The sequence below is a fragment of the Coptis chinensis genome, chromosome 4 (genome assembly GCF_015680905.1).
Source record: "Coptis chinensis isolate HL-2020 chromosome 4, ASM1568090v1, whole genome shotgun sequence".
In the NCBI taxonomy this organism is placed as follows: domain Eukaryota; kingdom Viridiplantae; phylum Streptophyta; class Magnoliopsida; order Ranunculales; family Ranunculaceae; genus Coptis; species Coptis chinensis.
In genome coordinates, this window is record NC_141459.1 from 74,178,454 (window position 1) to 74,246,225 (window position 67,772).

General features: G+C 38.4%; 3 long non-coding RNA genes across 3 annotated transcripts; 1 reads left to right on the top strand and 2 right to left on the bottom strand.

The window, feature by feature from the left end:
- Positions 1-33,539: 33,539 nt before the first annotated feature.
- Positions 33,540-35,141, bottom strand: LOC147504773 (uncharacterized). The gene is made up of 2 exons (XR_015220449.1): positions 34,630-35,141; positions 33,540-33,789 (listed from the first exon to the last, which is right to left on the bottom strand). It is a non-coding gene; the product is annotated as an uncharacterized LOC147504773 (long non-coding RNA).
- A 1,186-nt stretch (positions 35,142-36,327) lies between these two features.
- LOC147504774 (uncharacterized) lies at positions 36,328-37,347 on the top strand. Its single transcript, XR_015220450.1, has 2 exons — positions 36,328-36,405; positions 36,991-37,347. It is a non-coding gene; the product is annotated as an uncharacterized LOC147504774 (long non-coding RNA).
- A 13,287-nt stretch (positions 37,348-50,634) lies between these two features.
- LOC147504775 (uncharacterized) lies at positions 50,635-52,957 on the bottom strand. Its single transcript, XR_015220451.1, has 3 exons — positions 52,902-52,957; positions 51,022-51,079; positions 50,635-50,831 (listed from the first exon to the last, which is right to left on the bottom strand). It is a non-coding gene; the product is annotated as an uncharacterized LOC147504775 (long non-coding RNA).
- Between the last annotated feature and the right edge of the window lie 14,815 nt (positions 52,958-67,772).

Consider the following 67,772-nt stretch of genomic DNA (forward strand, 5'->3'; position numbering starts at 1 on the left):
ATTACATAAAAATCACGATATGCTCCAGGATATATCTCTCCTTTAAAGAACGCGCCCCCACCTACAGTTTTTTCTCATACGCCGTTTTTTTTTTTTTTTTTTTCGATTTTCCCCTCGCCAAATACTATTATTACAACCCATGCCATCTAAAATTTTGACAATTCCACCCGAAATTTTGACGATTTTATTAGAAATTCCAGACAAATTTTCAAAAATTATTTATTCCTATTTTATTTCGGTTTTATTTTAAGAGGCCTCTTATTTTAATTTTTGTAACCCGACAAATTTTAACATATTTAGTCTAAATTAGTGGGTTTGTGGCATAGTTAGCAATTCATAATACGGCAAAAATTCAATACGGAAAATATTAGAATAAAATTTGAGTTTCAACAAGAATTTGTTTTTTCAATTTGGATTAAAAAAAACGAAAATGGCAAAAGTTCCCGTTCGTAAGTAATTTGAGTATAATACGAAGCTAAAATTTTAAAAATACGATAAAATTTGACAACATACTAAACTTATAGTGAAAATGCGAATAATTCGCGAATTAATGATTTCTTGCCTAATTAACGAATTATTCCGTATCATTGATAAATACGCCATTTTTAAACGTTTTCCGAATTAAACGAATAATTCACCAAATTGCTAACTATGGTTAGTGGGACCTCCTTACATCTAGAACAACAATTCAGGTTGGAAATTTAAATTAATTTTTAATGATCGATTCAAATTTCAATTTTGGAATCGGGGTTTTTTATTAAGAGGGACATCTAGGGTGCATCAGGGTGTATGAGTGCGCAGGAATGAGGGCCCTTGGACAATACTTCTTTGTTGCAATACACCATTACTTTTACCTATATGAGTGGCCCAGATGCTATATGCTGAGTACACCCTGTGCACACTAGCTTTTTGGTATCCATAATATCCACGATATTTATCGATATTTTAGATGTATCCATGATATTTGCATATGAGACAATGTCAAATATCCCCAAAGAGAAAGATATATCCACGATACATATCCATAAATCAGGGATCGATACTTTGCCATATCCTGATATTTTGTACTATGGTTTCACATGCAAATATCGTTGATATATCCAAAATATCGACAAATATCATGGATATTGTGGATATTTCTTGATATATCTTGATATATAATTTATATTTATTTGAAATATAATGATAAATATTTCTCATAAATATCAACCTCAAATATTAAATACAATTGTTAACTACATAAAATATCGCAAAATATCTCCAAATATTGCAAAATATCGCATATATTGTAAATATCGTTGATATTTACAGTTGAACTAGCATTCTGGCACGCGCGATGCCCCTGTTGTTTTTCACTCTTATTTTGTGCTACCTATCCGAATTCAAAATCAATCTGGTTAATAAAACTGAAAAGCTAGTGTGCGCAGGGTGTACTCAGCGTATAGCATCTGGGCCACTCATATAAGCAAAAGTATTGGTGTATTGCAACAAAGAAGTAATGCCCTCATTCCTGCGCACTCATACACCCTGATGCACCCTAGATGCCCTCTTATGGATATTCTTTGATATATCATGATATTTAATAATTTATATTTATTTGAAATATAATAGTAAATATTAAATGCAAAAATCTAGTGTGCGCAGGGTGTAACCATATGTAGGCCTCTGGGTCACTCATATAGGCAAAGGGTTCGTGTGTATTGCAAAATTCAATATCTAGATGTCCCACGTACACGCATCATCGTATGCACCCTAGGCGCCCTCAAAATGCCACAAAATATCTCCAAATATCCCAAAACATCGCAAAATATCAATAAATATCGCAAATATCGCCGAAATATCATGAATATTTGCAGTCTTATATATATCTCTAAGCATATCATGATATTTATATATCTTTTTGTTGACATATGGATATTTATCGTGAAATATCACGATATATCGTGATATTTTGTATTATTGGTGAAACAATGTCAAATATCCCCAAAGAGGGGGATATATCCACGATACATATCGAGAAATTGGGTATCGATAAATACTCATATCCTCATATTTTGTACTATGTTTTGTGCTATGCTATAGTCATCCCAAAATTTCCTTGTTGATAAATACACATAATTTCAAAATTTCATTAGGCACCTCATTTTATTATTGATGTCCATGAATAAATATACACGTATTTAATTAAGTAATTTAAATAAGGTGGGGTTTTTTTTACTTAACCCCCACTTATGTACCCCCCTTTTGCGATAACCCCCCATTTTAAAAATCATTACTGATTGCCCCCACTCCGTCTGTTTTGTGAGTACCGTACTACCGTCAGTTGATATTTTCCATATTGCCCACTTTACCCCTATTATATAGCGGGAATATTTTGGGTTCCCCACACTTCAAAACATAAAACATAAACACAATTTGTGTAAAACCCCCTAAATGTGCCCTAATTTTATCCGATAATTCTCTCTCTAACACTGTTGATCTTCTTCTCGTTTGATTGTGGTCACTTCTCCGTCTTTCTCTTTTGTTCTCACTTCACTTATTTCACTGGTAAGTTCACTCTCACTATTTACTTTTTCGTATGAAATTTTAAAAAAATTGCACATTTATGTTTGTCGGGTTGTTGTGTAGTTTGGGGTGTTTATTTTGTGACATTTGGAAGTTTATATTCATGTTCCCTTTGTAATGATGATTGTATGATCAAAAAAATGTTTGATTTGTAATACTGTGTTTGATTTGTGATACTGTGTTTCCCGTTTCAGAAGAATGTCTATTAGAGGGTATAGGATTTTAAGGATACATTTTAATGGAGAATGGAGAGAAGCAACTAGGGATGGTGTTAGGCGAATGTGTATGTGGGTGGGAACACAGGTTGATACGAATTATGATTGATGGTGATGTAGCAAATATGGTCGAATTAGTTGCTTGGATCACATGTAAAATTGATTGTCCCCCAAACCCTATACTTGAGATTAGTTGGGCTGATGGAGAAAACAGAAGACAAATTGGGTCTGATGCTGATTTGTTTTATATGTGGGGTCATGCAAGTAGAGATAGGAGAGGGTATAGCCATTTGTATGTCAAAGTTATTGAAGTGGAAGAATTGAGCAGTACTGATGATGAGGATAATTCTAGTGAGTATCCACCCACAGACTATGAAGCAGAAGAAAGTGATGATGATGTCATATATGTTGATGGCATACCATGCAAGAAAGGACAAGATTTTGATCTTGATGAATGGCCAACAGTTGAAGAAGTTGATAGGATGATGGACTTGACAAGTGGCTCTTTTAAGGGTAAAAAATTGTTAGAATATAATACTGTTGGTGATGGGCTTGGTGCGGGTCCAATACTTACAAAGATCTTGGGTCCAATCTTGTTGGTGATGGGCTTGGTGTTGGTGATGGGCATGGTGTAGGTGATGCAGAAAAGTCTTAAAGCTCTACCCAAAATAAGAGGAATAGTAGGAGAAGTTCTCACTCCCAAAGATCTTGTTCTCAAGTTGTAGGTACGTTTTGTTCTTTATTATCTTTTTTTCTTGAGATGTCTTCATATTTCTGAAGAATGTTTTATTGATTTTAGCAGATAAAACAGGCCATGGTGAGTTTGATGACACTTTAAACTTTGACTTTTTGAACTTTGGAGTGGAACAGAATGTTGCTCAAGCTGATAATGTGACAATAAACAATGGTATGTTACATATTAGGGGCCCCTACATATTATTTTACATTTTATTTTTATTTACTGTACAAGAAATAGGTTATGATATATCTCATGATATATACTTACTAAATCTATTTGATAAACCAGCAAGGCCAGAAAGACCACAAGTTGATGTGAATCAGATTGATATAGAAGAGGCATACCACAGTTGTGAATCAACAGATGAGGAATACATCCCTTCTGAAGGTGATAGTGATATTGAATTTGATTCCTATGTTGTTGGAGAGCATGAGCATGAGCTTGATGAAGATGTAAGCAATGCTGGTAGAGTTAGTGATATTGTAAACAGAACATTCAACATACCAACTAATGAAGGTGTTACTAGTGGTGCAAAACCATTGATTTTGGAGGTTGGTCAGACTTGGAAAGACAGGTATGAATTAAGGGATTACATTAGACTTTATGCTATTAGTAATAAGTTCATATTGAAGCAGACAAGAAATGACAGTGATAAGATGGAGTGGAAATGCAAGTCGCAGGATTGTAAATGGAGGTGTTATGTCAGGGTGATGACAAATGGTCATACAATGAAGTGTAGAAGCATGAATGATATACATACATGTGTTCGGGATGCAGAAGACAGGAATCCAATGGCAAATGCCCAGTGGATAGCAAGTCGAATTGAGATAGAAATGAGGCTGCATCATAGGAGTTTTACTCCTAATAACATCAAAGAAGAAATGATGCATAAGTTTCTGGTAAGGATTAAGTATTGGCAGGCTTGGCATGCAAGAACCATAGCAATGGAGAAAATACATGGAAGTTATGATCTTTCATATGCAAAATTGCCTGAGTTGTGTAGGCAACTTGTTGCTTCTAACCCCGAAAGTGTTGCAATACATTCTAGGCATGAGAATTTCCATACTTTTACAACTCTGTGTGTTGCTTTCAAGGCTTCTCTAGATGGATTTGTACAAGGGTGTATGCCTATGATAGGACTAGATGGTTGTTTCTTGAAGGGGAAACATGGAGGTGTGTGTCTATCCATCATTGCTTTGGATGGCAATAATGGAATGTTTTCGATTGCCTTCTATATTTGTATTGCAGAAAACACAGAGTCATGGACTTATTTTTTGGATAAGATGGCACCATACTTGAACAAGCATCATGACAAGTTGACTATAATTTCTGATAGGCAGAAAGGAATATTTAAGGCAGTGGAGACTGTTTTCCCCGACTGCAACCAGAGGTTCTGTTTTAGGCATATGGTCCAGGACATGAAGATAAAGCATAGAGGAGTTGACTATGAAGCTTGGTATGCTGCCAAAGCATTTGCACAAACAGAGTTTGACAAGTTGATGCATGACCTAGAAAAACTTGATAGTGGAGCGAAAGAGTATCTGATGAGTGAAGACCTTAGGTTGTGGGCAAGATCACATTTTGATCATGTGTCCAAGTGTGGGCAGTTGTCAAACAATTTTTCTGAAGCTTGGAATAGCTACATACTGGATGCTAAGGACAAGCCCATTGTGAAGATGGTGTCAATGGTGATGGTGTTACAAATGAAATTGTTGTATGATAGAAAGGAAAAATGTGAGTTCTGGGGTGACAATGAGTTGGTGCCAAGGGTTAAAGTAATCATAGATGACAGATGTAACAAGATTGGAAACATGAGTGTCAGTGGTGCTCAAATCCAGGGGAAGTATTTAGTGAATCATATATATGGTAAATGGTGGAATGTGGACTTAAACTTGCACACATGTGATTGTGGTGAATGGCAACTCACTGGGATTCCTTGTCTTCATGTTGTAGCAGTAATCAAGCCTAGAACATTTCAATGGCATGAGTAAATGTGAGCAGTACATATTGTCTTGTCCTCTATTAATGATGATATATGTTAATAATTCATACATTGTTGCTATAGGTATTGTAGCTCTTACTTTACTAGAGCAGCTTATAAAAGAGCTTGTGGTGGTCACATCACACCTTACTTGCATGAAGATGAGTAGGCAACAGTGAGACACTTATCCCTAATTTGAAATAGGCTTTAATATGTGAATCTTCAGAGTTAGCCCTAATATTATAATTTTTTTTGTAACAGCCAACTAAAACTGAGTTTATCTTTCCACCAATCAGAAAAAGGCAGCCTGGGAGGCCAAAAGTGAACAGAAGAAGAGGTGCAGATGAATCAAATGCAATAAGATGTTCAAGGTGCCAAGCTTATGGGCATAATGCCAGAAGTTGTCAGGGAGGTGCAGTGGGAGACAATGCCAATGCAGAAGCAAATGCACAAACCAATGTAACTGCAACTACAGCTGCCAGAGGCTCTTATAGAGGAAGAGAAAGGCCTGGGAGACCTAGAACAAGCCCACTACCAAACCCTTTTCTAAGTAGACCAATCAATGCTGCTTGATATATGCTTGTTTAACACTACTTAGAGGTTTGAACTCTCTAAATTGATGCAAAAGCACTCAAGGTTCCTTACTCACGATCTTCGTTTCGTAGAGTTTGAATAAGGATTCGAACTAACCTAAAGTTTAGAACAACTACAAATTGGATGTTACAATAAAGGGAACTAAGGAGTAAGGTTATAATATTAATGCTAGGTTTTCCTTCCTACACAAACATTAAGAAAGACATTAAAGTCTGAAAACATGCACTTAATACCAAAATAGAGATTTGAAAGAAAAGGTGGAGAGTTAATCCTCCTCATGTGAAACTATCATTAGTTGTTGATTTGAAAAAGGTTATTTGATCCTTCCTAGACTCATAGACAAGCCCCTAATAAAAGAAAAGATTTGATCCCTAGCATGTATGGCTCACTTAAGAGCTCACACATGCTAGCAAGTGGAACTAAGCAATGACTTATCTCTAAGCTCATTGCTTTGATTCCTAACTAGACACTACACCAACTATCATTTTGGGATAGGGTGTAGAGCTAGTTGTTCTTCCTAACAACCTACCAAACCAACAAAAATTGATTTACCCTCACATGAGTTGGATTAACTCCCCAAAAGGGAAGTTAGCTCATGATCCTTGGGACAAGGATTTATAAACTAAAAAAACAAAGAGAGATAGAGAAAAGGAAGAAGATAAACAATCAAACTCACTGATATATTTATTTTCTAGAAGAAAACAAGTGTTTCCTCCATTAAAACTATTACAAGCTTCTTACAAAAACTAAAAACTAACTTATGATTTTTTTCACTAAGGAACTAAAATAATGCCATGTGAGGAAAATAAGTCAAGGGAGTAAATGGAGTGTCCCCCACCCTTGTCTAATTTCTTCTCCATTTGAGAGAAATCTCATTTCTTCCCACATGAACCATCAAACCACATTAATTCATTTTTATCCACCACATTAAAACAAAGTGACACCTTGCCTTTTTTCACTATTAACACCTAATCTAATTTATTACATGCAAGGTGTCAACTTTGCACCAATAATTTGTTATTTTTGTCTTGACATGCTCCATGATTGATGACTCATCCAATCTTGTGGCCCCGCATAGTGGGCCCATGTGCAGTCCAGTGGCGGTCCGGTATTTTGGGCGGTTTACAACTTCCCCTATCGCGTAGAGTTCATCGCCTGATTATCCGAAAGCAGCTCTCTTGTCACATTAGTCCCCCGGTTCGAGAGGTAGGAGCTTTGGAAGTTTGATGCTTCTGTCTTGGTTTGGGAGAATTCATATATACGCTTCCTTCGTGCTTTTATTGTAGGTTTAACCAATATTTCCATGTTTACCAAAAATACCGCAAAAGTATGAAAACATATTTATTTCATGATTATTAAACACATAATTAACCAAATTTATATGTCTCAATGGGGTTTCATAATACACTTTTGGGTGCTTATCACACTACCCCCAAACAAAGACTTTGCTTGTCCTCAAGCAAAGAAGAGACATTAAAATAGATAAGTGGCCAAGAATGTGTAGTCCTAAACTAATTCTCGTTTTCAGAGTGTGGTTGCATTGACCATATGCAAACAAGGCCTTAAACCACTAGGAATTCCCTAGTGGATGAGTTATAACCTCGTGAGAGTTTTCCGAAAAAGATAATCACAAACTTCATTTATACTACAACGACTCAAATGATGTAAACTTCGTTTCCTAAATTAATCTCGGATATCCATACATCTCCTTAGCAGGGGAACGAGGATTGATTTCTTTGAAACTCAAGTTAATATGTATTCAATAATTAAAACATCTACATATGATTATTCATGCAGTGAACTTTTCATTGAAATATACTAGCGAGGTTGTTGTTTCTCGATCCCTTGAGATACACCTAAATGGGTTCTCAATGTGTCAAACACAATTCCACTCAAAATTTTACCACTCGAGGTTTTGTTAACTCCGGTTAATGCGGTGGGCACACGTTTCCTCACATCTTAATGACAGTCAATAGAGGAGTCGATGTCGATCAATCACGTCTACTACTTATTATCACACCACCCTACTCCTAATTGAGCTAGAGGTCTTTATTAGGTATTGTGGGGCTTAGGTGGATAGTGTACAAGAAAATGGAAATGGATAATCAAAATCTACGAGTATGAGAGAATAGGGACTTCATATATTTACACTAGAGAAATCCTTGTTTTCTTTCCTTCTTCTAATTAAGCTTTATAACCTTGTTCTTAAGCCTCTAATGGATTTATTATTATATCTTTTTTCTTTTTCTTTTTTTTTTAGATGGCTTAAAAACATGATTCTATTTTTCTTTCCTGAAGCAAGTAACTGACTTTTATTTGGGACAAGTCTTTCTCTTTATTCTTTCCACATTTCATCCTATTTCTCATACTCATCACTTAGGTAGGTTCTTTTATTTGGTTTAATAAATGGGTAAGGAATTTTTGGTGAAAGTAAAAGGTTTGATGAACGGTTCGATTAGAGTGACTAGCGGTAAAATTTGTAAATGTAAGAATTTTTTAGCTATGTCGATCCAAAGAAGGCCTAAATTCTCGCCTAGGGGTTCGGGTGGTGATCAAGTAAGTAGACGTGATTTCTCTAATCGAAAAACTACTCCTCTGGTCATCACACACAAATCACTCATGTCAAGGTTTTTGGTTAGATTCTCACAGGATTTATAGTTTAAGTAACTAACCGTTGGTTCCGTAAACTTCTTGCTATGTACAATCGATGATATTCATTACATGAATATTCATGAAAAGATGTATAAACTATTGCATCACAATGATTATCTAAAGTTTCTTAAAAACAAATCCTAATTCGGATACTAATGTGAGATTTCTAGACAATTTTCATCATTGAAAAGGAAACAAAACTTTGTCACTAAGTACAATTATTAATATGAAAATAAAAACTATATATAGGCTACAAGATGCCTAATTTTTTGCTACTGAGTTTAAAAGCACCCCAAACGAATGATGCTTAGTCCTCGAAGGATCAATAATTAAAGAGAGAAAGTACCTAAGAACCGTGAGCAAAATTAGGGCTAGATTGCTGGAACAGAGAGGTTGGAGATCATAATATATTATTCAGAAAGAACAAGAAAATGTTCAATAGCACACTAAACATAGCACACGATACATAGCACACGGAAATAATGAACCATAGCATACTGAAAACATGAAAAACAATAGCACACCAAACATAAGGTTTAGCTAGATATATGTACAATGGCAAACTCAAGTTTACCATCCAAATAGATCGTGAAGGTCAAGGCGTCCTCTTTAAGGAAATGCATTTCCTTAGCATCGCCAATAGATAATAGTCTACCAAATTTCTGCCCATTCTTTGTCTCCGGATTCCCTCAAATTGGTCTTCATCTTTTTAGTCCTTTGGGTAACATCGAACATGCCTCGTATCGGCGGGGCGCTTCCATTGACGAAACCTCAATGAGCGAATGATTATTTCTTTGGGGCACATGGAATCTACCTTGACCCAATCATGAAAAGTGGCTGCAAACCGTGGGAAATGTGTCTTCATGATTCGACAAGCGGTGGTGATCGGTAAAAGTATATACCGATCCCGAAAAGTCGCGAGCTCGTTTCAGCCGAGATTACACAACCTAAAATGTTAAATAATGCATGACCCCGAGCTAGTGCACTAAATACAACGCAGCGACCTCATTGGCGGTAGAAAAATGCCAATCTCCCATAATGTTTAGAGAGTACAAATAACATTACAGTCCCCATGTTCATGGTCATGCTTGCTAATGGAATGGTGATGTTAGCCATGGCACATGGCCATCTCCTTCGTTTGATCTCAAGACCATCACCATAAGAGTCGCAAACGCTTGCCACTTGAAAGGAATGGTAAGAATTATGATAGATGTACCTTTGCCAAGATGCAGCGAGTTAAGTGGTATGGAAGGTCCAAAGATAGGGCAAGTTGTTGTTCGTAAAAGATATGAGGTGTGTCACCAACTTCGGATTGTGAACCCGTCTAAGTAGAAACCATGCGCATGGTTGAATGCTGGTGTGTCTTCCATATTAGCATAAAAAGTATGCAGCCAAACTTCGGAGAATAAGTTTGGTTAGGTTGAAGAATTAGGAAGACCACCCAATGTTTGTGATGTAATTATGGAAGAGATGGCCATAGGCATTGGAATCCATCATAGACCGAAAAGGATTGCTTTCGGGAATGAGTTTGGGAGGTACCATGGATGATGAAGATGCAATGTTTGATGAAGATGCCATGGTGGATGAAGTAAAAAGAAATGGGTAACGATACCGCAAACCGGATGGAAAAATGAATATGTAAGAAAATAGACCCTCCCGTAGCACATGTTAAAATTATATTAGTCACAATGGAAATGATGACAATCCTATTAAGCATTGCATACAAAAAGAAGACAAAAAGATAAGACAAAATACATAGTAAGACGGAAAAACGTAATAACATAGATGATTATATACTTATTGACTTAGTAATATCATGGATTCTTATATTGATCTTGGAGATGCATATTTTGCACCAAACCGCTTTTAGTTCTACTATTTGTTGGCGAAATGCATCTGAATGTCCCCTTGGGTTGCGAGAGAGTACCGTTTGATTTTCCATTAGGAGGCGTGATTTTGCAAGGATTGAGAATGATTTTCCAAGATCTCCTCCTGTTCAACATCATCGTTGCTTGATGATCTTGGAAATCCTCAAGAGTTGTGATGATGATATTCTCGACGAAGCGTGTAGTTCCCTCAAACCTTGATGAAGAAGTTTAATGCCTTCCATGGGATTAATAATATTCAAAGATGGCATTATCATCAAATAAATGGTCAGAATTTGAGCTTGGGGTGTTCTGCTCATCTATCAGAGTATCAGGGGTCCAAAAACCAACGGAGTAGTCTGTTTGAAGTACCTTTATATATGCTCTTTGAAGGGGTGTCTCTGGAGAAATTATTAGATAACCCCAATGCATCATAATCTGCGTTACCAAAGTGGGTAGAGGTGCTGACCTTCTTGTTTTCTTGGTGATTACGTTCCAGAGGTGTTGGATCAGACAAAAGTCATCTCTTTGAGTTTGCAAAATCCAAAGTAGGTGAAGTTGAGGCTTTGTGACTTCTGATTGGTGTGATGTACCTACCACATTATGTCCCAACCAGTGGAGCACAACATGTTGATTCTGTTTCAAAGAGCGTTGAAGAGCCATGTGATGTGTATTTTCGACGTCACGCCATGAGATACTGTAGCTCATGATAAAGTTTTTCTGAATCGAATGATGACTCTTGAACAAGGGACTCCCCAGGTTTTATTGGGATTTGAAGTATGTCAGAGATCATTTCCTTATTCAATTCCAATCGTTGTCCATAGGCATTGAAGTAGAATTTTCCATCTTCATATCCGCTAAATTGGTAGAACATCAAAACCAATTCTCGGGAATAACCAGATTCTGAATGATATAGAAGGGTCCCCATCCGCCGACGATGATTTCGGTGTCAAAATAAGGAGAAAACCGCCCTCTTGAAAGTTTTCGGGTAGTCTTTCTCTGCCGTTATTTTTTTCTTGGTTGAGCCATTACTAAGGGAAGGATAGTGAAAATTGTATGAATAAGAATGGCTGAAAAAGAAGAGATTTATAGCCAATCTATGAGGCTAGACCAATCTGAGTCCAAGTGTAGTTAATGACCCATGTGATTATGAACAAAGATCATAGGGGATCCACATTAAGTCTTTGTCATGTCGATATCCAAATACAATTAATGAGATGGTTTAATGTTAGAAAATACGGAGGAAAGTTTCACGGGGGTAGTTAGACTTACACGTAATTTCAGAAATGATGATCATAACTTCAAGTAATAGAATATGGATAGAATAATCGAAATGCATGTGTGACAAGTGTTATTATGTGTACCTTGTAGCGTCTTGCGATTTTCTCTGAACACCATGTGTATCCATTAATTATTTTGGTGAGTTTTGGATGGCCTATCTTTGTTATGGTTTGTTTATTTATTTACTTATTATTTTTTTTTTATTATTTTTTTTATTATTTTTTTGTATTATTATTATTATTATTATTTATTTTATTTTATTTTATTTTATTTTATTTTTTTTTTTTTTTTTTTTTATTTTATTATTTTATTTTTTTTTTTAGGGAAAAGACAACTAATATACACAAATATTTAATCTGAACTTCCATTTAATAATGTAAACCGCATAAAATGTGTGAGAATTATTTAACACACCATACTAATATACAAAATGAAAATCGAAAAAAAAAAAAAAAAGCTTACATAGATCTAGATGTTCCGGATCATGTTATGCATGAGTGACAAGAGAATAATGATAAACACTATTATCACGATTAATGTGATAGCCCATTCGCTTAACTCCTTTTTTCCATCGGTCTATTTGATTCATTATGTTCAAGGAATTGAAACTTTGTGAAGAAGAATTTGTGAAGAGTGAGAGAAGGGAATGAGTGAAAGTGGAAAGGAGAGTTGTATTTATAAGTAGATTTCTGACCGTTGGGCATCTGACCGTTAGCATCTGACCGTTTGGATCAGGCCGTTGGGCTTTGTACCCGAATTTTTTATTTTTGGGTCGAGTCAAAATTTTGGCCCAAGCACAAATGAATTACAGAAATTCCCCTTATGTCCCAAAATGTTCTGAAATTTCAAACGTGGAAATTCGATTCGTTTCAACTCCAAATTGAACGGATGAGATATCGAAACGATCAGCATTAAAAATGCCATCCACTAGAATATGAAAAAATCACATTCAAACATTTTTTTTTTTTTTTTTTTTTTTATTTATTTACACTTTTATATACAAATGTACAAGTCGAGAAGAATGTGTCAACAACACCGGAAATCCAAATAAAACAACACATCACAACAAGCTTAACTCAGGCAACTTTCATGTCGGATCTGGGCGAACCCAATCCAAACGGTGTGGCTTATCCTTTATGTTTTGGGGGCCTAGGGTTCGTGGATCGGTACCATCCTTGACCAATGTGCAATGGTCTAATAATAATATTACCCTTAGTACATATGGTATAGCCTCAAACCGCCCCGAAACAGTCACATAGAAAACTGATCGGGGTTGGCCTGGTGGAATCCATTGCCCATACGAACTAGGAAATTCCGATGGTGCATATCACGACTCTCTTTGGGCACCATGCTGGGTGCTAATAAAAAAACGAGTATATACATGTTGAGTCTTTTAACATCAGATCCTCAAGACGAATGTGAGTCTTTTAACGTCAGATCCTCAAGACGAATCCCAACCTCAAGGGAATCCAATGGGACGAACGACAAAGTTTATCCTGCTGAGCTGGTGTCAGACAATAATATACCTTATACCGGCTCATCTCGGATAAAAGATCAAGACCTGGACAGAAAGGAGTTTGACAGTTCATACACCACCCCATCCTTTTCGCCCGTCGCTTTCGAGCAAAAGTACTACGACCATTACCTATTCGAGATGGGTGAGATTTGGACCAAATGATGAGTTGGAGTTCGCGAGGAAGAGAATAGAAAAGGGAGGAGAAAGAAGGAGTTGAAATTTTTGGTACCCATTGTTTTCCAGGAGGCACGTTTTGCTTCGATTATCGAAGACATTTATACTTTCGTTCTGAAGTAGAGTTTTGTGGACTATGGTTCCGCACTTGCAACCACAAACTCTAGGGATTTTTAGAAAAGAAAATAGAAGAGGGCCCGGCTACCCTAATGGCATACTTTTCCTGTTTAAATACATGGAAAGAAGTACACCAAAAATCTTTTAGTCCATTGTAGACTGGATCATTGAGAAGAGTCTCTTCGACATCTGGAGAGCGCAACTCATGATAATGTTTAAGGCGCTGGCCATTTACTTGAAATTCGCTACCATCATTTACATTTTTCACAGAGATAGCCCCATAAGGGGTGACAGCAGAGACAGTGAAAGGACCAGACCATCGAGTTTTTAATTTTCCTGAAAAAATGTGTAATCTTGAGTTGTACATCAAAACTTTTTGACCGACTTTGAACTATTTTCTCAATATGTGCTTGTCATGCACTCTTTTCATGTTGGCTTTATAGGATTTCGAGAGATCATAGGCATCATAGGCATCATTGAGGCTTTTGATGGCCCATTTAACTGCAATTTTTCTCTTTAACTCGAGGATTCAAGCTCATTAAGCTCATTTAACTTTTTCTCTTTTAACCGCCACGCGTTAGTGTTATAATTGAGGCTTTTGATGGCCCATAGAGCCGCGGTGCTCAAGTTCAACCGGCAGATGACAAGGTTTTCCAAAAACGAGGCGATCACGGAGACATCCCTATAGGTGTCTTAAAAGTCGCTTTTTGTATGCCCACAAGGCATCGATAATCGTAGAGACCAGTCTTTCCTAGATGGATTGACAGTTTTTCCAAAATGGATTTGATTTCTCGATTAGAGACTTCTACTTGACCACTTGGTTTGAGGATGATCACGGAGTTGCCACCTTGTGCGTGACTCCATATTTCTTTACTAATGATTCAAAAATTTATTGCAAAATGTTTTCCCCATTACTAATTATAGCTTTTGGAACACCAAATCGAGAGAAAATATTTTATTTTACTTAACAAAATGACCGCTTTATGATCATTAGCCGCGACATGCCAATGCCTCAATCCATTTTGACACATAGTCAACTACTACAAGTATGTATAGGAAGCCATGAGAATTTGGAAATGGACCCATGAAGTCGATGCCCCATACATCAAAGATTTCCACAATTAGAATGGGATTTAAGGGCATCATATTGCATTTGAGTAATGCCCTAGCTACTGCGGGCAGTGCATTGCATTCTTTGCAATGTTCATGTGCATCTTTAAACAAAGTGTTGGCCAATAGAATCCACATTGTAAGACCTTGGCCGTAGTTTTTCTTACCACTAAAATGACCACCACAAGATTGTTCATGGCGTAGGATAACACATCATTGTGTTCCCAATCGAATGCAACGGCGGATTAGTTGGTCCGAACAATATTTGAAGAGGTAGGGATCATCCCAAATAAAATTTCACAAGCGGATAAGAACTTTTTCCGTCATTCTGAGACCAAGATAAAGGGACTTCCTCGTAACTAAGTAATTTACTATGTCGGGCGTACCAAGGGGACGAAAAAATAGAGTACAAGTGTTCATCCGGAAAGGAATCACGATAGGTTCAATATCGATATCAACATCATCGACAAGTCTTGATAAATGGTCTGCAACCACATTTTGCTACCTTTTTATCTCTAATTTCGAGAGTAAACTCTTGCAAAAGGAGAATCCATCGGATCAACCTTTGTTTTGCATCTTTTTCGCTAATAGATAACGAAGTGCGCATGGTCGGTAGACAATAGTTGGAGAACCCACTAGGTAAGGACGAAACTTATCTAACGATATACAACGGCGGCGAAACTCTTTCTCGGTGGTGGTATAGTTACGTTGAGCTTCATTAAGGGTTTTACTCGCATAGTAAATGACAACCGGCTTATCTTCTCGGCGTTGTTGCCTAGTACACTCTATAGCATAGTCGCCGTGTCACATTAATTCAAAAGGTTTAGACCAATCAGGTGGTTGAATTATGGGAGCGGTAGTTAATGCGGTTTTTAATATCTCAAAGGCTTGTTTGCAACTAAAACTGAAATCAAAAACGGCATCTTTAAGTAGGAGATTGGTTAAAGGTTTAGCAACCTTCGAGAAATCTTGAATAAATCTCCTATATATAGAAACCTGCGTGTCCTAAGAATGCGCGAATGTCTCGAACTGTTTTTGGTATAGGAAGTGAAGCAATTTTTTCTATCTTAGCTTTGTCGACTTCGATTCCGGCCCTTTGAAACGATGTGTCCTAAAAACTATTCCTTTAGTAACCATGAAATGGCATTTTTCCCAATTAAGAACAAGGTTTTTCTCTTCACAACGTGTAAAGACCTTTTCAAGATTTGATAGACGACTATCGAAAAGAATCTCCATAAATTGAGAAGTCGCCCATGAATACTTCCATAAACCGCTCAACCATATCATTGAAAATATGAAGCATGCAAATATTGGAAAGTACCGTGTGCATTGCAAAGGTCGAAAGGCATTCGCCTATATGCAAATGTACCAAATGGACAGTGAACGTTGTCTTTTCTTGATCGGCAAGGTCTATGACTATCTGAAAATAACCCGAATAACCATCAAGAAAGCAAGAATAGGCATGACCGCTAAACGCTCGAAAGCATCCGATCGATGAATGGAAGTGGAAAGTGATCCTTACGAGTGACGGCATTAAGTTTGCGATAGTCAATGCATATTCGCCATTTTACTCGATACTGAAATGAAATGCATTCATCTTTATCGGTTCGCTGGCGTAATGCCAGATTTCTTTGGCACTACGTTAATGCGGGACTCACCCAAACACTATCAGAGATAGGGTAAATAATACCCGCATCTAGTAATTTTAACACTTCCTCTCGGACCACATCTTTCATGGTAGGGTTTAGGCGACGCTGTGGTTCACGCGATGTCTTAGCAGTTTCTTCCAGGTGTATGCGATGGGTGCACACATTAGGTTCAATGCCTTTAATGTCATCGAGGGACCATCCAATAGCAGAACGATGTTGTTAAATGACATTAATTAAACGAGCTTCCTGATCGTCAGTTAATTGTGAAGAAATAATAACTGGGTGACGACCATCGGCATCAAGTTGTACGTATTTTAATTCCGAAGGAAGAGGTTTTAATTCAAAGGGTGGAGTGGGTATTAAAGATTCTTGAGGAAGGTCATCATCCATGTAGTAAACAGATTGATGATCATCCAAGTTACTTGACATCACTGTTGTAGGGTCAAATAATGGTACTGACTCTAATAACTCATTTACTTCTTGTGTATAATCATCGCCCCTCAAACTCAGATTAAGCTAAAGGAAAGAAATTGGTACACTTCATTTTCAGGAAAAGAGTTTGTGAAATACTCTTTGCGGAATGTTGTCAACCCCGCTGACCTCACCATTAATGTCGCTCGAAGTTGTTTCATCAACTTGAACACATTCACCTCGACCGAAAGATTTCCGAAGGACATGGTCATGGAACCATCTCTACAGTTAATAAGAGCATTAGCAGTGGCAAGGAACGGACGTCCTAAGATGATAGGAATGGAATCACATGCAACTTCTGTATCCAAAATAACAAAGTCTACAGGATAGAAAAAATCTTGGACTTTTACAAGGACGTTTTCCACAATTCCTTTTGGATACTTTATGGAACGATATGCTAACTGTAGAGTCATGGTGGTAGGTTTGAGCTCATGAAGACCTAGTTGTTTAAATAAATAATATGGAAGTAAGTTCACACTAGCTCCTAGGTCTAGTAGTGCAGTAGTCGTGTATTTGTCACCTAAGGTGCATGGAACCGTTGGTCTACCAGGGTCCTTGTATTTTACTATACCATTGTGTTCGGTGATGGAGGGAAACTGTTCAATGAGGAATGCTTGTTGAGGAAAATTAGTTCTCTTTTTTGTGGTGCACATATCTTTCAGAAATTTTGCATGTTTTGGTAATAGTTTTAAGGCATCTAGAAAAGGTAAGTTGATTGTTAAATTTTGAAAAGTCTCTCGAATTTCAGCAAAATTCTCATCGGTTTATTCTTTGCCAAAGCGTCAGGAAAACGGTGCCTTAGGGCGGAATTTGGCAAAAGGGTCTACATGCTTGTTTCCTACATTCGGAGGTGTTGACTTTGTTGAATTTGGGGAATCTTCCGTAGGTTCATTATTAGAAATAGATTCCTTGGAACCCTCTTTTTCCTTTGGTTGATCATCTGGCATACGTATTTGATTGTCTACAGTTTTTCCAGATCGTAGAGTAGTGATTGCATGCACCTCACCTTGGTTGGGGGTGGTTGGACCAGGGGCATTGGTGAGTTCAAAGGCTGTGTTTGTTGGTTTAAGGTTTGGAAATGCTTGTGCAGGAAACACACCTTTCCTCTTTTTTCTTGCGCAATTCTTTGAAGTGATTGTTGGATAGACGCGTTAAAATTTGAGACTGTTGGTTCATGTAAGCCAAGAAAGTCTCATTTGTCCTATCCAGAATGGTTGCACAGTTGTTGTGCAAATGTAGTAGTTCTCGATTATTGCTTAGAAGTTGTTGATGATAGTTGGGATTTGGATTTGGATTAGCGGAACAAGGTCTGCGGTTGGTTTGATAATTAGCATTGGAATTATTTTGAAATTGACCTTGTTGGTATTGTTGATTATTTCCTTGGCGGTATGGAATAAAATTGTTGGTAGGTCGAGCAGTGTGGATTTTTCAAACCGGAGGAGCCCCCATTTGTTGGTTATTTTGGCCAATGGCGAAAATTCGGATGTTGTCTCCACGGTGCATTAGGGAATGTTGAATGCACATGCCTCCTCCGATTGTTGAGTAGGGAAGCATATAACAAGGGACAATATGCATCGATGGTCGACTAAGACAAAGGACACAAGGGCGATGTCAACGCTCATGACCGGTTTTGGTAGTTGATCGTTTACTTGAACCGCAAGGGCATCTACTTTTTAGTTAGGGATTCTATCAAATTTTTATTTTGGGATCGGGTTTTACCTCAAAAATAGATGTGGCCTTTGTAACATTGTCCTTTGATGACCGAGACGACTTCGTGTTACCCCATGTGTACCTTTTTTTCGCTTTGTTTTTCAAGAAAATATAAAGCTTCAGCTCCTTTGTCCATGAAGCAACCGCCGCTCATTATATCAAGAGTTTCTTTTTGATGATCGAAAAGACCATTAAAGAATGAACGAACAAGGACACGGCTTTGTCCAATTGGTGATGAGGACATTCTAACAAAAAAATCGATAAAAGCGACTCCATGCTTCAGAAAGGATTCATGAGGATTTTGACGAAAAGAATTGAATTTTCTCAAGCATTTCAGTTGTTTTCTTCTGAGTGTAAAATTGAAGCATAAAAGCTTGAACTAGTTTATTTCATGTGTCTATGGACTGTGGTTGTTGTCCTGCTAGCCAGATTGACGCTTTTTCCGCTAAAGTGAATGGAAACAAATAAACAAGAGTTGTTCCTTAGAGATCTGGCGGATGGTGAAATGTTGTTGCCACTTGTTGAAGCCGGCGAAGATGATTGTAAAGTTTTTCGTGCTCCAAACCATGATATATAGGTAACAAACTGAAAACGCGTTTGGTGGGATCGAAAATCACCGACAATGTCCTCAAGTTTGATCGCGGGGAAGAAGGTCCTTCCTGTAATGCGATATAGAAGTCCGAGAGGGGCTTCTCTCTTGCTGGGAGGATCGTCGGCCATAATGACGAAGTTGATGACGACGGGCGATTGTGATGAAGGTAATTAGCAGTAGAAGAACAATTTTTAGGTGAGAACTTACGCAATTGCTTATCGTATTTTTTTCGACGATAGGTATGTTCAATATCTTTAGTGGAACCAGACCTTAATCTCATGCAAGCATAAAATTAGATCTAACTCACAGAAGAAATCTAGTAGGACTCGAATTTTATTATTATCTTAAGCATTATAGTTTAACAACATATGCCTAAGCTGCTGCTAACGTAGCAGTGAAGCTAGGAATACGTGTGCATAAACCAACAGCCAGGTCACAAGAGAGATATGAGGGAGGCTTTCCATGCAAGCACGGTTCTAATTAAGTAACCTCAATCTTTCAAGTTTCCTAGACACCATTGGAATATGATTAAGATGTATGGAATTAAATTTTATGCAAAGGCGGTATTAATTTTAATTTAATTTTTTTTTTTTTTTTTAAAGATTTATGCAAGGGTTAAACTACAAACATGCAAATACGATCTACTCAGACAATACTAGGTGCAGTAGCATGTGAAGATACTCTACTCATACGTATAGCTATACGAATAGGCAAGCTTGTGTCATCAATAAATACTTCCATACGTACAGGCAAATATACATCAGTAATACGTATATGTACGCTAATTTGTAAATCAATATTACGTAAATGTATATCAATAGTAACAGGCAAATTTTAATCACTCATACGTATCGAAATACATTAGCATGCATAGATAGTATACATACACAGATAAATACGATAAAACTAAACATGCAAGGTATTATACATAAACTAAAATACGACTCTTGTATTGCATAATAATTCAATTTCGACAATACTCATTGAGATTGCGAATGTCATATAGAGAGCAGCTTTACCCCGTAGGGTTTAGAAACAACTTACCCAACTCAGATTTTAACCCTCGTTGGAATGTTCTCCTCTTTCTTGACAAAATCGACTTATTAAACAACACCATTTTCTAAAATGATGATTTTGGAGGGGAAAACAGTTGATTTTGACCTCTAAAATGACCTCCACCGAGCAAAGCTGGTGGAGACAGTGTGCGCGCCGTCGAGATCTTTCCGAATTGAGCTCACACGCGTGATTCAGAGAACCGTAGCCAAAGTTATGCCCAAAATACCAAAACACATCCTAATTACTATGTATAACTCCTAAGTTATAGATGCTAACATGCAAATAATCACTCATTCGGTAATATATATGCTAAACATGTGACTTAGATATAGATATATAGATAACCATACAAAACAGTTCCATTTGTATGTATATATACATTAATATGTAATTCATGACCGCTTAACGCATATATATATTCACAGCATATTCACATGATTCATGCATAATTCTAGGCTAATACGTAAATAATAATCCATAAATTTTTCCTAATACTATATACATAGCATACATGCAGAAAAACATACAAAAAAAATTACAATAATACTGAAAATTTGGAACCTCAGTAGCTTCCGGCTTTTTAAGCCCTTTTGAACTCAAAACAAACGCTTTCAATTAAATTGACGCGATTAATCCCAAAGGATTATCGAATTTTTTCAGTGTACAGGGCGGATATTTAGGCCTCATAGCGTGACTCGACACAGTGCACGCGTGTCGGGGTTAATTCAGAATGATTTCAACTTTTACAACACTCTTATAATCGCTGCAGTTGATGTTTCCCACCCTAACTTTTGGTACCGGAAGTGGAACAAAAATTTGTGAGCGAAACGAGGTCTATTATGCGAGGTAAAAAAATAATGAATTTGAACAAAAAAATAAAAAAAAAAAAATAAAAAAAAAAAAAACGTAAACGAACGAAAAAGGAAAGGAAGGAAGAGAATGGGGTTCCCTTTTGATGCAACTTCCGATCAGAGCACAAGTTCTATGGCTTTAGAACAAAGCGGCCATTTGATATATCCTTGTTTACTACTACTTAGAGGTTTGAACTCTCTAAATTGATGCAAAAGCACTCAAGGTTCCTTACTCACGATCTTCGTTTTAGTAGAGTTGGAATAAGGATTCAATTAACCTAAAGTTTAGAACAACTACAAATTGGATGTTACAATAAAGGGAACTAAGGAGTAAGGTTATAATATTAATGCTAGGTTTTCCTTCCTACACAAACATTAAGAAAGACATTAAAGTTTGAAAACATGCACTTAATACCAAAATAGAGATTTGAAAGAAAAGGTGGAGAGTTAATCCTCCTCATGTGAAACTATCATTAGTTGTTGATTTCAAAAAGGTTATTTGATCCTTCCTAGACTCATAGACAAGCCCCTAATGGAAGAAAAGATTTGATCCCTAGCATGTATGGCTCACTTAAGAGCTCACACATGCTAGCAAGTGGAACTAAGCAATGACTTATCTCTAAGCTCATTGCTTTGATTCCTAACTAGACACTACACCAACTATCATTTTGGGATAGGGTGTAGAGCTAGTTGTTCTTCCTAGCAACCTACCAAACCAACAAAAATTGATTTACCCTCACATAAGTTGGATTAACTCCCCAAAAGGGAAGTTAGCTCATGATCCTTGGGACAAAGATTTATAAACTAAAAAAACAAAAGAGAGATTGAGAAAGGAAGAAGATAAACAATCAAACTCACTGATATATTTATTTTCTAGAAGAAAACAAGTGTTTCCTCCATTAAAACTATTACAAGCTTCTTACAAAAACTAAAAACTAACTTATGATTTTTTTCACTAAGGAACTAAAATAATGCCATATGAGGAAAATAAGTCAAGGGAGTAAATGGAGTGTCCCCCACCCTTGTCTAATTTCTTCTCCATTTGAGAGAAATCTCATTTCCTCCCACGTGAATCATCAAACCACATTAATTCATTTTTATCCACCACATTAAAACAAAGTGACACCTTGCCTTTTTTTCACTATTAACACCTAATCTAATTTATTACATGCAAGGTGTCAACTTTGCACCAATAATTTGTTATTTTTGTCTTGACATGCTCCATGATTGATGACTCATCCAATCTTGTGGCCCCGCATAGTGGACCCATGTGCAGTCTAGTGGCGGTCCGGTATTTTGGGCAGTTTTACAACTTCCCGCCTATGCATAGAGTTCATCACCCTGATTGTCTGAGCAGCTCTCTTGTCGCATTCGGAGTCCTGGTTCGAGAGGTAGGAGCTTTGGAAGTTTGATGCTTCTGTGCGGATTTGGGAGAATTCATATATACGCCGTTCCTCGTGCTTTATTGCAGGTTTAACCAATATTTCCATGTTTACTGCAAATACCTGCAAAAGTATGAAAACATATTTATTTCATGATTATTAAACACATAATTAACCAAATTTATATGTCTCAATGGGGTTTCATAATACACTTTTGGGTGCTTATCACCCTACATTCACAAGTGTGGTCCACAATATTGACAGCCGGTATCACCATGGTAATTTTTCACCATAAAAAGATGTTCCAAACAACCTTCAAATGTGTAGTTTGGACATATTTCAATCATCTTGGCTATATGCTTATTCACTCTAGGGACCAATCCATTTTGATCCCATTCTTTACAAGCTTGTTTCCTCTTGTACCTCAAACTCATCAACAAAATGTGATATTTGTCAAGTAAACTAGTAATTGGAAGGTCTCTCAGCTCCAAGATCCAACTATTGAAAGACTCTGAGAAATTGCTACATACCTGTTCAGCTTTAAGTTCCTCAGCAAAGTGAAACCTAGCCCATGTTTCATATTCCTCTTTTTGCATCCACTTCCATGCATCAATGTTTTCTTTCTTTATCACTTCCATCCACCTCTAAAAGTCTTCTTTTTTATATGTCTTTGATGCAGCCCAGGCAAGTTGTTCCATATAGTCACCCTTGAAAAGTTTTTTGAAGTTCTTATACATGTGTCTGAAATAGAACCTATGTTGTGCTCTAGGGAATATGCACTTCACAGCTTGAATCAAACCCTTTTGCCTATCAAAAATAAAGGTAACAGGCTAAGGGTGTAATTCTAGTTTCTTAGCCATGATACTCAAAAAGTCACTCCATAACTATTTACACTCAGATCTACAAATGTATATAGCCAACGGAAATAAACCATTATTTCCATCTAAAGCAACCATGCTAAGCACCTGCCCTCCATATTTCCCTTTCAGGAAACAACCATCCAACCATCTAACCCCACTAATGGCCTACACCCAACTGAAAAACCTTGAATACAAGCATCAAATGAAATACATACTCCTTCAAACTGAAGTGTATCAGCATCTCTTGAGTACTTTGCAATAGTAGATAAACCATTACTCTCATGAATCTACAAGCAAACAACAAACATGCAATCAAGTACAAAAATGGAACAGTTGAAATCACAAAGTGTAAACACTGTATTTATAAAGTGTATACCATGTTACATAGCACTGGGACCATATTGTAGCTTTCCCCATAATCACTATAAATATGTTGCAGAGACTTGAATCTTGCATTCCAAGTTGTCCAATAACTTATATTGACATAAAAAACCCTCATGACGTCTTCTTTTATGAAAACAGGAGTCATGGTTTTGAAATGAACCTTGGACAAAACAATAGAAGAGTTACTACATTAGTACAATGTAAAACAATCAAATAACAGATAATTTAGCTCAACACACTAATAATTAATTAACCTTTATTTGATCTTGAATTTTTCTGACTACCCAATTTTCATTGGCCATTCTGTTCAACATATCACAATCAGCCTGACAAGTATGTACTGGCTTCAGTGTATTAAGCCTCATTGTGAATCCATCATTATCTCTCCTGAAATAAGCTACCCATGGACATTGTACTTTTTTTTTGTCTTCCCCTAAACATACCACTCTAATTCTTAACTGGTCATTCTTGATTAAGTCACCAGCAAACCTATTTGCTATACAGAAATCTTTTATATCATCTCTCAAAATATCAATGTTAGGCGACTCCATTCCTACCTCCCAAACTGATGGTTTGTTAACAGATTGCTCATTTCCCTCACCTACATCAATAATATTGTCAGTTAGGCCAATGAAATCAATGAAGTCCACTTTGTTTGCAATGACATGATTCTCCTCATCCTCAGAAGAATGTGTACTCCTATACCCCTCATCATCCTCAATCTCATCTATGGGTCTTGGTGGTGGTGGTGGTGGTGGAGGTGAAAAAGGTGTTTGTGCAGGTGAAATGGGTGTTGTGGTATCTTCAATATAGGATGGACCTGAAATGTGAGGAGTAGATGCATTACTTGTAGGTGGTGGTGGTGATATATTAACTTGTGGAGCTAAATTGGTAGATACTGATGGAGGTGCTATTGGTGGTAAATCATCATTCCAGTCATCTTCTTTCTCATAATTGATAGGGTTATATACTAAAAGAATTATTTTTGTATTAACTCTAATTCTTTATATTTTGAATGAGAATCATATGGGCAAATGTTATGCATATTATATATGTTATTAGTTATATGCATGTGTCTAATACTTTATGTTGTAGATGATATGGTGTAGACACACAGAAGATCATAATATCAGTACCTTATAAAGTATAAGTAACCGTTCACAACCTAAATGGATTTGGACAAACCATTGGTACGGTTGTAGTATAATCTGGTATCAGTCTATCTTGACTATAGGATTACACTAGTACACTTTGTGTGTATTAAACAGGACCAAGTGAGGTTGTTTCTCTTTATACTGACTAGAGAACAAACGCCTTTGTTGTTGTCCTCCTAATCCGGATATAATAACGGGCACTTACATGCATTATACATTGCTTTAAATCATCAATGAGTGAGATTCATTTGTGAATCAACAAACTCGATGGATTGGGTAATGACATTGTATGTAAGGTGTGCTGCTGTTTATAGAAGGAATCTGTGTCCCGCAAGAAGTCAGGCTGATGATATCCCCTTGAGGAGCTCAAAAAGATTGTCATGTAAACCCTGCAGGTGGATTTATTCTGACATGACAATGAGGTTGAATGGTACTACTCAAGGACATAAGAAGTTGATTAATGTAGTTGTTAGTAACTTGACTTAATTAACGGACATTCGATATCTTAAACACGGAGAGATCAACGAGCATATAATATGGAGCCCATAAATGTTGACATGTAATTTGGGATTAGGGTGGTAGTGCAACAATGGCCTTTAGTGGAATAAGTCATTTGTTGACGGACTTAGGTTGTGTGTTCTACGCGAACATGGGAAGCCCAAGCCCGTCAGGAGGCCCAACCCTAATTTCTCCTCATGGTCTCTGTCGTAGCCTATAAATAGAATACTCTTTCTCTTGGCCGTTTTTAACCTATTCACTATTCACTGGATTAGAAAAAAAAAGCAATGAAAGATAGATCCAAAATTGGATCTAGTTTTGTGAGAAAGAAGGGGATTGGTAGATCGTTGCCCACACAACGTCCAATCTGTTCTAAAGGAATACAACAGAATATCAAGGGGTTGATTTCGGATTTGATAAAGCTTTGATTCTCAGAGATTACATTTTAGCCGATTCTAAAAGGTATGTTCTTTAATCCAAAATCGTGAGAACCCATTAATTCCGCTGCGCGTGGTTCTCGTGGTTTGTAGAAATTTTGCATTCTGAATAACGGTTCCTACAATTAGTATCTGAGCATGTATTTGTTGGTAGATGTAGAACTGTTCTAACATGATTTTGCAGGCATCTAAACCAATTGTTATATATGGTCAGAATGATTTCTGGAAAGAAATGGATCGTTTTTTATTTTATGAAAAATTGATCGTTTTTATAAGTTTTGATTATCAATGGATGTAATTTAAATCACGGTATGTATCGTGTTATTGTTTTTATCATTGGTGTAATCTATTGTAAAGATCAAAAGATCAAAAAGATCAAGATTTGGATTGATCAAAATCTGGATCTGAATTTTTCCATTGAGAACGAGTCGCTACCGGCGCTGGAAGTGAAATACGCCACGCGTGCCTTGACAAAAAGTGGAGCGGGTTATGCTTGATCTTTGGAAGTCGCTGAAGGTATGGCAGCCACGCCACGCTATCTACAGTATATTGAGCCGCAGTCGCCCTTCAAAGGCGCGAAAAGAGAATTTTTTTTTTCTCTAAGATGAGATGATTTTGTTTGCTGTTCGGGGGTCTATGAAGTGATTTCGTGAGGTTTCCAGTGAAGGAAACAGGTCACAATTTCTATAAAAAATCAAAAATCGGGGCGCTGCCCCGAACCCCGCGACCTGACCGTGCATGTCGAACCCCGTCGGACTTTGCGAAGGCAACTAAAAAAGTTCGGCGAACAGGATGGAGCAATGAATATGGGCCATAACAGTTGGGAATTTGTTTTCCATTTTATTGTTCATATTTGCTTATTCTATATGCATATTTTTATTTGTGGATGTTTGTTAAAAACTAAGCCCACATGAATAATAGATAACATGGACATAGGCCCGACCCAAGAAACGTAAAGATCCTCGAGTTCTAAATAACTAAGTGGGGCCGGAATTTAATTTCAGATAATTCCCACGGTCTCCATTACTGGTTTGTTGGTAATGTAATTATACTTGCGCGTCGGTTTTAGTGCCTTCCTCCATATCGGATGAGTCTAATTACGGATTACCAGAACAAACTCCTAAAGGACAACTATATGAAGTTATTAATATATGGATTCACTTCTCCATCTGAAGGGATTCATTACAAATAATGGACTAAGAAGTTGAGTAATGGTATACACTTAGATGCAAGTAATGGTATCCTCCTCATCGGAGTCACTGCTATTATTTGTAAGACCAAAGAAGGTCAGCATTTTAGTTTTACTTGTCTAGATGGCATGTGTCCACTCTAACGAGTGGTGTGTTGTTAAGTTGACGAGAAGTAGAACTAATAGGAAAACCCTCTACAATGTAATGTAGATAGGGTAAACGTCCACACTATCGTGGCTTACTACATCTCGGTGTGTAGGGTGCTGACGGGTTAATTAATTGATTTTTAAGTTAACTCCATAAGTATTTCCACGAATGTAGAATGGTAAACGTCCACACTATCGTGGCTTACTACTTCTCGGTGTAGAGGGTACAAGTGATGGGTTGATTAATTAATTAATTTTTATTATTAACTCAAGAAGTTTTTGCCCTACATAATAGTTATTTTATGTGATTCTCAGGTTTTCAAAATGGTTACTTTCAACCCACTAGCAACTATTTTTAAGGAAAACAAACTTATTGTCCCTAATAACATAGACTGGAAGGGAGATGGTCCTCTTCTCAAACCAGAGAATAATGGAGGTATGTCTCATGCACTAGTTGTTGAAACATGTTTAGCGGTGTTATCTACCAATACCTAGTGTGTAGATACAGGAGCCACTGACCATGTGTGCATTTCGATGCAAGGGTTCCAGGAAACCAGAAAACTAAGTGCTGGAGAGATTACCATATCTTTGGGGGATGCTACGAAAGTAGTGGTTGTTGCAGTGGGAGATGTTTGTTTATCTTTTGGTAGAAATAAGACTATGGTGTTAAAGAATTGCCTTTATATGCCTAATTTTAGAAAGAATTTAATTTCAGTTTCTATGGCAATTAAGGATGGATATTCTGTTTCTTTTAATGACAAGGTAGTCATTAAGAAAAGTAAATATTTTATCTGTTATGGTACATTAGAAGGCAATTTATACATCATTAATCCTATTCCACCCACAGTGCATCAAATGGAAATTAATAACACATCTTCTAATTCAAATAAGATAAAGGAACCTTCTCAAATGAACCAAACACATCTCTGGCATCTACGGTTAGGTCATATCAACTTGAGGAGGATTTAGAGTTTGGTAGCCGATGGACCTTTGGGTTCATTGAAAGTGGAAACTTTCCCTATCTATGAATCCTGCTTGGAAGGTAAGATGACGAAAAGGCCTTTTACGGCCAAGGGGTATAGAGCCAAAGATGTGTTGGAACTGGTTCATTCTGATTTATGTGGACTCATGACTGTCCAGGCTAGAGGTGGTTTTGAATACTTTGTCACTTTCATTGACGATTATTCAAGATATGGGTACATTTATTTGATGTGTCGTAAGTCTGAGTGTTTTGAAAAATTTAAAATGTACAAGGCTGAGACGGAGAAATGTCATGGAAAATGTATCAAGTCGTTACGATTAGATCGTGGTGGTGAATACCTCTTAGGAGAGTTTAGGGATTATTTATCAGAGGTTGGGATTACATCCCAAATGTCTGCACCTAGGACTCCCCAACAGAATGGTGTAGCAGAGAGGAGAAACAGGACTCTTATGGAAATGGTTAGATCGATGATGAGTTATTCGGATTTACCAATTTCATTTTGGGGATATGCCTTGGAAACGGCAGCTTACATTCTGAACCTGGTACCTTCTAAATCAGTACCTAAGACCCCAACAGAATTGTGGACCGGGCGTGAGCCTAGTATGAAACACATTCGGATTTGGGGTGCCCCAGCACATGTGTTAGGAGATGCTGATAAGTTGGGATCTCGTACAGAAGTGCTCTTGTTTGTAGGCTATCCTAGAGGAACGAAGGGTGGTTTATTTTATAGTCCTAAGGATCAGAAGATCATTGTTAGCACCAATGCTCGATTCTTAGAAGAAGAATATGTGATGAACCACAAAACCCCAAGTAGTATTATTCTATAAGAATTAAGAGGAGAGACACCAACTACTTCAGTACCAATTGTACAAGAACTGGAACCACAACGTGTCAATAATGACGTACAAGAACAAGAGGTGCTTCGTCGTAGTAGGAGGGTTGTTAGACAACCTGACAGGTGGATTGGTTTGGGAATGTCTTCAGACATAACCATTGATAACCAAGATCCTGATCCCTAGACCGACAATGAAGCATTCCAAGATAAAGATGTAGAATCTTGGCAAAAGGCAATGATTTCTGAGATAGAATCTATGGATTCTAATCAGGTCTGGGAGCTTGTAGAGCCACCCAATGGTGTTAAAACCATTGGATGCAAGTGGGTCTATAAAAGAAAAAGAGGGGCAGACGGTAAGGTTGAAACCTTTAAAGCAAGGCTGGTGGCAAAGGGCTTTACTCAGAGAGAAGGTATCGATTATGAGGAGACCTTTTCACCATTAGCCATGCTTAAGTCTATCCAGATTCTTTTATCTATTACAGCTCATTTCGATTATGAAATTTGGCAAATGGATGTCAAGACAGCTTTCCTTAATGGAAGTCTTGAGGAAACCATCTACATGAAGCAACCAGAAGGATTCATTAAAAAAGGTCAATAGCATCTTGCTTGTAAGCTTAAAAGATCCATTTATGGACTTAAACAAGCTTCTAGATCTTGGAACATTCATTTTGATGAGGTAATCCAATCTTATGGATTCGATCAAAGCCTTGACGAATCTTGTGTGTACAAGAAATTTGATGGAAACGTAGTGGTATTTCTTGTGCTTTATGTAGATGACATCTTACTCATTGGAAATAATGTGAAAGTGTTGTCAGACATAAAAGTATGGTTATCAAAGCAATTTGATATGAAGGACTTGGGAGAAGCGGGTCACGTCCTTGGAATCAAAATTATAAGAGATCGCAAGAAAAGGATGTTGTGCTTATCCGAGGCTACCTATATTGATACTGTGTTGACTCATTTTAGCATGCAAAACTCCAAGAAAGGTTTCTTGCCTTTCAGGCATGGAGTTCCTCTATCAAAGGAAATGTGTCCCAAAACACCAAAAGAGATAGAGGACATGAAAGCGGTTCCTTATGCTTCGGCTGTATGAAGCTTCATGTACGCCATGCTATGCACAAGGCCAGACATCTGCTTTGTCGTAGGCATGGTTAGCAGATATCAGAAGAACCCAGGACAAAGGCACTGGACTACGGTAAAACATATTCTGAAGTACCTGAAAAGGACTAAGGATTATATGTTAGTATACCATGCAGATAGTTTGGTTCCCTTAGGGTATACAGATTTTGATTTTCAATCAGATAGGGACAAGAGTAAGTCTACCTCAGGTTGTGTGTTTACCTTGGGAGGTGGAGCCATAGTATGGAGGAGTGTCAACCAGAAATGCGTGTCTGACTCCACCATGGAAGTTGAATATGTGGCAGCCACTGAGGCAGCCAAAGAGGCAGTTTGGCTCCGGAACTTCTTATTGGACTTGATAGTGGTACCTGGTTTACCTAAGAGTATCACACTTTATTGCGATAACACTGGTGCGGTATCTAACTCGAAGGAACCACGAGCCCATAAAGCAAGCAAACACATTGAGCGCAAGTACCACCTGATACGATCAATCGTAAAGAGAGGAGATGTCATTGTTACCAGGATAGCATCAGAAGATAACCTAGCTGACCCCTTTACAAAGAGCTTACCGGCTAAGTCTTTTGACAGGCATGTCGAGGGGATGGGAATCAGATGTTTGGCAGCATAGCTTTAAGTATAAGTGGGAGATTTGTTAGTAGTATACTAAAAAGCAATGCTCTGAGTATAAGTGGGAGATTGATAGGGTTATATACTAAAAGCATTACTTTTGTATTAACTCTAATTCTTTATATTTTGAATGAGAATCATATGGGCAAATGTTATGCATATTATATATGTTATTAGTTATATGTATGTGTCTAATACTTTATGTTGTAGATGATTTAGTGTGCACACACAGAAGATCATATCATCAGTATCTTATAAAGTATAAGTAATCGTTCACAACCTAGATGGATTTGGACAAACTATTGGTACGGTTGTAGTATAATTTGGTATTAGTCTATCTGGACTATAGGATTACACTAATACACTTTGTGTGTATTGAACAGGACCAAGTGATGTTGTTTCTCCTTATACTGACTATATAAGAGAACAAACGCCTCTGTTATTATGGATGTTTGTCCTCCTAATCCGGATATAATAACGGACACTTACATGCATTGTACATTGCTTTAAATCATCAATGAGTGAGATTCATTTGTGAATCAACAAACTCGATGGATTGGGTAATGACATTGTATGTAAGGTATGCTATTGATTATAGAAGGAATTCATGTCCCGCAAGAAGTTGGGTTGATGATGTCCCCTTGAGGAGCTCAAAAAAATTGTCATGTAAACCTTGCAGGTGGATTTATTCCGACATGACAATGAGGTTGAGTGGTACTACTCAAGGACATAAGAAGTTGATTAATGTAGTTGTCAGTAATTTGACTTAATCAACGGACATTCGATATCTTAAACACGGGGAGATCAACGAGCATATAATATGGAACCCATAAACGCTGACACGTAATTTGGGATTAGGGAGGTAATGCAACAATGGCCTTTAGTGGAATAAGCCATTTGTTGACGGACTTGGGCTGTGTGTTCTGCGCGAACATGGGAAGCCCAAGCTCGTCAGGAGGCCCAACCCTAATTTCTCCTCATGGTCCCTGTTGTAGCCTATGAATAGAATACTCTTTCTCTTGGCTGTTTTTAACCTATTCACTATTCACTGGATTAGAAAAAAAAGCAAGGAAAGATAGGTCCAAAATTGGATCTAGCTTTGTGAGAAAGAAAGGGATTGGTAGATCGTTGCCCACACAACGTCCAATCTGTTCTAAAGGAATACAACAGAAGATCAAGGGGTTGATTTCGGATTTGATAAAGCTTTGATTCTCAGAGATTACATTTTAGCCGATTCTAAAAGGTATGTTCTCTAATCCAAAATCGTGAGAACCCATTAATTCCGCTGCGCGTGGTTCTCGTGGTTTGTAGAAATTTTGCATTCTGAATAACGGTTCCTACAATAATCATCTAAAATGGTATAAAAATCATCAGTATACTTATTGTTCGTGGTACTTCTTCTACTTGTACTCTTTTTCTTTACATTCTTGCTAGGCTTCCTACACTTTGGAGTTGTAACTTGTGGAGTTGGCACAACCATAGTTTCCACCAACTCTATAAGTTCACCTTTAAGTTCAACAAATACATGACTCCACCCCCTTATTCCTCCATGTTAACCCACATTCGCATCAAATCATTGTCATTCTTAAAATATACTTTCTCACCATTAAAAATGTACAATATTTCAAACCCTACACTAATATCAAACAAATAGTTCTCCTTCAGATCATCTATTAAATCCATAAAATTTATCCTATCCCCGTCCACATTCCTCATCTTCTCCATAACACCACCTCGATAATTATCATGGGCATACAATGAACCATCAGGTGCTTCTTGAAATGCCCCATGGTAGTGAAGGATCAAGTTTCTTTTAACCAAACAATCCTTTTCCATCTGTGTTTGATACATATGAATCAAAATTATAAATATTAGTTTTCCGACCCACCCTCTGCAAATCTTAAATTTCGTATTATCCCACCAAGATGCAATATTTATACAACTATAAAACATTTCACCATTATACACGTTATTTTCAACTATACAAACAATAACTCATGCTACAATGACAAAAACTTAAATGTAATGCACTCAAACATCAGTTTTTCAAAATAATATTACCATGAAAGTTAAACATTCTCATAAAAGTTTCGCATTTCTCAGTTAACACACTCTAAACCACCTAAAAATATGTTACAACTGATTAAAGGTGTGAAATTTAAGAACTTACCTTGAGCTAAAGTTTCGATCACGTGTGAGTAAACCAGCTACCACATCTTAAGTATCTTCTTTGAGCTAAACTTAGGTAACTTATCTTCTTTGAGTTCTTGTTCTTTGAGCTAAACTTGCTTGTTCAGATGGAGTGAGGTTTGATTTACGGTGAAGAAGATAGCTAGATTTTGCGCTTTGTTTACTTGTGTAAGCTAGATAAAACAATGTGCTCTTGCAGTGCTGATGAGATGTGTTCTGCATGAGTAAATCTCCACCGTTGATGTTATTAGTTAGGATGCTGACACATGTCAATTGAGTGAGGTTAGTTTGGTAATTTTAGGTGGGTAGGGGTAGTAGACGTTATTTAGGAGAAAAATTTCTGTTCATTGGATTAAATGGATGTGATGAGGACACGTGGTATTTGGATTGGTTTTGGTCTTGCAAAGGTCAAAGGGTATTTTCATAATTTTATATGGTTAAGGGTAGAATGGACATTGCACATGCCTCAGTTGGATGATATCTAGTCAAAGAAGGCTGACTTAGTCATGCTATCAAATTGGGGGGGAAGTCTAATAATGGAAAAACTGGGGGTGGAAGTATAATTAGCAAAGTTACTTGGGGGGGGGGGGGTGGAAATCTAAAAAACTGTAGATATTGAACTTCAGTCACAAAAATATAAATACAGCAGATCCATTTTAAAGTCTTCCCGTTACAAAAAGTATGCAAACCATTTCCTTGAGTAAAGCATCATAAATAGTTGGGTCTAACTTCATCTGTTTGGTTCCTTTAACAGTTTTCAGCCCAATAATAACGTGATTAATGATTTTCCCATATCCACCAGTAACGCTGTTGGTTTCTTCTGGAGAAAGCTCAGTCACCTAGAAGTCTAGAACAAAAAGAAAGAAAATTTGTTCACCACGTTAAAACTACAACAAGGATAAAAGATGAAAACTAACACAGATATGGGAAGACACCTCGTGGGCAAATAAAGCATTTTTCACTTTTGACACCATTAAGGGAAATGAAGAATCATGGACAGGATGAAGCACATCAAGCTAATCCAGGCCACATCAAAGTGATTGTTAGGCCCAATAGTTCGGAATTTCGGAATTTTTGAAATTCCGACAAATTCAAAACTCAAATTCATTAAATTTCGATTCCTATCACATTTGAAATTTCAAATAATTTCAGATATTTCAACTCTATATTTGAAATTTTGGTTTTTTAAAAAACCGAAATTTCAAATAAAATTTTGAAATTTCGTTCGGAATCACGAACAAACGCAAGGTTAAAGATACCATTTGGGTCACTTACTACATTCCATTTGGGACAAGCTTCAATCCAAGTGAAGTTTTTCTTGGGGAATCAAATCATTCTCTACAGGGGGTTGAGTATTTTATCGTGAAATAAGCCAGTACAGGAAGAAGAACTAACTTCCCCAGTTACTATCTATTTCTCGTTGCAGCTATTTCCTTCCTACTGGCCTACCTTAATCTGCTTCAGTACTACAATTCAATGAGAATGAATCTAATCCTAAGTCCGCTGAAGGTAAACTAGAGTCATTCTACTTCAAAGAAACTCTAATTTATCCATCACTCACATATTTACCTATATCGTGCAATCAGTTAAGCGATATCTTCCCAGTTTTCAGTCTAGTACGGCATAGTACGATAATATTCATAAATAAGAAAAACAGATACAACTATATATAAAAAGAAAATGGTACCTCTCCTTCATAGACCTCCTTGTTTTCCTTAATCCGTAGACCAATCGCCAGTCTAAAATTCTCCATCATAACCTCAGTTTTTTTTAACTTCAGAAGAATATACTTCTGATCCAACCATTTGGGCAAAAAGGAACTTTACTACCTAACTCCTGAGATCAAGAAATGGGGCTCAGCCCCTTGGTTTGGTTTGAATCCGGATGAGTGTAAACCCCTTCCTATCCACCTATATCATATAACCTCCCTATTTATCGGCCTATATCACAAAAACTCCCTGCTTTCTAATATCAGCGAAATTCCAGTACGATTTCTATTCCCTATTTTATTTTATTACCCGTTTTACCCTTTTTCCATATTCATTGTAATTTCGACCATGAAGAACCAAGAAATGGGGCTCAGCCTTTTTTTGAAGAAGAAGTGAAAAACGAGAAATCCCCACTTTCTGAGTTTCTTGAATCACATCCAGAGGCAATTGATGCATTGAAGTCCTTACTAGAACGTAAACTAGAAGACGCGGAAGAAGAAGAAGAAGCGTTACTTGATTTTGAAACGTTTGATTTCAAAATCGAGTTTGTGGATGAACTTGCCAAGTTACGGTATTCATCTTCATCATATCTCGTCCGCAAATCCTTATCCTTTTTGGATGTGACGATACTAAGTAGTTAAATTACTGGTATGTCTTATCGTGATTTTGTTCAAGTAATTTGAAGTGGTTATCAATAAGTTTCAACCATGATTTTGAGATGTGTTGTGTTGAAGATGTGTTATGCTGGAATGCTATGATTGATGGGTATGTGAAATATAGTGAAATGGAGCTAGCTAAGTTGGTTTTTGAGAGAATGGTGTGTAGAGATGTTGTGTCTTGGAATACTATGATTAATGGATATGCATTGGTTGAGAGTATTAATTAACGAAGCAAAGAGGTTGTTTGATGAGATGCCTAAAAGAAATGTGGTTTATTGGAATTCTATGTTGGCAGGGTATGTTAAATGTGGTGATGTTGAGGGAGCTCATGGGATTTTTTATAAGATGCCTAGGCGAGACGTGGTGTCATGGAATGCAATGTTAGCGTGTTACGCACAGAGTGGTAAATCAAATGAGGCTATGGAATTGTTTAATGAGATGCGGGATTTGGGTGTCAAACCGACTGAGGCTACTGTCGTTAGCCCTAGCCATCATCATTGCTTTGTGGGCATTTAGGTGCACTAGATCAAGGAGCTAGTTTACATGCATATATTAGTGAGCATAAGATTGGATTAACTACTATTGTGGGTACGGCACTGGTAGATATGTATGCTAGATGTGGAAGTATTTCTCTAGCTACTGAAGTCTTTTACTTTATAGAACTTAAGGATGTTCTTACTTGGAACACCATCATAATCGGCATGGCCATGCATGGACATCTTCGCGAAGCTCTTCGACTTTTTTAAAGAGATGCAAGAGGGTCGGTGTATGTCCCGATGACATAACTTTTGTAGTCTGTGATTAGTGCATGTAGTCATGCGGGGATGGTGGACGCGAAGGCGGAGATTTCTAGCTTGCATGAGCAATCATTATGGTATTGACCCAAAGGTGGAGCATTATGGGTTTCGTGTTATTGATCTCCTCTCGTCTTTGGGCTTTTAGTGGAGGCCGTGGAGTCGATCGAGAGAATGCCCATGGAGCCAAATTCGGTTAGCGGGGAGCATTGCTTGGAGGTTGCAGGATCCATGGGAACATCGAGGTCGGTGAACTTGAAGGAAAACACCTTGTCAACATCCAACCTCACCATAGTGGTCGGTAATAGTTTCGATCACATTACATTTCTGCCTTACTGTTTTATGACGTTATATAGAACTAGCCATGCAGCCCGACCTATGGCCGGGCCTGTTATTCTTAAACCCATCATGTCTGGGCCTATATTTAAGGGAAGCACTTGGAAGTTTAACATATCCATATCCAATAAGTAATCCATATCCATATCTATTAACTAATACATATCCATATCTATTAAGTATTAACTAATACATATCCATGTCCATATCCAATAACTAATACATATCAATTAACTAATCCATTGTTTTTTAGAATTTGTTTTTTTTTATCCTATGCGTACATTTGAAATAATGAAATAATGCGTAGCTTTGTTTTTTGTTTTAGCATAACACATGAAAGGACAATTTTAATTTATATTAAATTAAAGAGAGCGGCCAAATTCGAGGTTAGTTTGGTAAGAAGGCAAATAATTATTTTTCAAATAGGGACTATTTTAAAAACTTTGCTGATGTGGCTCATTATGAGCATCTTAGGAGAAACGGATATTAATATAGGTAGGATGTAGAGTTCATGAGAATGTGACTTATTTATATTTTTTGACATTAACAGCTATACTTGCGAATTCCTCAGATGCCGACAATGTTGGTTCTGATGATATTGTCTCTTTCGAAGGGATTGAGTCTAGAGAGAAGATCTCTGAAAGTGACCAGAGTTATGAACTGATACAGACTGCTGCTCATGTGGATACCTTTGTTAAGGAAGAGATTTAGACTACAGAAACAGAAAATAACCTTGAAATTCTACCTGCTGTAGAACCTGTTCAAGCTCCTCTTTCTCGTCGTTCGGCTGGCCTTGGTGGCGCTGCTCCATTGATTGCTCATTTTGATGTTATATAGACACATTTTGTAAAACTATATTTACTGATCCCGAAATTTTATATATGTTTTTTTTAAATTTGAGTTCTAACTAGGTGACGCGGGTTATGGAAATATGAATTTACATATGCAAATATGAAGTTACATATGTGCACACAAATTTACATATGCAAATATGAAATTTCATAGACATTTTTTCTAACATCTGACAGGTGACACAGGTTATGTAAATATGAATTTTCATATATAAATATAAATTTACATAGGATGACGTCAGCCCGGTTTGTCCTTAAATCGAAATTATAAGTAAAGATTGATGACGTCAGCCCGGTTTTTATAAGGGTATTTTGGTCTGTTTTGGCTTTAATGTTATGTTTTAAATAATAAGGAGGTTTTATGCATGTGTTCGGTTAGAGGGGGTTTTTATGCTGGTTATGTATCAACCAGGGAGATTAAACCCAAAATCTGCTCCTGAGATATCCCAAGAGCCAATGCAGTCTTCCCAGTGGCAGGTGGCCCAGCAAGAAGAAGCGCGCGACCCCACCATCTTTTTCTGCCTTATCATATCAACAACTAGTCCTGATGCTTCTTTTGCCGTTAGGTGCAGGGACTCGAGCCCGGATGTTGCCACAACCTACGTAAGACTAAGAATGTAAAGACATAATAAATTCCGAAGTATTTGGGCTACACCTCCGGTTATTATTGTGTAATTAATTGTATATATAAAGTTACGTGATCTCCACAATTGTTGGGCCAAAGACGAGATGTTTAAGGGATAGTAATTTGAAGACATGATTGTTACGCATTAAGTTTGAATCCCAATGGCTGCTAGTGTAGGAAGTGAGAACAATGCCTGGAGCTTTGTTAGTGATGACTAGTTTTAATATTTGATGTCTCTACGAAGAGAGAGTTTACATTCTATGCAATTCAATTTTTCTAAGAACATGCAGGCAGCCGCCTATTAATATTCGTTTGTTTTTCTTTGTTGTAGCTTCAGTTCAATTTGCGCGCCGCTGTACAGTTCCCTTATTTTTAGCGAATCAGTCAAATTTGTAAATGACTCTTGGTGTGATGAAATTCCTTTAGCTGCAAGTTTATGTATGCTTTAACAGTTTGCCAAATTCAAACATGGACCTGTGGAGATGCATCTCTCCACTAACGGCAGCAGTTCATGAGACCCCCACCTTATGAGAAGAAGTTTTCGTGAAAGTGAAGCTCAAGCACTTGCAGGCTTAAATACATTGCTCCAAGGTGTCTAACTTAGAGATGGAATGATGCATGGGAGTGGAAATGGACAGAGAACAACATCTTCTCAGTAAAGTCTTTCCACATGCAAATTTTTAACGCCAACCGGATAATTTCCTTATTTTCAAATCCTTTTTCCACAAGCTGGTGTGGGAGGCAGTTATCCCCCAAAATGTCAAGTTCTTTATATGGTGCTTGTTGTGGAATAAGACCATTATATTACTGTTGATAACTTTAGGAATAGGGGTATGAATATCCCAAATATATAGGTGTGTGTTGTGTCTAGGCCAAGAAGATCGAATCCATCTTTTCACATCTTGCACGGTTACTCGATCAATGTGGAGCAATATACTTTACAGCCACCCCATGCTGATAAACTCTATTCAGTCGGTTGAGGTAGTTAGTTAAGTTTTCTTTAAATGGCTATATAAGGGAGTGATATCCTCCTTCAAGAATATCAGGCGCGTACTCAACATGATGGAAATACCTCACCGACCTGTAGAATCAGATCGCGTCCCCAAGATAAAAGAACGTTCCAGAACAGTTCGCACCAGCACGCGAACCAGGCTATAACGTGACTCAGCTTATCTTCTAGAAGCAATCATGAACAGAGATGCACATATACAAATCAATCGTCACCACTCATCGACCACCGCCAAGCTACTACCGCCCGGACTAATAATCCACATCATCACAAAGGACCTATAAAGGCGATTACTTCGCCGCGCCTTCTTAATCGAGACCCCTCATTTGTGATACACTTTACACGTGGTGGGCGAGGATTCGCTCTCAACATCTATAAATACCCCTCCTATGAACTACGCCAGACCTGATTCTGCTCTCCCCTCCGAATCGAGAGCAAGATACGTAGGCAGTTCGCTCCTAAGCCGAACTCGGTCCCAATAATAACCCTTTCTAATTCCCATTCAACCATATATGTAAAGGAAAGCTGAATCACACCTTTACATTGGCACCGTCTGTCGTCTCGATTACTTGAGACATCATCTTCACACAAACCAAAAGAACCAAACACCAAAAGCCAAATATCTCAAGCCCACGAAGCATGGCAAGCCTCGAAGCTCAAGTTCAAGGCCTCGCAAACCAGCTAGGCTTAACCAATGAGAGTATTTCCTTGCTCAGGCAAGAAAATGTTGCCCTTCGTGCACAAGTTGATGCTCAACAACAGCCAGCTGGTAACGTCGCTGAGAACGGCATCAACGAAGTTAATCAGCAGATTAATGAGTTGTCGCAACGGATCGACCAGAGCGCAGTATGCAAAGACGCGTCCCAGATCGTTCAGAAAATGCTCAAGACATACCGCGCTTTCCCGTTCACCACAGAGGTACTCAGTAAACCCTCTCCTCAAGATTTTGTCCAGCCACGTTTCCCAATGTACGATGGCAGTACATGCCCCGGCCAACATGTAGCCCGCTACATTCAAAGCCCCGGCCCTTTACACTCCCGGAGTTTGACCATCTTCAACTATCGGCGGCTCTATCTCGCCAGGCCTCAAAGATGGCCCACTTGACTAGTTCTTTTCACTCGAGTCAAATTCAATCAAGACTTTCGACCGACTCACCGACTGCTTTTTTTGGCCAAGATGCGTGCACAAATGCATTTAAAAAGCGATATGGATTCACTCTTCCCAGCTATCATTTGGAGAGAATGAAACCATTCGCCGGCCTCTAGGTCGGTTCAAAGCCGAACTGTTATGCATAGAGAGTGGCCTCAAAGAGTCTTTTGCCACACTGGCATTCTCCAACGCCTGTCGGGTGCGTAACACAGACCTCTCCAGGTCGCTGATGAGATCGCTGCGTCGAAAACCCCCGCCGGTATGCTCGGGTCGACAAATATATTAAGCAGCAAGAAAGTTTGCGACACCACGGTCTATCAAACGACCAAGAAGTCGCGGCGATCTCTGACGACACTCCACCTGCCAAAAAACGGTCCAGGTTGCAAGCACCCAAATCAGGCAACCGCTTGGATAACAACAGAGAGTTTGTTGTCCTGACATGCTCTCCCAACTACATACTGGAAAAGATCAAGCGAGCCTCATACTTCCAGCCTAGCGTACGGCAACCCGCAGACCGACCTGACATGCCCTACTGCGCATTCCACAAAGCAAAATGTCACGAGACCGACATTTGCTGGGGGCTCAAACATTATCTCCAAGATCTCATTGAAGTCGGACAAATAAATTAAACAGTACACCAACATTGCTGACGGCGACTTGCGCCACAAGCTTATGGCCCGCCGAGTGCGTAGCAGATCTCCACCCCACAGGGAACGTCAAAACATCCAAGCTCGCTCTCACAGCAGAGGACGCCCCATCGACCGTTCTCATCATGATCGCCGCCCACACTCGTCATATCGTGACAACGGCAGAACCATCCATATGATCACTTTCCCAGATGATTCTGTTACTTCTTCCAGAGATAAACGAAGGCGTGTCGGTGCTCTTCAAGAAGTCTATCATTTTTCTTCACAAGCAGCACACGCCTCGCGACATTCGGGTCGCTATTCAGGGGATATCACCTTCACAGAGGCTGACCTCACCAAGGTCTGCCTCCTTCACAACGATGCACTTGTCGTCCACGTCGGGGATCGGCCGATCGACGTTAAAAAGCGGCGTCCTAATAGACCCTAGCAGCTCATGCGACATTTTGTTCTACCACACAATTCAGGAGATGAACCTACCCAAGTCAGGCTTCATAGATCCTATCGCTCCTCTTTATGGGTTCAATGGCTCCAGAGCCAACCCAATCGGTGACATTATACTCCCAGTTTCAGTGGGATCAAGAGAGGATAAAGTCAGCTTTAACACGCGTTTCAGCATCTTGGACATTAAGTCATCCTACAACGCCATCCTAGGACGGCGTTGGATTCATAAAATGCAGGTCGTACCATCTACACTGCATCAAGTCCTCCGTTTTCCAGGCCCCAGGGGCATGATGGAGCTTCATAGCAACCAGCTCGAAGCCTATCACTGTAATCAAATCCTCTCAGCAAACAAGACCGCTGAGGACCCAATCAGCATAAGAGATGAGCCCACCAGCTACACTATGGCCAAAGACCTGGTCGCCAAAGTCAGAGGCAACGCACCAACTCAGAGCGTTGGAGGCTCCAACAAGAAGGCCTATCCATCTTAACAGACTCCGAAAGTTGCCAAGGCAGCCACTCACTCACTCGTCAAGACACCAGAGATCGCTCCCGTAATCAGTGCTCCACCTGTTCAGACAACAGAGGTCGCCCCACTAGATCCCCTACTGCCAAAACAGCTTCTGCAGCATAATCCAGCTTTTGTTGTCATAACCACAGAAGTCATCCCAGACTCTGTGGTCATAACCACAGAAAACGCTCCAACTCCTGCAGCAACTCCAATCACTCATCAGACCAACAACACATCCACAGAGCCAAACCCCCCAGAGGACGCTCTCCCAACACAAGCCGTGGCACCAGCTGAAAAGAGGCAACGAGTGAATCTAGGAACGGAAGACGACCCTAAGTTCATCTATGTAGGGGCTAACCTCGACCCCACACTTAAAGCCCAGCTTGTAAACTTTTTGTCCATGAATAAAGATGTTTTCACTTGGTCGTATATTGATATGCCAGGTATAGATCCTAGCGTTGCCTGCCATAAGTTGAACGTCAACCCTACTGCCAAACCAGTTCGAAAGTGACCTAGGAGACTATCACTACGGTTCCAAAAAGCAATCAACGATGAGGTTGATAAACTCAAGCAAGTCGGGTTCATCCGAAAGGTCGACTACCCAGATTGGATCGCTAACATAGTGGCTGTTCCAAAAAAGAATGGCACGGTCCGCCTCTGCGTTGACTTCACTAATGTCAACCAAGAAACACCCAAAGACAGCTTCCCATTACCAAGGATTGACCGACTTGTGGACCAGACCTGCAGCCACAAGCTCCTCTCCTTCATGGATGCTTATAGTGGGTACAACCAAATACCACTTGCTGAGGAAGATCAAGAGAAAACATCCTTCATTACCAAACAGGGGGTTTATTGCTACAACGTTCTCCCATTCGGCCTCAAGAATGCTGGAGCGACGTATCAACGAATGGTAACTGACATGTTCCAAGACATGTTAGGAGACACCATGGAAGTATATATTGATGACATGGTCGTCAAGAGCAAAAAAGCAGGTGACCATCTCACTCACCTCGAGCAATCGTTCTCCGAGTTCGCCCGAACTTCGCGATGAAGTGAACCCAGAAAAATGCCTTTTCGGAGCGTCCTCTGGCAAATTTCTGGGCTATCAGGTCTCACAGCGTGGGATCGAAGCTAACCGAGATCAAATTCGCGCGTTCTTGGATATGCCCGACCCGCAGACAAAGAAGCAGATACAGAAGCTATCAAACATGGTTGCTGCACTCAACCGATTCATATCTAGGGCATCAGACAAGTGCCGAGCGTTCCTGCAACTCCTCAAAAAAGGCGAGCAGTTCTCATGGAACGATCAATGTCACCAGGCCTTCTCCACTTTCAAAGAGTATCTCACAACACCTCCCGTCTTAACCAAACCAACAGACGGCGAAACGCTGGGGCTGTATCTAGCAATATTAGACTTTGCTATTAGTTCGGTTCTATTCAAGGAAGACAACAACTCAGAAAAACCAATCTACTTTACGAGTAAGACACTAACTCCAGCCGAAAAGAACTACTCTTACATCAAAATAGCAGTTTTAGCACTATTATACTCTGCAAGGAAATTCAGACCATATTTCCAGGCACACCCAATCAAAGTACTTACCGACCTCCCGTTGAAGAAGATACTTCACAAGGAAAATAAGACAACTCGCATGGCGGTTTGGGCTGAAGAGCTCGGCGAACATCACATCGAGTTTGTCCCACGCACCTCGCAGAAGGGACAAGTCGTGGCTGATTTCCTTGCCGACTTCCCTGTGGACGATCTACATTGGGAGCCAAAGACAGACATCCTACCCCACAAGCACAACGACAAGACTGTTTGGTCCCTCTTTGTAGATGGTTCCAACAACCCCGGCGGAAGTGGCGTTGGCTTCGTATTAGTATCTCCCACCGGAGAAGTAATGGAGAAATTAGTTCGCATCGACTTTGCGACCTCCAACAATGAAGCGGAGTACGAGGCAGTAATTATGGGGCTTAGAATGGCGCTACAGCTGGGTGTACAAGAACTTCAAGTCTTTAGTGACTCGCAACTGGTCGTTCGCCAGATTGCTAAAGAGTACACTACCCACGAAGGTAACCTTTCTAAATACCTTAAAGTTGTTAATCAGTTACTTCTATCTTTCGAAAGGGCCACCATGCACCACTTTTTGCACGACGAGAACTGCCACGCAGACAGTTTAGCCTACTTGGCTACTCAAACACTGAGCTGCGCCTCGAGACAACTCCTCATTGAAGTACTTGACCGACCTGCCTACCAAGTAGAGCACGTCTTAGAAGTCAGCAACCTATGCCCACTCTCTGAGGATCAGATGAGCCAAACATGGATGCAGCCCATCATAGAGTACATTCAGAAAGGCACACTCCGGCGGTGAATAGAGCAAAGCCGGGGCCGGATACCATATCAAGCACGTCGCTATTGTGTTCTGAATAACAAGTTGTTTCGAAAATCTGCTGGAGGACCTCACTTGAGATGCATAAGTCCAACTCAAGGTCAATTGATTTTTGCTGAGATTCATGAAGGAGAATCGGCAATCATCTTTGGAGGTCGTTCTTTGGCCCACAAAGCGATCTCTCAAGGATACTTTTGGCCTCGCATGCAGATCGACGCCAAAATATATGTGCTCAAATGCATCAAATGCCAAACCTTTGGCCACAACATCATCCAACCCGCTCGCGAATTGATCAGCATTGCAAGTCCCTGGCCATTCCACATGTGGGGCATGGACATCATGGGACCATTCATCCCACAGAAAAGCACTGGGTTCCGCTTTGTTTTAGCTGCAACCGATTACTTCACTAAGTACACTCAAAGCAATGGTCAAGCAGAGGCCAGCAATAAGGCCATATTAGAAAACTTAAAGAAAAAGATTGAAAAGAACAAGAGCCAATGGCCAAACCAGCTAGCTAGAGAACATTCTGTGGGCTCATCGCACCACAGCTCGCTCCAGCACAGGCGAATCACCATTCTCCTTATGTTATAGCATCGAAGCTGTTATTCCCACCGAACTGACAATCACAACAACTAGATCCGAGCTTGTCGAGTAAGGACATAATGACTCGGTCCTAGCCTGAGAGGTTGATTTGTTGGAGGAGCGCTGCGACGTGGCAGCTATTAGAGTGGCATCATATCAACAGATTCTAAAGAGGTCCTACAACAAACGAGTACATCCTAGATCCTTCCAGCCTGGTGATCTAGTTCTGAAAAAGACGTAGGATGACTCCAAACTAGCAGCAACATGGGAAGGACCGTTACATAGTGGACCGAGTTGTTGGCAATGGGGCTTACTGGATCAAGACACAAGAAGGGAAAGCACTTCCACGACCCTGGAACACTTACTTGTTAAAGAGATTTTATCAATAAAAATTCAGTCTCGTACACAGTCATGTTTCTTAATCTTTGATAATTCAGATAGTTTAGTTACATTCGTATTGTCAACCACTCTATTCAAATACTTCTAGGATCAACTCCGAGAGAATGCTCTCTGTGAGTAGAATGCCCTCAGGGGCTACAAACGCTCTTAGCGAGCCATACGCCTTCAGAGGTCAAATATGCTCTTGGCGAGCAGAACGCTCTCAGGAGCTTACAGGCTCATAGCCTCTCCAAATCTCGCTAAGTTGAGGACCTATACTCTTAGGATCAACTTCGTGAGAACGCTCTCAGTGAGTAGAACGCCCTCAGGGGCTATAAACACTCTCGGCCGAGCAATGTCAATACGGAGGTCAAATCGCTCTTGGCGGCGAGCGCAACGCTCGGGGAGCTTATAGGCTCATAGCCTCTCCAAATCTCGCTAAGTTGAGGACCTATACTGCTATGATCAACTTCGTGAGAACGCTCTCAGTGAGCAAAATGCCCTCAGGGGCTACAAACGCCTCTCGGCAATAATGCGCCGGAGGTCAAATACGCTCTTGCGGCGGCGACAGCTCTCCCGAGGAGCTTACAGGCTCATAGCCTCTCCAAATCTCGCTAAGTTAAGGACCTATACTCCTAGAATCAACTTCGTGAGAATGCTCTCAGTGAGCAGTACGCCGTCAAGAGCTACATACGCTCTCAATGAGCAGTACGCCTTCAGAGGCTAAATACGCTCTTCGCAAGCAGAACGCTCTCAGGAACTTACCGGCTCATGGCCTCCCTAATTCTCATTAGTTGGGGACCTATACCTCTAAGATCAGCTCAGGGAGGTTGCTATCCTGAACAATACTTCACAAGCATAACGCTTTCTTAAACTAAATCTCAGAGGCATACCACAAGCGCCATACACAAAATAATAACTACAAGCAGGCAAGCAAAACATGGCATTACATATACAGTCACCAATCGAACTGCCCGGCCAAGGCCAGGAAACCAATTCCAATCCACCGATCTGCTGGGTCTACCCAGAAAATCCAGATCGGTTCTTTGAACAATAGGAGCAAAATTAACAAACTGCCACTTCCGTGGAAACCAGTTCTCAATATCAACTAAGGCGAGCTATTCAGGCAAGCCTGAAAACACAGCTCTATTGTTTAAAACTCTCATAGAGAGGAGAACACACAAAGCAGTTATCCAACTTAAAATTTTTTCAAAAACAAGATGAGAAATCACCATCAAGGAGCAACCACAACATGTTTATCTTCTGGGGCAGCACTGGTCGACAAAGGGTGCCTTATGCCGATCTCAGCACAATGCGCATACCCGTACCTTGGTCCCCTTGTGCCTTCTTTAACTGGAAATATTTCTCATCCAGTTCGGCATACTGAGCACAGGCCGTGGTATACGCATCTTGAGCTTTGCGCGCGACCCCCTGACATTGCTTGGCTTACTTGGTGACTTCCGCTAACTTCCCTTGCAGATCAGTCATTACTGCAACAAGCTTAGCGTTCTCATCCGCAGCCGTACGGTACTTATCTGTCATCACGTCCAGCTTCGTCTTGTCAACTCCCCACGCAGCTCGCAGACATCCCAATTCAACTCGGGAGTTGACATCAGTATCAGCGTGCTGCACAGCGCTCTTCAGTTTGTCGTACCCCGCCAGAAACTACAAGGACAAGTTCAAGGTTATGATCCCTTACGAAACAGAGTGACAAGCCTAGCAAGTAAACACTTACCAAACAAGTAGCCATGTCCATGGTGCCCAGTAGCGTATCCATATCTTCATCCTCAACCTCAGCTTTGTCGCCGTCCAGCACGATCCCCTTTAGCAAACTGGTCACTATAGGGCGCCGGAAGGAAGCGCGTCAATGCGTTTCAACGCGCGACGCTTCTTCCCGTTCTCCCCATATAGTAGAATTAAACCCCATATCCCCGATGCGAGGAGGCGAATTCTCACCAAATGACGCGGGTGGCCTTGCCCTGTGTCTCTAGCTTCCTTAGGCGACCCGATGTCGTCGACTTTGTCGAGGCGACCTGAAGACTATTCCACCCGTCGAGCGACCTAAGCTCCTGGGTCGCTTGTTGCTCTTAGCCCCTGATGCTATAGCTTTTCTTTTGCCACGATCTCCATGAATGTGTAGGTGGAACTCTATTTCCTCCATTATCAGAGGGGAGCTCTCTCTAAAACCCCCCTCTCCCCTGACATATTTGCGGCACCTGGCCATAAAGAAACCTACGCAAGACGCAAGTTAAATAAACAATCCTCAGGTTCCTTTTCAACAAAACAAAGGAGATGGACAGTTAAACAAAGAAGCCAAACGTACCTGAGTGAACCGACAAAGTAAAATGACACAACACAGGCGAGAGAGGAACTGCGGCAGCAAGAAGAAGAGCAAAGGAAGAGCAAATGCTTTTGCTCTTCCAAGAGCACTACTATTTACAGTAAAGTAACGTATCTTCCCAAGACAGGTCATGATGGCATCGAGGCGCCAAAATGGCAGGCCACCTGGCAGCCATCATGTCATGACTCCCGACCACCCATATTCTTACACGTGCCACGCACGCGCTGTAACTCAGGCAGCTCCAAAGTAGAGAACGCCCCTTGTGTCCTCAAGACATGTGCGACCTACACCATTTAAATCGGATAGCAAGCACGACAGACCAGCAAAGTCACATGCCATCGACACCGTACCCTCTGTACGATAAGTCGCAACAGCATACCCATACTTACAGAATGCAAACATTCATATCATACACAATACTACTTATATAAAAGCAAAGCAACATGTTTCACATTCACGAAAAGGAGTAAACTGACAACCTCGGGGAAGCCTCAGTTCGCAGACTAACCGAGCTGCTGAGAATACTCAAGAAATCCAGAACAGTTAGCCACTAGTTATCATGATCACTGGCAAAAAAAACGAGCTACCCAGGTCAACCCAGGGAACCAGCTCTATTGTTTACGGCCAAAGGCCAATTACAACCACAAACACCAACAACTTTTTCAAACGACATCATCAAAGTTTTCTGCAAGAAAGACATTCAACATGGGGCAGAGCTTCGGATCACCAGTAGATGCCACAACTGCCTCGGTAGCGGCCACATTTAGCTCGCCAGAACCCTGAAGCTGATCACTCACCACACCAGTAATAGGGGGAAGCACAACTGCAGGAATAGCGCTAGCATCTTCAAGTGGCCCGTCCCCACGTTCTCCCGAAGCTCTTCGCTCTCGCTTCTCCTGCAGGTCGTCAAATTTCTTCTCCAGTTCCTCCACCTCAGCACGGATAGTGAGATAGGCCTCTTTCGCTTGCAAGATGGAAGTCTTACATCGTTCAGCATAGGTTTTCGCTGCGACTAGCTGGCCCTTCAACGCCTCCACCTCATGCTTCAGCCCAATCGACTCATTCACTGCAAATGTCTTCTCCAGCGTTAAGGCAGTGAGTTGGGGCTTCAAAGCGTCCAGTTCTTTCTTCTCAGACTGTTGCACAGCTCGAAGATTTGAAAACTCGTCCCTCAGCGACTCGACCTCCGTCTTCTCCAGTTCAGCAAACTAAGCGGCCGTCTTCAGCTTCTAATACCCAGCGATCAGTTGCAACAACTCGCACAACATATCATGTTAGCATCAAACAATAGCATATAGCACAATAACACAACCAAGTTTGAACGCAAAAGTTACTGACCAGGCACATCGCCTTATCCATCCCCCTCATATTCGACTCCAGCTCTATCGCATCCAGGTCTTTCCTATCACCGTCCAGCGTCATACTCTCCAGCAAACAAGTAGCTATGGGTGCGGACTTGTAGCTGCAGTCCGACCTCCTCACATAGCACTTCTTCCCAGTCACTTCATCTATATATATTAGGTTGCGTTCCAGCTCATCTTTCCCAGCACTAGAGTGCCCCTTACCAGTCTCTCTCATACCAACCTTCCCCTTCATCTTGCCAGGAGCATCTCCAACAACCCTAGTCGGCGCGACCTCCGGGGCGTCCTCACCTAGAACGCTGAAGTCGGGCATCGGTCTCGCTCTCGAGCTATGAGCCGCCCTTCCCCCAGTTCGCCCTTCACCACCCCCCAGTGTGGTCTCAGCTACCCTCGCATTATAGTTGGAGTTATGGTTGATGAGATCAAAATATTAAAATGACACAAATTGCTATTAGTGGCTGGTCCATTAACAATGCAAAAAGCTTGTTTGCTTTTTTCTGATACAATGAATTGACTGCTGTTTTGGTTACTCTTTAATTGTTTGGAGATGGAACTGAATAAAAGTAGTGTTTGTGAAATGGAAGTTTGATTTTAGTGTAAATGTTTTCTCTATGTTCGACACTATAGAGGGCTTCGTTATAAGTTTTGCTCTGGAATATTTACAAACTAACGGTGTTTTCTGGTTGAGAGAATTGTAAATGGTTCAAGTTTGAGGTCTTTGCTGGATATATGCTGAACATGTGGAAAAATCAACAATGCCTAAACCTTTTTTGTATACGTGATTATAGACTTCATATTATATAGGTTTTGATTTAGTAGTTGATAACTTGTTTTGGAGAGTTGAATTGAGGAATCAATTATATTGTTTAGAACTTAATTCAACTATTTGCAATCCCTTTAAGGGCGTATTGTTTTGGTTTTTATAATTGAATTTTAGTGAAGGAAATTGAGAGGGAATTAGGTTTATTTACTAAAAATGAAATCGGTGGTTTGTAACTGTATTTGCATTTGTATGTATTAGGGGTTTCGAAAAGTTGATCCAGAGAAATGGGAGTTTGCTAATGAGGATTTCATAAAGGATCAGAAGCATTTGCTTAAGAACATTCACAGAAGGAAGCCTATTCAGTCATTCTCATCCTCAAGGGTCGAGGATTGAAAAAAGAGCAAAGACTGATGAAATAGATAAACTTTCTAGGAAAAGACCTCTATTCAGACCAATCTTTGGAGAGTGAAACAACAAAAGTCCAAAACAAAGGTTCAGTTGGAGGAGTTGGAGCATAAGGTACAAGAAAGGGAGCAGAGGCAGTTGGGCATGATGAAATATTTGGCAAGAGCAGTCCACAATCCTACTTTTGTTGAACATCCGTTAGAATGGGCGCCTCCTCTATGAGCATGGAACATCACCGAGGCCCTTAGTTATATGATCGATGTGTAATTTTCTTCCAGAGAATTCATGTATCATAAATTTCTATCGGATCACTCTTCTGAGTTATTTTGGTTTGCCGTGAGGAAGTTGCTAGGGTAATGTATTTTATTTTGCCTGTCAGAGTTTTGAAACTGTGAAACAGCAACACAGAGTTTTATTTTGCCTGTCAAAGTTTTATTTTCCAATTGTTCTGAGTTGGTCATTGATGAGCAACAATCTTGGTTTAAAGTCTTCAACACACTCTGTTCATCCGATCTCCAAATGATTCACCTATATATTATTATCATGACTTTAGTGCCGAACTTTAAACTTCTCATTGCTCGTCTGAAAATACCCTTTCGTCAGTGTTGCATTATATTTTGCTTTATACATCTGAGCGTATGTGTGTGTTCCTCTATCTTTTTACTTTCGTAGTAGCTTATACACAATTAATGATTACAAAAATAATAAAGGGAAGCATAGGAAAATACAAAGATATGAGCCGCAGTGAGACAAAAACATGACCATTTGTGCTTCTTTAAATGGCCAAATTTATAAATCTTCATACTAATTAAGAGTTGGCAGCAGCATTTTAAAATACAAATAACATGACTAGAAGATAACACCCTGGTTTCACATCATAAACTTCTCCACAAAAAGCTTTCCCCTGTTAGACTATCAAGCTTTTATACGAACCACGAATGAACCTGTATCAAGAAATTTCACATAAAAAAGAGAACTTGTCAGTGAGTCAAATTAATCATTGATGGAGTTCTAAACAAGGGTCTACTCTAAAAACAATGTGTAGTCATTTAAATATGCACTGGGTGTTCTTCAGCAAGACAAAAGACACATTTATTCCAACCAAAGATTTGTATCCGTATTCATTCCCACTACCTCCACCAGCACTCCCGCCATCAGTATATAATAATAGTCATCTCCATACAGCATCCACCTATGCATACAACAGCAAAATAGTATTTGAATTTGTTTTCACCGAACTCTGGCGGAGTTCAAAACTCTGACAGAGTTCACCGAATATGCTAGTTCAAAACTCATGAACATGTACACACTCGTGTTCAGCTGGCCTATGGAATTTACAATGCTCATGACTCACCAAATGCTCCGAGGGATGGCCAGCCTTCTTCAAAACTTGGATTGTCCTAATGTACATAAACAGTGTAAATAACTTAAACATCAAAACTCTGACAGAATTCAAAACTCTAACAGAGTTCACCGAATATGCTAGTTCACCGAACTCTGACAGAGTTCAAAACTGTGACAGAGTTCACCAAATATGCTAGTTCAAAACTCTGACAGAGTTCACCGAATATGCTAGTTCAAAACTCATGAACATGCACACACTCGTGTTCAGCTGGCCTATGCAATTTACAATGCTCGTGACTCACCAAACACTCTGAGGGACGGCCAGCCTTCTTCAAAACTTGGATTGTCCCAATGTACATAAACAGTGTAAATAACTTAAATATTAAAACTCTGACAGAGTTCACCGAATATGCTAGTTCACCGAACTCTAACAGAGTTCAAAACTCTGATAGAGTTCACCGAATATGCTAGTTCAAAACTCATGAACATGTATACACTCGTGTTCAGCTGGCCTATGGAATTTACAATGCTCGTGACTCACCAAACACTCCGAGGGACGGCCAGCCTTCTTCAAAACTTGGATTGTCCCAATGTACATAAATAGTGTAAATAACTTAAACATTAAAACTCTGACAGAATTCAAAACTCTGACAGAGTTCACCGAATATGCTAGTTCACCGAACTCTGACAGAGTTCAAAACTGTGACAGAGTTCACCGAATATGCTAGTTCAAAACTCTGACAGAGTTCACCGAATATGCTAGTTCAAAACTTATGAACATGTACACACTCGTGTTCAGTTGGCCTATGGAATTTACAATGCTCGTGACTCACCAAACGCTCCGAGGGACGGCCAGCCTTCTTCAAAACTTGGATTGTCCCAATGTACATAAACAGTGTAAATAACTTAAACATTAAAACTCTGACAGAGTTCACCGAATATGCTAGTTCAAAACTCATGAACATGTACACACTCGTGTTCAGCGCCTATGGAATTTACAATGCTCGACTGACTCACCAAACGCCCAGGGGACGGCCTTCTTTCAAAACTTGGATTGTCGCCTTTTAAACGAGGATATCAATCATATGAACAGAGATAACAATAAGCATCACGCAAATAATTGAAATCCAGAAGAGTGGCATTACTAAAAACTATTAAGGCAGTATAAGATGACTATTTGTAAATACAAGCAACTTCAACAAACCTAAGAACCATAGCATATGCTGAATTGTCAAATATTTAAGATGAACAATTGATAGATAGCAGAAAGTGGAAACATAATTGTCAAATAAGAATATGTAATATATTCAAGACGTTAAATATATTTCGAAAATGGGCTGCTATAGTGCTATTTGAATTTGTCCATTGCTGCCAAGCCAAGAACATAGCAGTCGTGTTACTGTGTTAGTGTAAAGACACACTAAAAGAAAGGTACAGGCCAGATTCAAAAAGAAACTTTTTGGCATTTGCAAACTGTAGTACATAAATCTTTCAAGCTGATAAGAAGCTATCCCATCCAACACACCAACAAAGTAAAATTCCTAAAATAAAAAAGCATTAAACCTATGAAGATAAGAAAAACGAATATCTATTTAAAACAAATTGACTTGATATATCAAGAAAGCCTAGTAAGGATACGACATTAAACAAAAATCAAACGAAAATCAAACCTTAATCCAGAAGCTTGGTACGGTTTGGAGAAGAAGAAGCCGAGAGAGAGAGAGAGTTCACCCAATTTTGCGTTTTTGGTGATTTTGGTTTTTTGGATTTTGAAATAATGCGAAATTTTGAAATATCGAATTTTTTCAGTAAATTAGATCATCAGATCTTGAGGTGGGATCGGACGGCGAGAAGAAGTGTGAGATAAGAGTGGCAGATTTAGAGTGGCAGTATAGCCAAACCGTATATATATATATTCCCTAAAAAGTAGCTACTTAAGTTAACTTAAAAATAAGTACGTAAGTAAAACTTCACCTAGAAAATGAAGTCAACTCTAATTTTTTGTGGATATGATATACTTAACATTAACATCATCTCTACAAAATTTCAGCTCATTTGGAAACCTCTAACATTGGCACAAATGATTGCAAAAACTTGACATTTCTAGACCATTAGATTTATTTTTAAAAATTACAACAATTTTTATTAATGTTAGATGTTTCCAAATGCGTTGAAATTTTGTGGTGATAATCTTTATGATTAGTGCTTCATAACTACAAAATATTAGGGTTGAATTCATTTTCTAGGTGAAGTTTTACTTATATACTTATTTTTAAGTTAACTTAAGTAGCTACTTTTTAGAGAAAGACTATATATATATATGGGGAGGGATAGAGCCACAGGCACTGTAGCCACATTATAGGCACAGTCAATCCCGGCCTTTCATTTGGTGCAATCCAACGGATGTGACAAAAACTTGACCGAAGCAATCGCGAGTTCTAAATGACGAAATATGGGAGGGTATTTTTGGAAACAAAATTTGACCGAAGCGAAAAATAGAATTTGCTCTCCAATTTCACCGATCTCTCTCCTCTCTCTTTCTCTATGGTTATTCTGCCTCTCTCCAAAATCTATCAACACCTCCACTCCAAAACTTTATAACCGATTGGACGAAACATTGCGGATAGAAACATGAATATTTGTTTAACTTTTCTGTAATTTATGTGCATAAAGTTGATGTGCTATAATTTCTGAGAAGGCAAAAACAAAATTTTTTGTGTGCAATCCATAAAGGAGATTCATTTAGCATTTTGGGTCTTAAAGGTAAATGCTTAAAGAGAGTGATGATAGTTGTTTTGTCTTATCAGAATAGTTCAGTTTTCAAAAAAATTCAGCTTCATCATCCCTGTTTATGAGCTCAGTGATTTTATAAGTTATGAAGACTCAACTTAAAAATTCAGATTCTTTCATTTGGGTTTTCGCGTAGATACTGTTTACTTTTAGAATTTTAATTCAAATTCAGGTTCTGTATATGTTATGTTATATGTGGGATTTTAATATTTTCGTTTGTTCAAGGCATTACACTGTTAGTTTGAGTCATGCATTACTATAAATCTTTTCTTGGGTATCAAAGTAACGTAGTTTCTAATTATGAAATTTTCAGTAATTTTAGTACATTGTAGAATGCAGGTTATGATGGTTGTAATTGCTCCAAAATTTTGATTGAAACTTTATCATTTTATAAGTAACCCACTGGCCTGAACACCTAGCAAGACAACTGAAACTCTTGAAACATTTTGATTGCCTACTACATGATGTTCACCTTCTGCGTAAGTTAGAGATTTGATTCTCTAATGCATCAAAGTGTGCATACAAAGATTTTTCCTTACTCACGATATTCGTGTGTATAGTTTTGAGTAAGGATTTCGAACCATCCTAAGTCTAAGACAACTTACAATTTGTTTTTGCTCTTTTAGGAAACTAGTGAGTAAATAAAAGCTATGGTTGAATTGATACTAACTACTTGGTTTCTTTTAATGCAAAAAATGAAAACTTTAAGTTACGTAAATATACAACTAAAACAAAGATAAAAATTTACTTCTAGATAGGTGTGGAGAGTTAGTTCTCCTCATGTGAAGATAACCTCTATTGTATGATTTTAGGTTCTTACATCTTAACCTTCCTAGAACTCATAGACAAGTCCTAATAAAGATTAACTTGATCCCTAACACTATGACTCATCTCTAAGATCATATTGCTAGCATGTAGAACCAAAGCAATGACTTATCTCTAAGATCATCACCTTGATTCCTAACTAGACTCTACACCAACTACCATTTTGGGATAGGATGTAGGTCTAGTTGTTCTTCCTAAACAACTTACTAAAATCACATTACAAAGGTTACCCCTCACATGAGCATCATTAACCACCCACAAAGGGAAGGTTTTAGCTCATGATCCTAGGGATAAAAATGAAAGATGTAAATAGATATGTATATGAGAAAGAAGAAGAAGAAGAAGAATAGAAGAACTCACTTGCATTAAGAAGTTTAGATTTTATTTAGAACAAGAACACAAAAGTTTCTACCATTAAAACTATTACAAGCTTTTCATTAAAACTCAAAACTAAAACTAAAACTAAAACCTACTAAGGAACTAAAAAAAATAATCCATGATAAAGGAAAAGAAGTCAAGGGAGTCAATGGAGTGCATCCCCCCTTGTTTTGTTTTTTTCCTTCCTTTTAGAATTCTCCCCTTCATCCCACATGAAAACACACACACACATTTAATTCACTTTTATCCACCACATTAAAACAAAGTGACACCTTGCTTTTTTTTTCACTATTAACACCTAATATTATTAATTACATGCAAGGTGTCAACTTTGCACCAATAATTTAGCACTTTTGTCTTGACATGCTCCATGATTGATGACTCATCTTTTCTTGTGGGCCCGAAAGGTGGGTCCATGTGTTCTGTCCATTGGTGGGTCCGGACGTTGATTTCTACAATTTCTGGCCTAAGGTAGAGCTAGTCGTGTTGATCATCTGGGCAGCTTACTTGCCAAAATCGGAGTCCAGGTTAACAAGATATGAGCTTCAAAAGTTTACGCATTCCTTTACATAGTCCCGTTCTGACTCGGTTCTGTCATGTTTGAGTCCCCAGCTTTGATCCATCTTTGTTTAGCTTCACATGGCTGATTTGGAATAATTCATATATACATCGTTCCATGTGCTTTAACGCAGGTTTAACCAATATTTTCATGTTTACTGCGAAGACCTGCAAAAGTACAAAAATATACTTATTTCATGATTATTAAACACATAATTAACCAAATTTATATGTCTTAATGGGGTTTAATATTACAGTTTTGGGTGTTTATCACTATACTTTAATGACAACTGACAAGCACTTCCACGACTGACGATAGAGCTCTATTAGCTTTAGGTAACAGTTCATGTTTTACTGTAGATGGATATAACTATTTTTTAGCTCTTAATGAACTGTTTTTTTAGCTAACTGGATGTTTGGTTCGTTGAATTTGTGTTACTATAGATGGAAATAACTATGTGCAATAGGTGTGGTAATAACACTCATTCATCAGATAAATGTGGTTGGTTGTCCACACCTTGTTGCTTTCGAAACTGTCGTGGAAGTAGGACCCTAAAATAGTCAGGCCAAACTCAATCTCTTGGGAAAAAAATTTTGACCTGCGGTGTTTGCAGAGACTTCCAATGGTTGGAAGACGCTAGAGCATCGTTAGTAATACCTCTGAAGCTAAGATGCAGACAAGTGAATTGTGCAAGGTTTAGAAAGGTCAACACGACAATGAAAAAGAATGAAAATGAAGGTGAAAAAATTTTGAATTGCATCAAGTGTGGGAAGGATTTCCAATGGTTGGAAGAGTTGTTAGCTATGTTAAGGAACAACATTGAGTCAACAGCGAGTGCAAGCTCTTCCCCAGTTGCCTCTTCCTCATCTTCCAAAAGAGATAAAAAAAAGTGAAAATTACAGTTGAAATTGACGATGATGGTTTGTCGAAAGAGTTTGAGTTTCGTTGTAAAATTAGATGAGTGGTAGTAATGAAGGGGGTGATTTCCAATTTTATTGTAATGGAAAGTTCTTTGTATCTTTGTATTTCGTTGCATTTTTTGTGAACTTGCATGCAATAGAGACTTGCGTTCTGTTATGTTAACTTGTGATTTTTTCAGTCGGTGTTCTCGTTGCCTTTTTTCTATACTACTTACAGTTTTTTTTGTATGTTTCGGTGAAATACCAATGCTCTGATAGGTTTAAGAATGGCAATGCTATGACAGGTTTAAGAATGAGTCCTGTCTTAAACTCATTGGCAATGTTCTATTGATTGGAAGGTAAAATTGTTGGTGACTGCAAAAGTTTTTCTCTTCAAATGCAGCTGTTAAGTTTGCTCTGAAGAGAATATCACAAGATTACCAAATAAACCAATATTGCTCTGACAGGTTTTACTTATAAGTGCTCTGACAAATTTTGAGCTGCAAAATATATACAAGCTCTGACAGGTTAAGAGATCAAATTCCTGCTCATATCAATAACCGCACACACTCCCAAAGTAGATGGCAGATTCCCTGATAACACATTCAATGAAAGATTCAAAACTTAAGAGATGTGGAGTTGATACTGTCAATTGAACCTGTGTGCATAAAAGAAGTATATCAGAATCATTGGATAGACTTAGTGACTTACCATGCTACCAATAACAATCCTTTTCCAAGGTCAAAAGTAAATGTGCATATCAGAACAATCATAGCAAGCAAAAAGGAAACACACACACACTAGGGGCAACTCACATTATACAGTTGACTCATTGTTTGCAGTTTCAAGATCCATAACTTCTCGCAATCATAGCAAATATTACAAACAGAACATGGCATGACAAACGAAAGCATGAGCAATTGGAATAACATCTAAGTAAGAAACAAGGAAAAAACAATTGAAAGGCATGTCTAATGTTCAAGCGATAATAAGGAGGATGTAAAAAACCTCTTACTTGAAAATCCATTGTGACTGAGATCCACTTCTTCCACCAGAATGGAACCAGCGAAAAACTCTTCAAGCATAGCTTCATACAGCTGATTACTTCCAACCCTTAAAACTCTAAACGCCGACAATGAACCAAATGAAGGTAGTTGTCCTCTAATCCCATTATTCCCCAAGTCTAAGACCTCCAAGTTCCTAAACAACTTGATCAAATCTTCAGAAAAGAAATCCCCATCGATTTTATTATGACTCAAATTCAGATACTGAATCGTATTTGCCAATCCCAAGATCTTCTCCAAATCAATTGAAACCTCACAATAAAATCCATTATAGCTCAAGTCAACCTGTTCCACATAAACCAATAACAAACCTGTTCCACAACAGTCAGCTTCGAAATACAAGCTCTGACACGTTAAAACTAATTCTCTAACAGTCACAAACCTATCACACTGTAACAATCACAAGCTCAAACACAAGATTGTTTTGAGCTGCAAAATATATACAAGCTCTGACAAGTTAAAACAATGCTCTAACAGTCACAAACTTCCCCATAACACTATAATAGCCACAAGCTCAAACACAAGATTTCATTGCCATAAAAAACAAGTGAACTACAAAAACAAGCTCCAACACTCAACACTCTAATACAAAAACATACAACCTTCAAACAATTTCAATCATCTTGGCCTCGTCCTCTTCTTCATTCTCCTCCTCATCCTCGTCCTCGCCCTCGTCCTCTAACTCTACATCTACTGCTGTAAAGCAAAAAGAATGGAAAATGTCAAGTTTTAAAGGCAATTGCAATAAGATAGGATACTACGAATTAAGTTTAAGGAGGCAATATTATACTTACTTGGGCTCTTCTTTCTGTTTGGATTTTCAGGACAATTTCGTCTATCATGGTTAACACCAACTTTGTTACAACATGTACATCTCCTCTCTATCTTTGCTTTGGCTTTTGCGCATGCTTGTTCAAGACCCTCTTTTATTCTACCCTCTTCACGACTTTTTTTTTTTCCTTTTGTTTGAGAGATGTTAGGATTCTAAAGTAAAACTTGGGATGGGTCGTCAAGTGGCGGTGCTGAACTATCACCAACGATGCATGAATTAACAACAGAAACACCAAGGTCAACTTCTTTCTTTTTCTTGAGCTCCACTAATAGTTCTTGTAGTCTTTGCAGCATTAATTGATAACTCTCATCAGTTTCCGCAGCTTCATAAACCAACTGATTAGCAACCATTTGAAGTTGAGTAGTTCTCAGTATCTCAAAGTTCCCATGGCCACTTACTAGTCCACGGTCATACTCAGCTCTATACTTATTTGCCCCTTTCATCCACCTCTTAAGAATAAAGTGCTCGGGAATCTCAATATCACGACCCTGAAATACCTTTATGAGGTGTCCACAAGGTATCCCCAGAAACTCAAAAGTTTTACATTCACAATTACCTTCTTTTGTCGCTGGGTTGAACTTCACCTTCCATTCATGCTCGTCACCTATAACGAAGGAAAGTTACATTGTAGTAATGAAGGTTGAGTTTCATTGTAAAATTAGATGAGATGCAGTAATGAAGGGAAGTCACCTGTAACTCGTGACTTATAAGTGTAGGTTCTGTTGCCGTCAATGCCTTTTTCATCATCATGCAGGACATTCTCGGTTTCAGCTACCTTGAATTCTTGCTTGAACCTATCATACGCATTCCTTGTATACATACTTGCTGCACTCTTCAAGAGAAAGGAATTACCGCCTACAATCTGATTCGAGTGTTCAGTAATATAATTCTCTTTTTTTTTCTCTTTCAACAATCCTCATCAAACACTTATCATTCTTCACTACAAACTCTCTAAGAGTTTTCGTAGATGTGAAAAAATTCTTGTAAAAAGAATTCATGCTTTCGTAAGCGCCCGTGAGTCGAAGTCTTAGGCATAAAAAGTATCCAAGTGATAAACTGGAGCCCATTTGTGTCGAATCTTGTACATCTCTTGAAGCCATTCATTCTCCTCCAACTTAAAACTAGACATTAATTCTGCCCACCTCCAACACATCAGGAATAAATATTTTCCGAATACATTGTTTGAATTCTTTTTTGAAATTTAACCTCCTGTAATAATAATTCGGAAGCTTTTCAGGAAACTTCTTCATAATGTGCCATAGGCAGAATGTGTGTCGAGTATTAGGGAATACCGTACCAATAGCTAGAGTCATAGCTCTCTATCTTGATCTGTGATAATTGCAGATGGGGCACGTCCGCCCATAGCTCCAAACCAAGTCTCAAAAACCCACTGAAAAGAATCTTCTGTTTCATCCAAAAGTAGTGCACAACCAAATTGGATTGATTGCATATGGTGGTTAACTCCAGTAAATATGGCGAATGGCATTTCATATACATTCTTACGATATGTGGTGTCAAAGAAAACCACGTCACCAAAATATTGATACTATGTACACGACCGACCATCTACCCAGAAAAAATTAATGGCCCTTGCTTCATGATCTATCTATACTGCATAAAAGAAATTAGGATCCTCTATACTTTTCTTCTTGAAAAAATTAAGCACCGCGGTGGCATCACCTCTCACCGATTTCTTGTATTCTTTTGAGGGACCCAAATGGTTCCAACAATCCCTATCATCAAAACCATTTTGTATTCCGTCAAGTATATCAACAACTTTATTCATAGGTACACCACCATCACAAAATGAGTCAATCAACATCTTAGCTGCAGCAGGCATATTTCTATTAATAGACATACACATCCTTTTTGCCAGACTAACCAGATTGTGATTGTGCTCGCAACTAAATTTCACCACTTTCCACATTCCACTATTTTGCTTTGTCACCTTCATTGAAGCAAGACACCCACATTTAGCAGTATTTGTGTTTCTTTTTCTCACTTTCTTCTCATTTCCATCCACATTCTTATTTTTTCCTCCTCAATCTCTATAAACCCCAAAACGCGAGCAAGTCATTTGAACACTACTAACTTCATCCGAACGAGAATATGATTTTTCCGAGCTTCGAATTACGGGACTAAATCCAAACGATTTTCCGTAATCTATATAGAATTGTTTTGCAGCCTCAAGAGTTTCAAAACACATTCCCAAACATGGTGGTTTCACAATTTCCACTTCCACTTCAAACTCCGGAGGTTGAACAGAGGAAGAACATGTCGTATAAGGCTCGAGTACTGTAAATAAATGTGTCCACGTCAATTACAAAAAAAAAAAAAACATAGTACAATAATACAGTATTGAATTCGTTAGTAGAAATAGAAAATAAAATTGAAACATTAGTTGCTCACCTGAACCATATTCTTCCTGCTCTCCAACTTCATCAATCAATATGGAGTCGTCCATATTTTGGAGAGAGAGTCATCTATCCTTCAAAATGTTTCAAGAGTTTCAGTTGTCTTGCTAGGTGTTCAAAGCCAGATTGGTTACAAAGACATCGACTTTATAGCACAAAAATTACAGAAAAGTTAAACAAATATTCATGTTTCGTGCGCAATGTTTAGATCTAATCCGGTTATAAAGTTTTGGAGTGGAGGTGTTGATAGATTTTGGAGAGAGTCAGAATAACCAGAGAGAAAGAGAGAGGAGAGAGATCGGTGAAATTGGAGAGCAAATTCTATTCTTCACTTCGGTCAAATTTTGTTTCCGAAAATACCCTCCCATATTTCGTCATTTTGAACTCGCGATTGCTTCGGTCAAGTTTTTGTCACATCCGTTGGATTGCACCAGATGAAAGACCGGGATTCACTGTGCCTATAATGTGGCTACAGTGCCTGTAGCTCTATCCCTCCCCTATATATATATAGAATCACATTCACTGTAGCCACATTGTAAATTAATCTAAGCAAAATCGTGGACTTAAAAGTTGAATTAAAGGTTGAATTTTTGTGGAGATGATCTCCCTACTATGGAGAACATGCTCACAAAAATTCAGCTCATTTAAAGAAATCTAACCTTATAACATGCTCACAAAAATTTTGGATCGTTAGATGAAAAGCTAAAAAATGAACACTAATTTTTATATGGTTAGACATATCCAAATATTATAATTTTTTGTGAGAATGATCTTCATGGTGGGGAGATGATCTCCACAAAAAACCAGGCCTTAATTAATTTGTATGTGAAAAATGTGGCTATAATGTACGCATAAGAATGTGCCTCTATCCCTCCCCATATATATATCTTACTATATTAAAAAATATGGGGTAGGAAGAATAGTGTTTTGGTGTCACATTTGTGTCTGTCACAGGGGCAGAATGGTAATTATCTAATTTTCAGAGACTTAAAAAAACCAAAATTGATGACATAATAGTAAATATTTGAGTGTTTAAGTCTTAAAGATAAAAGCGGTGGGCCAAGCATAATAGTGTCCATAGATAATTTTTTATTTTTTATTTTTGTCATTTTCGGTTTTTTTTCTCTTCTGTAGGGCCACTAGAATAAAATAATTAAAAAAATATAAAAAGAGAGAGAGAGAGAGAGAGAGAGAGAGAGAGAGACGGTGTTTTTTTTTCCCTCTCTCTCCAACTATAGGCTCCATGTATACTAAATATTTTTTTGCTCACGGGCATAGCACGTGGTGTTTGCTAGCATATATATATATATATATACTATACTATACTAACCTACTATCTTGACATACCTAGGAACCGTCAAATCTTGTATAATCTAATGCCCATACTTGTGTTTCTAATTAACAACCCAAACAAATAAAAAAGAGGAACAAAACTGACATTCCGCCTTTTCCACAAAAGAAAAACTTTCTTCTTCTTCTTCATTCACGTGACTTTTCACATTTGTCTTCACTCACATTTCTTTTTCCCATTTTTCCCCATCAAGAGCAAGACACCAAAGAGTTTGCTATAGTTCTCTGTCACTCGAACTGGTGCGCCAAAGAACCAAATTTCTAAAATATATCATAACTTCATGAAAAATGAATTATACTGGTATGCAAAAATATACTTTGTGCACTTGGCTCATCCAAAACACCCTTGGTTTTCTCCCTGTTTCCAAAAGCCCAACAACATATATAAGGATGACAGAGTCATCCAGTTTTAGAATCCAATAGTTCAAGCTTTAATTGTAGTGAACACTTGAGTTGGCGGCACTCCTCAGAAAAAGAAATCACATTATATTTTCCTTTGGATCGTAAGGGAGCTTCTCAAGGGAGCTTTCTGAATATTGTTCTTTCCTTGTTTGCGTCTCTGTTCTCATAGTTGAATTGAATCAGTTGTCATTTATTTATTCACTCTCAATATTGTTTGTGTCGCAACAAGACCCAAAGGTTTCAGCCAAAACGTTATACTAAATAGTTAAATTATACTATGACCGTGCTTATCGATTATCATCAGAGTTCAATTATGACATTAAGAACAGAGAAACTACCAATGTATCAACATACCCTATAAGCTTCAACCCGACGTGCGAATGGCATTTGATTCATTGTATTTAGCTGAACTCAAAATTGGTACGCCCCCACAACAATTCTATTTAGATTTTGACACAGGTAGTGATTTGACTTGGGTTCAGTGTGCTGGATGTACTCAATGTTTCCGAGTTAGAAATGGTGACTATGAGTTTCCACATTCTAGTACTCATGAATATGCTCAAAAGGTACTATTGGCCTGACCTTGTACCATCGGTAATGTGGAGGAAACCAATCAATTATCGAAAATTAAAAAGGAGAAAACCAAGCAGAAAATATGATGGAAATGTGGAGGGAACATTTCATCAAACATTTGTAGCCATTTTCCTCATTTTTTTAATGGATAACTAGTTATATCATAATCAAAAGGATGAATCCCCAAATGCATCAAGAAAGACATAAAAAATCGCATCATTTTTAACAAAAATTTGACTTTACAATTAATCTTAACTAAATCATTTTTTACAAAAACTAGTTCAAAAAAAACACACACACACACAATATGAGATTTCGACCACCCTTTAATGGGATTCTCCACAAAACAGAAGTAAATGGGTCGGAATGCGGGAGATTTTCGACTTCGACAATCCTTGATTTCATTATTTTGTCTTAAAAAATGAGTCTCAAATCTGATCTTCACCTCCTCCATTGCTTGACACGGAAATGAGAAAGATCACAACGTTTTTCTCATTTTATTTTAGAGATAAATTTTTAGGACAATGAAATGAAAAGCCACGTGAATGAAGAAAAATGGAAAGGGTGAAATGTCAATTTTGTCCATCTTTTTTATTTGTTTGGTTTGTTAATTAGAAACATAGATATGGGCGTTAGATTATACAAGATCTGACGGTCAGCTAGATACGTCAAGATGGTATGTTAGAATAATATGATATATATATATATATATATATATATATATATATATATATATATATATATATATATATATATATATATATATATATATATATATATATATATATATATATATATATATATTATTTTAAAATAAAATACTTAAAGTTAACTTAAAATAAATGCGTCACGTAAAACTTCTTTACAAAATAAATTCAAACCTAATTTTTTGTGGTTATGAAACACTCACCATAATGATTATCTTTCCAAAATTTCAGTTTATTTAGAAACCTCTAACATAGATAAAAATTGTTGTCATCTTTAAAAAAAATCTAATGGTCCAGAAATGTTGAATTTTTGTAATTGTTTTTTGCCAATGTTAGAGATTTCCAAATGAGCTGAAATTTTGTAGAAATAATCTTAATATTACGTATATCATATCCACTAAAAAATAGGTTTAAATTCATTTTGTAGGTGAAGTTTTACTTACTTACTTATTTTAAAGTTAACTTAAGTAAATTATTTTTAGAGAAGGACTATATATATATATATATATATATATATATATATATATATATATATATATATATATATATATATATATATATATATCTGGGGTCTAGGGTGCCACTCTTATAGTGACACCCTTTATCTCACTCTTCTCTAGAGCCGTCGGATCCGCCCTCAAGATCTGAAGATCTCAATGAGGGTAAAAATGTATTTTCCTCATCATCTTCTCAAAAAAAAAAAAAAAAAACGATCTAACAAAAAAAAATAACCGATCTACTTTATCAGTACCCAATTCCATCGCCATTAACAACCACCTAAAAAAATAGATCTAGCAAAAAAAAAAGAGGGATCGACTTTATCAGTACCCAATTCCATCGCCATTAACAACCACCTAAAAAAACAGATCTAGCAAAAAAATAAACAGATCGACTATAGTAATTACATATTTCCATCGCCATTAACGACCACCTGAGCTCTCTAAACTTCACTCTCTCTCGAGTTCCAATTAAGGTATGCTTCCATTAACACATTTTATTCTCTACTTTGTATAAATTGGTTAGTTACTTGATGTATTTGTATTTGTATAAATTGGTTAGTCTGAAATCGTATTTGTATAAATTGGTTAGTTACTTGATGTACATTGTATCAATTGGTTCAGAAAAAAGTGCATTGTATCTTGTAGTATTTTAGTCCTTGTAAACTTGTAAGTACGACTCGGACTTGTCTGCGTTTGAGGAGCCGGAGTAACCATTTTTTTCCGTATGAGTATACTAAGCGGATAGATGATTTTGACGAAGTATTTGTCCATCAAACCGCAATAGTGAAAATGCCGTGATTCTCGTCGAGTTTTGAACTCTGTCGAGTTCGTGAACTCTGTCGTATTCTTCATGCCGTGATCTCGTCGAGTTTGGTGAACTCTCGTCGAGTTTTGAACTCTTTAGAGTTCGTGAACTCGTCGTATTCTTCATGTCGATTGATACATCAGAGTTTTGAACTCTGGCCGAGTTCGTTGAAGTAGCATATTTCGGTGAACTCGTTCAGTTTTGAACTCTTTTCGAGTTCGAGTTCGTGAAGTAGCATATTCGGTGAACCGCCACTCAGTCAGAGTTCGGTGAACTCTGTCGTATTCTTCATGCCGTATTCTGTCAGAGTTCGGTGAACTCTATCAGAGTTTTGAACTCTGCCAGAGTTCGGTGAACTAGCATATTCGGTGAACTCTGTCAGAGTTTTGAATTCTATCAGAGTTTTGAACTCTGTCAGAGTTCACCGAACTCTATCAGAGTTTTGAACTCTGTCAGAGTTCGGTGACAAACACATATTCGGTGAACTCTGTTAGAGTTCGGTGAACTCTATCAGAGTTCGGTGAAGTAGCATATTCGGTGAACTCTGTCAGAGTTTTCGGTGAAGTAGCATATTCGGTGAACTCTATCAAAGTTCGGTGAACTCTGTCAGAGTTTTGATGTTTAAGTTATTTACACTGTTTATGTACATTGGGATTTTTGATTGTTTAAGTTATTTATATTTTTAATTTTTTTGATTTATAGAAATGGAGACAGAGACATCAATGTTATGTTTATCCAAGTTCAAAATAAATAAATCATTAAATCAAACAATGAAGTTATGAACTTATTGTCTCTCCTGTTGATATCACTAGATTTTTATTTGAGGCCATATCGACCGAGTATCGCTTTTTGATTCAAAATAAATATATAGCTCTGTTTCGTAAATAAGCTTTCTATCTTTCTATCTTTTTTTTTATATATATAATGTTATGTTTGATTCAATTCTTTTGAATTCTAGACACCCATTTTGTACTTTCCCTGTTGATATCACCCATTCTGTTGATATCACCCATTCTTTTAGTGAAGTTAAGAATGCATGAAAACCAAAATAAAGCTGAACCTAGCTAGTGGTCATCCATCTAACACAAGTTTCACAAGATTTCGAAAGTATAACAAAATTTATATTTTTCGCAAGTATAGCAGATATATATAGATACGTTCCGTAAGATCCACATCAAATGATATCGTTTTGCATTCACCAAACTCGGGAAGGATAAATCAGTTGATAATCGAGAGAAGTGAAGTTAGACAAGCTCTTTGTGACACCATTTAGAATGGTGTAATAGGAAGTAAATACAAGCACAAACTAAGAGAAAACAAAGAACTTCGGCTGCCCTATGGAAATCCACCAAAGGGATAAGAGTTGTGTTACTAGAACTCACCACTCTATGGAATCCACCAAAGAGATAAGAGTTGTTTCACCAAGAAGAACCACTTCTTCTCAATAAAAAAGTCCTATATCTTCATTCAAATACTGCTCTACTTCCATTACAAGTCTTAGAGAATTTATAGCTAAATACAAACTTCGGATGCTTGAAGAGACAAACATTAAAACTATTCCTGATTTTCTTCTAAGTTCAAAGTCAAACTTGAATCTGAACAGGACGTTTCTCCATACATAACACACACCACTAGAAAGCTCATGAAGTCTAGTTTCCAACCAAATTTACAGTTCGCAAAACAAAGGTTTCTAGAGAAAGTTATGATCATTTTGTCGTATGTTGTCAAACCGACTCGCCAATCCAAATTAGACTTATTTGGGCTATATCTTGGACTTTTCGATTGAATGTTTCATTCATCACTTTGGCTTATCGCGAGGAGTCAATCCTGCTACTTGGGCGCTTCCTTCGAGGAACGGTGAATAAGGCTAGGTACTACGAGTACAACAAACCCTTATGTGAACTAATGACCAATTCATTGTCCTGAATCAAGCCAAAGCGTCTGTGCTTTATATACAACCAATATACTTAGATGCTTATTGTGTTTCAGTTAACCGATCGGCACCAATACATAGTAAATCGAACACTTCAACGCCGATAAACTCTCAAAGGTAACTAATCGGTTACTACTCTTCAAATTCTCATCAGATTACTAGTTTATGGTACCGATCTCAGTCAACTAAATTAAATCTTTAAGTTGTACAAAGTCACAAACCTTATTCCGAAATATTTCTCAAAAAGCTAACCGAATCCAAAGTCTAAATCTTCCAACAAAGATGTGATCAAGAGAAATGTAGAAACGATACCAAATTCAACATAGAGTTCATACAGATCGATCAAAGGTGAAAAGATGACAAGACACCACTTGAGCACTAATTCGACATCACATATATTATTTATTTGGGATATTTTCAGTAATGTAGGGTAGCATTCTAGCAAAAAGCGACCGACAGTTATAGGTCGGCATTCATGGCGAGGAAGGATATCATAGAACAAAGATCCTT